Raw genomic sequence first — 72,089 nt, forward strand, 5'->3', positions numbered from 1 at the left:
AAACTACAAGTATATAATAATTATTATACAATTATAATATTATAATGTGCATTTTTTATTCATGATATGCAACCTAAATCTTAAACTTGTAACTAATTTTACAATAGATTATAATATATATAATCAACATTGTGTAATTAAGGTAAATTATTAAGTTTAAACCCTAAACGTCTCACTAACTTTATGTAGATCATAATATATACAATTAATATTGTATAAATTAAGGTATATTATTAATGATATATGAGTTCAAACCTTGGAGACAACATTGTTGGGAGGGGTAGCTAGAAACCTTGAACATGGACCGTAAAACGGACATGAAAAGTACCAAAAAAAGTATTAATGATATGTAACCCTATATACAATTATGATATTGTAATGTGCTTTTTTATATTAATGATATGTAATCCTAAACCCTAAACATGTAACTAACTTTATGATAGATTATAATCTATACAATTAGCATGGGTAAAGTAAATAAGCTATTTTGAATTTTCATGGAACTTTTATTTTTTTTGGATTCTTATGTTTAAGTTGTTAGGTACATTCATGGATGGATCCAGGGGGCGCATGGGTGGTCACCCCCCTTGAAATTTTAAGATTTTTGAATTTTATATATAAATTATCGTGTATTTTAGATTTGGTGTCCACATTGTATAACATTCGTCCCTCTTGGCCAAATAATAATAATCAAATATTAATGTATGATGGGCTTTGAAAGACTAAACTTAAAGGCCCAATATGGACTTTAAAATCAAATTCCAGAATTAGTTGGTTTGGCCCATACTCATACATATTAGGTTAGTAATTTTCTTGTATTTTTATTTATATGTCTTGCTAAGGAACTATCTTCCTCTAGTAGGGTGCCGACACTATCGAGAGAAAAAGAAAGGAGTTTGATGTCAAGACTGAGAACACAGAGTAAAAAAATACAAATTATCTTCCTCTCGGCTCCTTACACAAAAGGCCTCTCGGTAAATATTTTTGCATAAATTATGTTATTTATTTGACTTATTTTTATTTTCTTTTTCCTAATATGTTGTCATTTAATATATTATTACAGACTTCAGGTTTTTTGATTAAATTATGGTCAACAAAAAAATCGAATCTTTTGTAAAGCTTTGCAATATAAATCGCATGATATACTAAACGCGATGCAATTGGTTTCATAAACTAAAACGTTTCTCCAGAAATTCAGAGAACATGGGTGGGATCCTTTGTTTGAGAAAGTGAAGTTATTTTGTAAAGATAATGAGGTAGAAGTCTCCAATTTAAGTGCTCCATACAAAGTTGGTCGAGGTGTCTTGCATCTAAAGAGATAACCTCACAATTGAGCATCACTATCGGTTCGATATATTTATTGCTGGTATTGATTTATCACTAATAGAAATGAATTCTTGCTTTAATGATGAGGTAGTGGATTTACTTGTTCTTAGCTTCGCTTTGGATCCACGCGATAATTACAAAGCTTTTCGGGTGGAAGATATCTGCAAACTTGTGAATGATTTTTATCCAGACGATTTTAAGGAGCAAGAAAAGCTACAAATGAAGATTCAATTGGAGCATTTTCAACTTGATGCTCATCAAAGCACGGAGTTGTAGAAAGTTTTTATAGTTGCTGAGTTGTTTCAAGTGTTTGCTAAGACAAATAAGTCAAGTATTCATCCTCTTCTTGATAGAATTATTCATTTTGTGCTAACTTTTCCCGTGTCTACTGCAACAACCAAACATCATTTTCAACGATGAAAATTGTGAAGACAAGGCTTCGCAACAGAATGGAGGATGATTTTCTTTCAACTTACTTGGTGGCATACATCGAAAAAGATAAAGCTCAAGAATTTTAAATAGATTCCATCGTTGATGAGTTCAATCTTATGAAAAAAATAGAGGGTCTAACGTAGGACGCTCGTATTGAGAAATAGGACCGAGGAAAAGTTTTTTTAATTTAATTTTTGGAATTATAATGATATTTATGAAATTTTTAGTAAATTTATTAGTTATTCTTTTTTTTCATATTGAAAAGAAATCTTTAATTTTATATAATGTGATTTTTTTTCTTCTAATTTTTTTACTGATTAAATTGTTCATACTTTTAAAAATATTAAATTGATTTGTTTGATAAGAAAAAAAGTATTCGAGAAGAATTGACATTTTTTACATTAAAAAAAGTCGTTCGATTTAGAAGTCTTGGAGTAAAATTCGGATCCATCCTTGGTTACATTTAAATTGTTGTAAAATGATTGTGTTTAATTTGTTTGGATTGTTATTCAACTATTTTTGTTAATTTGCATTTATTATTACCTATATATAAATTGTATGTAATTTTTTTGTTTGAATTTATATTATTTAGTGGTTTCAAATATAGATGTTAGAATTAAGTGACCGAATCCTTATTTAAATAAAATATTGTGGTAAAATAAAATAAAAGTAAAATCCCTATAGAATTATATTTTTTATTTTATTTTAGAATAAGGTTTTTTAAACCTTATTAAACTCCATCTATTTGATATTGATTAGAATAAGGTGTTTCACTTCTTTTAGAATATGGTTTTACAAGCCTATAAATAGATATAGTCTACTCCTCTTGTAATTATTCGAATTCGACATAGTGAATTTTCTTCTTCTCTTCCCATGGTTTTTTTCCGAAAAGGTTTCCAAGTAAAATCTGTGTGTTCTTTATTTTTATTTCTATTTCTATTTTCTTTGCAATATATTGTCATTATCGATATTTTATTTTTTACAAATTGGTATCAGAGCTTCCAGGTTGTTCAACTCAATCTCGGTAATGACGTCTTTGAAGTATGAAATTCCGTTGTTGGATCGCAACACCAGCTTCGTATTGTGGCAGATAAAGATGCAGGCAGTTCTTGCACAGATGGACTTAGAGGAAGCCCTGTTAAGGGTAGGTAAGATGCCTTCAACATTAAGGGAGGAAGAGAAGAAGCGCAAGGATCGAAAGGTGTTAACACAGTTACATCTGCATTTGTCTAACGAAATTTTACAGGATGTGATAAAGGAGAAAACCATCGCTGGATTATGTAAGAGGTTGGAATAAATATGTATGTTGAAAACTCTAACTAGCAAGCTGCATATGAAACAATGTTTTTATGCTCATCGTTTGGAGGAAGGTGCATCTGTGCACGAACACTTAACAATGTTCAAAGAAATTCTCTCAAACTTGGAGGTCATGGAGGTTCAGTATGATAAGGAAGATCTAGGGTTGATTCTACTTTGTTCGTTACCCCCGTCTTATTCAACCTTTAGAGATTCAATTTTATATAGCCACGAGTCTCTCATAGTTGATGAGGTTTATGATTCTTTAACCTCGTATGATAAGATGAAGCATCTTGTGGTTAAAACCAACTCTTAGAGAGAGGGTCTAATTGTTCGTGGAAGACAAGAACGGAATACTGATGATGATCGTGGAAGGACACAGGTATGGAATCCTCGCAGTAAATCTAAGGGTAGATCAAAGTTTTCAAACAGAGGTAAAACTTGTAACTTCTGCAAGAAGAAACGGCACATTAAATTTGAGTGCTATAAGCTACAGAACAAGATCAAAAGAGAGGCTGTGAATCAAAATGGAAAACAGCTAGAAAATTCCGGTAAAGCTGATGTTGTAGAAAATTACAGTGATGGTGAACTTCTAGTTACTTCTGTCAACAATTCTAAAGCGAGCGAGGAGTGGATCCTTGATTCGGGTTGCACCTTCCACATGAGTCCCAATCAGGATTGGTTTACAACTTACGAAACAGTGTCTGAAGGTATTGTTTTGATGGGAAATAATGCTTCATGTAGAATTGCAAGTTTTGGAACAATTAGAGTTAAGATGTTTGATGGAGTTGTCAGAACACTTAGTGACGTATGACATGTTCCAGAATTAAAGAGAAATTTAATTTCGTTGAGTACTCTTGATTCAAAATGGTACAAATACACAACTGAAAGTGGGGTTTTGAAGATTTCCAAAGGTTCCTTCATTGTGATGAAAGGGAAGAGAAAGACTTCCAAGTTATATGTTTTGTAGGGTTCTACTATTACTGGTGATGTAGCTGTCTCATCCTCTTCCTTGTCAAATGATGATATTACTAAACTTTGGCATATACGCCTAGGGCATATGAGTGAGAATGGCATGGCAGAATTGAGCAAAAGAGGACTTCTTGATGGGCAAGGAATTTGCAAACTGAAGTTCTATGAGCACTGCGTTTTTGGGAAGTAAAAGAGAGTTTGATCACTAAAGGGATTCATAACACGAAGGAAACGTTGGAGTATATTCATTCTGACCTGTGGGGGGCCATCCAGAGTACCTTCGAGAAGTGGAGCTCATTATATGCTAAATTTTATTGATGATTTTTTCAGAAAAGTGTGGGCGTTCTTCCTGAAGCAGAAAAGTGATGTGTTTTCCGCATTTAAGTCTTGGAAAACCATGATTGAAAAATAGATGGGAAAGTAAATAAAATACCTCCGCACAGACAATGGTTTAGAGTTTTGTTTTGATGAATTTAATAAACTGTGCAAGTTAGAAGGGATCGTGAGACACTTGACAGTTCGTTATACTGCATAGCAAAACGACATTGTAGAACGGATGAACAAAATGATCATGGAGAAGGTTCGATGTATGTTGTCAAATGTCAACTTACCAAAGTCATTTTGGGTCGAAGCAGCCTCTACTGCATATTTTTTGATCAACCAATCTCCATCTGTTACCATTGAGAAAAAGACTCCACAAGAGGTATGGTTTGGTAATCCTGCTGACTATTCTGATTTAAAGATTTTTGGTTGTCCTGCGTATGCTCATGTTGATAACGGAAAATTAGAACTGAGATCCATTAAATGTATTTTTCGTGGTTATAAAGCTGGTGTAAAAGGGTATAAGTTATGGTGTCCTGAAAATAGAAAAGTTGTGATTAGCAGAGATGTTGTTTTTGATGAAACTGCTATGCTACCTAACTTATCTCTTAAAGACTCTTCTAATAAAGAAAATCAAAAGCAGGCAGAGCATCGGATTAATACAAAATCTATAACAGAGTCAACTACTGAAGCCAATACAATAATTTAAAATAGAGTTGCTTTTTCACCATAATACTTTATCGCCAAAAACATAACTAAAAGAGAAATTAAACCTCCAAAGAAGTATGCTGAGGCTGATCTAGTTGCTTATGCTTTAAATGTGGTTAAAGATATAGATGCAAACCAAGAGTCGTCTAATTATTCTGAGGAGATTAGTTGTGAAGACTTAGAAAAGTGGATGTTTGCTATGCAAGAGGAGATGGAATCACTACACAAAAATAAAACATGGGATCTTGTGAAACTTCCTAAAGGTAAAAAGGTTGTTTGTTGTAAATGGGTGTTTAAGAAGAAAGAGGAGACTCCAAGAGTTGAAGAACCCAGATATAAAGCAAGGCTTGTTGCAAAGGGTTACAGTCAAATTCCAGGAGTGGACTTCATAGATGTGTTCTCTCCAGTTGTGAAGCATAGTTCGATTCGAGCTTTGCTTGGTATTGTGGCCATGCATGATTTGGAGCTTGAGCAGTTAGATGTAAAAACTGTATTTTTGTATGGAGAACTTGAGGAGGATATTTACATGTAAAAACCAGAGGGTTTTACAGTATTAGAAAAAGAGGACTATGTTTGTTTGCTGAAAAAGTCCTTTACGGTTTGAAACAGTCACCAAGACAGTGGTACAATAGGTTTGATTCCTTTATGACTTCTCATGATTTTAAAAGTAGTAATTTTGATAGTTGTGTTTACTTTAAGAAAAACAGTGATGGTTCTTTTGTGTATCTACTCTTTTATGTTGATAACAAGTTGATAGCAGCAAAAGATAAAGGAGAGATAAGAAAGGTCAAAGCCCAACTAAGTGGAGAATTTGGGATGAAAGATTTGGGACCAGTAAAGAATATACTTGGTATGGAGATTCTCAGAAATAGAAAAGCAAGTAAATTGTACCAAGTTAGAAGGGGTACATTGAGAAAGTTCTTTGCAAATTAAATATGCAAAATGCTAAGCCTGTTAGTATTCCTTTAGCAGCCCATTTCAGACTTTCATCGGCTTTGTCTCCACAATCAGTTGATGAGATTGAGTACATGTCACATGTTCCATACTCTAGTGCAGTGGGATCTCTCATGTATGCCATGGTTTGTTCACGTCCAGATTTATCATATGCAGTTAGTGTAGTTAGCAGATATATGGCGAATCCTGGTAAAGAACATTGGAAAGCAGTTCAGTGGGTTTTAAGATACTTACGAGGTACTTCTGATGTTTGCTTATAGTTTGGAAGAACTAGAGATGGAGTCATTGGGTATGTTGATGCTGATTTTTCTAGAGACCTCGATAGAAGAAGATCTCTCACAGGTTATGTCTTTACAATCGGAGGTTGTGCAATCAGTTGGAAAGTCACTTTGCAAACTACAGTCGCTCTGTCAACCATTGAAGCTGAGTACATGGCGATTACTGAGGCTTGTAAAGAAGCTATTTGGTTGAAGGGACTCCAATGAATACATTCAAATCAATACAGTATTTTGTGACAGTCAGAATGCCATCTTCCTTACAAAAGATCAAATGTTTCATGAGAGAACAAAACACATTGATGTTCGATATCATTTTGTTTGTGATATTATTGCTCGTGGTGATATTGTTGTGAGCAAAATTAGTACTCATGAAAATCCTACCGATATGATGACTAAGTCACTTCCTATAACCACGTTTGAGCATTTCTTAGACTTGGTTGGTGTTCATTGTTGAAGATAAACCCTTAAGGGGTTTATGGAAGAGGTGGAGAACTTGTTCGTTGAGAGTTCGCGATGAAGAACTTATTCATTAAGAATTTGTGTCAAGGTGGAGATTGTTAGAATTAAGTGACCCGAATCCTTATTTAAATAAAATATTATGGTAAAATAAAATAAAAGTAAAATCCCTATAGAATTATACTTCTTTTATTTTATTTTAGAATAAGGTTTTTTAAAATCTTATTAAACTCTATCTATTTGATATTGATTAGAATAAGGTGTTTCACTCCTATTAGAATATGGTTTTATAAGCCTATAAATACACATAGTCTACTCCTCTTGTAATTATTCGAATTCGACATAGTAAATTTTCTTCTCCTCTGCCCGTGGTTTTTTTTCCAAAAGGGTTTCCACGTAAAATCTGTGTGCTCTTTATTTTTATTTCTATTTTTATTTTCTTTGCGATATATTGTCATTACCGATATTCTATTTTTTGCAATAGATTTTTATGGATTCATATATTCAAAATATAATTGAAAATGTTAAATTTGGATTTCTTGCGTATTCGAATATTTGTCAAATAACGGTATTAATTCGAATTCAGATTTGAATAGTAATACTCGGATACTTTACGATTCAAATTTTGGACAGGTTTACAGATTCATATAATTTAAAAATTGAAGATATCTAACTCATTGTCATGATTACCCGAGCCAGCCCAAACAATACTAACAAATCTTTATAGGTCCAACACAACAAAAATGGGAATGCTTTAAAAAGTATGTCACATTTTGTGCTTTTTCTCCAACAACACAATACTTTTCATTGCAATCCTCTCTTCTAGTCCCCCATCGAGAGCTAAAACCCCAGATAACATTTATAGACTTACGTATAGCAAAATATGTTGCATTGTCTACCTTGTTAAAATCCTTTAATCTAGTAAACATTCCTTCTCTCTTTGGCAGGAGGTAATACAAGGATCCAACATTTCTTTTGCATGCAAAAAGATAGGAAACAACCCTAATAGATGGCTTTCACCTTTGGTCACAACATCTTAAAACATAAGTTTGTAATATGGCCCAAGTTGGTTAAGGTTTAAGTCATACAAATTTAAAATGTCCCTAAAGAATGGGTGTAAAATGAAATGAAAACATGGTTCTAAATGTATAGGCAAAAGTAAAGGCTATTCTCCTTCATTTGTGTGATCTTACAACATTGTATATCATCAACCACAAAATCTCCAACAAATTCCCTTAAAACTCTCAGGTCCTTAACAATTATAGCAACATCAGCCATATCTACATCCTAGGTTATATTGTCAATAGTCGTGGATGGTGAAAGAATCCTAGTTATCTCCTTACTTTTGTTATTGCTAGCCTTTGAAGAATGATAGAACAAAGAATTCAAGAGAGATGAAGAAAAATGGAAGAAACTGACCTCGTATAGAGATTGAGATTAAAACTTCCACAATTGCAACAACTTTCCATGAAATATCCTTGAAGATGTTTAAGGTTCCTTTGGAAATTACTTTGACAAATCATTGCAATGAAGGTTTGTATTTGAGAAAATAAAGGCCCACTAAACTTGCACAAATCGGCAAAATTAAAGAGGAGGCTCAATGACTATGATAATCCAACCATTCAGTGGCACGTTCTTTCATATCAAACTTGCCTTCAGCATTTATTTAGCTTATTTAATAATATTCTAAAAGTCATGCTTTGTCATCGTTGCTCTTAAAAAAAGTCTTTCCATTGGATGGATAACCTCCATTAAAATAGGCTACTCAAATATGTCATAATTTATTTAAGGCAAAAAGAATTTTTTACAGAGTCTCACACATAAAAAAATTCACATGATGCTCTCCACAAACATTGGAGATCTTTCGCACTCATTCATCAAAAGGGAGAACTATTGTTATATCCACACAAAAATGGACCAAGACCTAAATAAGATCCAAGAAAGCAGAATGCTTACATGAGCTCACGCTCTTTAACATCCAAGAGCTTAATCCATATGTGGCAAAGAGGGGGTTTTTTACACAAATAGGGTAAGAAAAAAATCTACTGAAATAGAGTGTCAGAAAAAGTATTTACCAAAATGGGTTACTTTTTTCATTGGAGCCTATTAGATAGGCGCCAATGAATAAAAAAATAATAATTTTTTTTGAATAAAATATAATTAAATATTTTTTCGGGTCAGTATATAATTCGTATAATACATAGTATTGGCGTCTATCTCAGAGGCGCCAATGGTGGTGCCTATCTGGGAGGCGCCATTATTGGTGCCATACTGGGAGGCGCCAATGGTCTGATTTTTCCCTATAAATACCCCCAACACAGACATAAATTTTACTAGAGAAACAGAAGAAATAAGAAGGAAGCAGAAGAAAAAAAGGAAGGAAAAGAAGAAAAAAATGTATTTTGGTTCATTTATTTTTAAATAGAATGTAGAGTATTGTTAGTAATTTTATTATTTGAAAGTTATTTTTTCAGGTTATTAATTTTGCTAGCTTCTGAATGAAAAATTTTGCATTAAAATTTTTATGTAATTTGTTTACATTTTGAAACTGTTTTAAGAAATTTGAAATTCTTTTTAACAGATCTAGTATTGAAAATGGAGAATCATTTTTTTGTATGCGTTTATTTCGATGGAGAAATTTTGAGAACAACTGTGGGATGTATATTTGAATGTTGCAAACAAGTAGCAATGAGATTTGATAGAAATATCTCGTTTGATGATATGAAGGAAAAAATTAGTGAAAAAATTTATAGACGTTGTGGGAGAAGGATATCAAAAGTTTTCTACAAGTTTCCAGTTTCAACAGATCCAATAAAATTTACCGAAATGGAACTTGTAGACGATGAAGACGTGGAGACAATGGTCGCTCTTTATTGTGGGACTCAGAGTAACAAAAATGCACCGATTCAGTTATTTGCTGAGTTAGCTGGTGTGGAGGCAACTGAAGATCCCACTCCATTAGGTGAAGAAGATAGAGTTGAAGTGCCATGTATGGTGGTTTCGGTATCGTATGTTGATAGTCAATCAACTATACACAGGATAAATATTGATCATAATGCTGCAGCCGAGACTGATGTGGTTGGTGATGATGTATTCTATAGTAGTGATCCTGTTGATTACGAAGTGGATAGTGAGAGTGATCCCGACGCGGACGAGGTCCCGGATGATATTGACGACGAATGCGTGAATGAGGATGGAAACGTTAATGCGTCTTCAGTCGGAAACCAGATTCGTCGTATTGTCATACACAATAATCCTGGGGCACATATGTCTCGGATAGACCCCGATGCAGCACGGGCAGTTGAGTTTCTGAAGTATCCTGAAATACCACATGCTAACCGAATGGGCGTATATTCTGATCCAGAGGAGTTATACGTGGGCCAGAAATTTGAAAGTAAGGAAGAATACATGTTTTCCATTAAGCGATATAGCATGAATATATCAGTAGATTACAAAGTCATCGAGTCTAAACCAACATTATATATTGGAGAGTGTTGGAGGTCGGCAGAAGGCTGCAATTGGCGGATACGAGCTGCTTTTATGCAGAAGTCGCAGATGTGGGAGATACGAAAATTTGTTGGGCCTCACACATGCACTTCAACACGTATGACAGAAGATCATCGAAAAATTGACTCCAAAACTATATGTACATGCATCATGCCAATGGTGAAAGACATGCCGACCATTAAAGTTTCAGTACTGATTGCCGAAATACAAGCACGATTCCAGTATCGAGTATCATACCGGAAGGCATGGATAGCTAAATAGATGGAAATGAAGCAATTGTACGGAGATTTCGATGCATCGTACAATGAGTTACAGGGATGGATAGCCGCCATGAGGGAACACGTGCCGGGGACTGTAATTGAGTTGCAGACACGATCTTATTACGGGCCAAATGACCAACTACAATCGAGAAAAAGAATTTTCCATCGGATGTTCTGGATGTTTGATCAATGTGTACGCGCATTTCCCCACTACAAACCATTTGTGCAAGTAGATGAAACCTGGCTATATGGAAAATACACACAGATCTTACTTCTTGCGGTTGCTCAAGATGACAACAGGAACGTGCTCCCGATAGCATTTGCCATCGTCGATAAGGAGAACATGGAATCGTGGGAGTTCTTTCTTACCAACCTGCGGAGGTATGTTATTAGCAACGATAATATTTGTATCATCTCCGATAGAGGGAAATGATTAATTGCAGCCATTAGGCGTTCTGGTGTACCATGGAGATCTGTTTACTGCATCCGGCCCATCGCGGCTAACTTTCAGTGAGATTATAAGAATGCAGACTGGAAGAGACAAGTTGTGAGAATGGGTAAAGAATTACCTTATCTTTTTAATATAAGTTTTAATGTTTTAGAGTAATACTGTAACTTAAATTTTTTAATACATATGCACCGTACGAGCTAGAGCCACACATTTTTAGCCAAAGAATGGCCCGACTTAAGAGTGACATGGAGGGTTAAACCAACACATCTTTCCGGCAGTGGTTGGGTACCATAGAGCCATGGCAATGGGCTCAAAGTTTTGACGAGGGCTTTCGTTATGGTCAAATGACTACAAGCTTAGTGGAGGGGATCAACGCTGTGGTATTAAAAACACGACATCTTTCAATTTCATCTGTCTTCTCGACAACGTTCTACAGGTTGGCTACCTTGATGCCAAGAATGGGTCAGCAACAAGTGAACCAGATGGAGGTGGGACATGTCTTTGTCGAATGCATTAGGGATGCAATGGTTGTAAACCGTCGAATCGCGAGGTCGATGACAGTAGAAGTATTTTCACGCCATAATGAAACGTTTCGAGTTACAGAGACCATCGGTTGTCGACCCGGTATACCACCTAGGTCCTATGGAGTTGATCTCTGAAATAGACGGTGCGATTGCAGAAGATTTCAAACACTTCATTTTCCATGTGCACACGTCGTGGCAGCTTCTGCTAAAGTTGGGCTTAATGTAGAACAATTTATCGATGAAGTGTACACCATCGAACGTACGTTGCATGTATGGGAAAACGAGTTCCCCGTGCTTCTTGACCTATCTACTTGGGAGGTACCTCCGACGACCTTCAAGCTAGTCCCAGACAAAAGGTTGCGTAGAAACCTGAAAGGTCGTCGGCAATCATCCAGAATCCATAACGAAATGGACATTAGGGAGAAATCTGATGGGAATTTGTGTGGCGTATGCAGATTAGCCGGTCATAATCGGAGTAAATGCCCTCTCCGAAACTACCATGTTGGACAATCGTCTCAATCAAGTAGAAATTGATATGTACTTCATTACATAAAGATGGTTTGAATCACAAAATTGTCTACAATTTGTTGCAGTTATGGAGCAATTTGAAATTGCAAAATAAAAAAAAACATTATAATTTTATTTACATAAAAAATAATTACATAAATATGAGGTTGTTTATTACAAAAACCCCTAAAATTGATGGTTTGATGGTGTGGTTCTAGGGGTATATTTTTGTGGAGCTCGACGCTCACGTTGTGGGCGATTACGGTTGTCAACGTTCTCCTTAACAGTATGTTGAGGTGTGTGAAACATAGATGAATAATCATATGTCTCAAATGTCATCGATGAACTTGATCTGGGAGGAGGGGAGTACGACAGCAGATATTGGCCGGAAGGAGCGGAGTACTGAGGTGGATACGAGGCCGTGAAATAGTCATCGCCCCCCAATTCTGGATGATAAGAACTATCTTTAGAATGTAGTTCTGTCTCTAGCACTGGCACTGGCTCTGGCTCTGGCTCTGGCTCTAGTGCATGATGCAGATTTGGAAGGGGTTGCGTAATCTTTTCGTATACGAAGGGACTATAATCGACCGCCCACCAAACAGAAATGGTTTCCCTGTCTCACAGTACCACTGTATGTACTCTAACGAGGGCTGCAAATCTGGAGCACGATCCATCTGAGGTACCCTCCCGAACCGGTTGTTCCATATCGTAATATATTCTTCGTGCACGTCTCCCCAATTATCTCCATACCTCCCCCTCTTGCTCATCCCATGGATCTCCCCTAATTGTACTGGCAGTGTCAGGATATACTGTATGCAACCGAACTGCCGGAGTACTCGATTGTCATGATACCACTCCACTACGTTAAAATTGATAATGGGTGCGCTAATGCACCATAGTTTTGAGTGGACGTGGGCAGATGATGGCATAATTGCCATAATTTCTGGAGCAGAATATGGCATCCAAATGAACTGCACAGTTAATAACGTTGTTATATTAACGCGGGTCGAGTGAGATAAAATAATAAAATTAAGTTTATATTCGAAAAACTTACCCCCTCTCCAGCATGATTCTCAATCATTAGACGATATATCGGAACCGTCAGTGACCTCCTGATACCCGGATTAGTACTCCACCTACGAAAACAAATTGTTAGAATAATATAATATAAAAAAAGTCAACTAATTATTATAATGAGTAAAAATTCATCACCTATTAACGAGTGGAAATACATATGATTGATGATGAATGGATGCTAAGAATGGCATCCGGTAAAGTGCCCACGACTGCAGCAGTATGAGGCATCCGCCTATGTCAACCGCAGAAGGATCTGTCGTCCGACAAAGTTCGCGATACAAAGATGGCTAAAATGCGGACCCCAACTGTATGAACGAGTGTTATGCAAATTGGATAATAGGGGTAAGTACATCAAGTGGACCTTACTGCCGTTTGCATCCAGCATGAGTACACCCCTATAAGGTGCATAATGTAAGCTCGAACAGCCTACATCAACTCCCGTTCATTAGCAGTACTTGGCAAATGCTCAAAATTGACCTTTAGCCATGAAAATTTGAAACTGGTAAATTTCCACTGACTTGGCGAGCGTCCAAGTAATTCATTGCAAATGGTAGCCGGCCTAGAGATTGAACTTACGCCCGTGACCACATTCCCGTCTATGGGAAGCCCGAGCTGTACTGCAACATCATCTAGAGTGATGGTACACTCTTCGCACGGCAAATGAAATGTGTGGGTCTCCGGACGCCATCGCTCGACTAAAGCGGAAATCAAGTCGTATCGCAGATCAAAAGTCCAGATCAATACCGCTGATCCGAACCCGGCTAACTCTAAGTATGGTATTAGGCGTTCATCTGGCTGAAACCCTACACTATTAACACGACCCCTCAATACGCGGTACGGACCCTGACATTATTAAGTTAGCAAAATAGTTAATACAATATAATTTAATTTAGCAAATAACATGAAGATCAAATAAAAATTTTATTACCATCTCATTAATAGTACTTGATATGTGATTATTATTATTAATTAGAGAACTCATTTCACGCAAATCGCAATCAAAAAATGAATTCATTAATTTGTTTCAAAAAATCAATAATTCTTGTTAAATAAATACAAAATCAAATAAAATTAAATTATATAAAAGTTACATTATATAAAAATTAAATGAGTTAACAACAACTATATGATTAAAAAGTCAGTTATAATTAAACTTTTAATAAAATGATTTTTAATTTTTATAATTAAACTTTTAATAAAATGATTTTAATTTTTTTATAAACTTTATATGTTAAACTCACCAAATACTAAACTAAACACAACAACTTATAGCTTAATCCTAAATTACTAATAAATTAAATTTTAAATAATTAATCAAAAAATTATAACATAATCCTAAATTACTAACAAATTAATTATAAAATAATTACAATATTCATTCAAAAATTACAATATTACAATATATCCCGACATTACAATATTCATACAAAATTACAATATCACAATATTCATACAAAATTACAATATTCATACAAAAAATTGCAATATTCATATAAAATTATAATATTACAATATTCATACAAAAAATTACAATATTCATATAAAAATTACAATATTCATACAAAATACTAATCCAAAACTATAAATACAAATTTAATTATAAAATAATTACAATATTCATAAAAATTACAATATTCATACAAAAAATTAGAATATTCATAAAAATTCTAATCCAAACTATAAACACTAAATATAGATAATTTATAATTGATAATTAATAACAAAAAAATTCACAATATCTTCTAAAAATTCACAAACTATAAACTTTTTAAATTATAAATAAAATTATTTACTAAAATAATACATTACCTTTTTTTTTTCTTTCTTCTTCTTCTTCTCTTCTTCTTCTTCTCTTCTTCTCCTTCTCTTCTTCTCCTTTCTCTCTTTTTTTTTTCTCTACCGTCCCCATTGCATGTTGGGACCATTTACTTATAGCAAAAAAAAAAACAAACAAACATGAGGGGACAAGACATGCTGCTGGTGCAGCCGTGCAGAGGTGGGCAGAAGGCCACCATTGGCGCCTCTCTATGAGGCACCTTTATTGGCGCCTACCTGATAGGCGCCACCTGACCCGACCCGTTGACCGTATTTTGACCCGTATTTTTTTAAATTTATTAAAAAATATAAAAAAATATTTTATTCAAAAAAAATATTATTTTTTTATTCATTGGCGCCTATCTAATAGGCTCCAATAAAAAAAGTAACCCATTTTAGTAAATATTTTTTCTGACATCCTATTTCAATAAATTTTTTTTTCTTATCCTATTTTTGTAAAAAAACCCGACAAAGAGGGTTTCTCTCCATATAAGAAGAGAAGCTTTTACCTTGAAGTGTGAGTTGCTAAGCTTCCCTATCAAATAAGAGATGTCACGTCAATCAATCATAGTAAAATTGGACATTGAATTTACCTTTGACCTTTCTATTTAGCTTTCCATTTTATAAAAATATTGAGTTATGGCTTGTTTAGTAATACTTAAAAAATATTTTGACTTGAAAAATATTTTAGAAAAAATTTGTATTAAACAAGTTATTTTTATTGAAATTTTGAGCTTTTGAAATAGAAAATTAAAATTTTAACTTTTCCTATCCCAAAAGCATTTTTAATGTTTAATTACTTTTTCACACCTCCAACACTATAGTATTTTCTCTTTCTTTTTTTTATTTGTTAAAACCATTAATTAAAAATAAAATGTATTTTTTAAAATAATATAAATGTGTTAATATCTAATTACAAATATTTAATAGTCATATTTAAAATATAGTTTATATATTCTAATTAAATTTTATAAATAATTAATATTTATTGCTTAAAAATATTTAAAAGTATATTTCATATATTAAAAATTAACAATAAGTCATAATAAATTATTTTTATATTCTTACTAAAACATAATAATATTAACTAATTTAAACATTATTTAAATGCATATTTGTTACTTGATAATATCATATCTAAAATGGACATTTTAAAAACAATACCAAACACTTAAATCTTAAACTAAATTTATCAAAAATATTTTTCAAAAGTACTTTTCCATAACATTTTTTAAAAGTACTTCTAAAAAACATTGCTACTAGCCCTTAGTATCAGAAAGTGTCGCTCCGACCTCTCTTAGTATCACCCTATCATACAACTCTTAACAACCCAACTTGCTACATAAAGACATCAACAAACAACAAATAAGATTATAAGTGAAAGGCTTCTTGAATATAATCCATATTTCTATGATCAAGTTTGAAACATGACTACCCACGGAAACAAGAATGGACATAATTATGTGGTCGAAATTGAGGTAACTGTAACTTAAGATCAACAAAATGTAGCTGTTCGGAATAGGAAAAAACAAAGTCTTTCCTCATTTCATGGCAACCAGAACCAGTGTTCATCTTATATTAAGCTTTTAATTAGTAATCTTGCAAGATTTGATTTTTTTTTTGTTAATATGTAAGCATAAACCGAAAGGCCCAAGCTTTTCACAGAATTACATGATCAAAAGATCAGTGCAGTAGGCAGAAGTGTAAAGTTGAGAGTTTGCTTGGAACATTTTTATATTAGACAAAGGCCCAGTAGAACCAAGCTTGACAGAATTGTGCTAGCTCAGGGCACCTAAAGTGTTGGTATCCTAGGTAATATCTTATCAAACTGTCGGCAACCTATTTACCAAGTGTGTGTGATCAAGCACGCCCTCAACTTTTGATCTTGCCCCTTCATTTTCAATGTTAGGGAGAAATTTATGACCATCTATTTTATTTACCCTCATATCTGTCACCGAATCAAACAATTGTCTACTCTTGTTTTGTCGGCATATAGTTAAAATGTGCTACAGTACATACAGATAATATATGATTATTCCAGTTGATTGAGTACTCATTAACGTTTTAGAAAAGAATTAAAGAACTAAAGTTCGAGTCTTATTATCAATCTCATTTGATGTCTGATCCATGAGTACCAAAAAACAATGAATGCAATGGATGAAATAAATCTTTTGGCACAGATTTTGGTGTACAAAAGTCAAAACCATGGAAGGTGGTCCAGTTAGTTTTGGAGAGCCAAAACATTACATTTAACCACAAGGAAGCGGCCAAGGTTTTCACCTTAGCTGCTACAGCAGCAGCAGTAGCTGTAAGTTCGTGCACCTAGGCAAAATGAAAGGTGGTAATGGGGTATGGGAGGTGGGTCCTTTCTGCATCACCAAACTGCAATGCCGCCGAAACCATCTACTGAACAAGGTTGGCAATGTCAACTGCATTTTATGACACAAAACCAAACAAAGCTTAAGCTTTTGTGTAGATAAGGCACCTGCAAAATGATAAATGTTGGCTAAATATTAGCTATGCTCTAGTCTTCCATGGCCCCTACCATTTAAGAACATGATCAGTCAGCGATATAAGTCCATATCATAATCTGGCTTTTTATGTGGGAAGTTCAAAGCAAAACCAACATACATTCCTCTTTCCATCACTATTAGTAGTACTGGAAGGACATCCTTCCCTAATCTTTACCCTATGTGCTCAAACATTCCTGCTTCATTTCAACTATAGTTTTCTGCATATGGTTTCTCCACAACTAAAGTTTTCAACTTTCATACGCATTGAAAATCAATTCTTTGTCAAGATATGGAAAGAGACACCCTTTTTTATCTATGATGAAGTCCAAGGGGAATATAAGGCCCAAAAAATAAGCCCAGGAAATTAAGGGGTGGCTAAACCAGTAACCAGAGTAAATGCAAATCTGGGGTTGTCTCGTCTCTGCACTCGGCTCCCTCACCTCCTTGGAAAAGCCTAACCCTTAAATCCTTTGAATTTGTATCTCTAAGCCATTGACATTATCATATAATCAGATCCATTGTTAACTCTTTTATTTGATCGTAATTCCTGGTAGAGAAAAAAAGAAGAAGGGTGAGGGGAGCCTCCTGAAATTCTTCTTATAGCTGGTGAGTGTAAACAAACACGATCTCTTTTTCTTTAGATTTTTAAGTCCCTTTTTTTGTATTAATATTTGATGAGATTTACGAATTGGGTTTTGTATTTTGCTTGTTTCTAGATCATTTCTCAATCACATTTTTGTTCTTTTTTCTTACTAACTATTACTTTGTATGTTTTTGCTAATCTCTGTTTTGTCAATATCTTGCTTAAATTCATGGTTTTTAAGATTTGATCATATCAAAATCGATTTTTTCTGCTCTAATTCATTTGGATATTCTAGACTTAGTTATAATGGTTCGGCGCTTTTAAGGTTTTTTTTCTTCTTTTATGGAAAGAGTTAACTGGCTGTTCCATATATGAACTTGGTTCTAGCCTTTTAGTCAATTGCAAAATATAAAATAAAAGGGCAGTTTGCTTGGTGATTTAGTTTCTACTGGTGTCTCTTTGATGCAAAACTGAGTCTAGTATGCTATAATTTGATCTCTCTTTGCAAGATGCAGATGCTCTACTTTATGATCAAGAGCATATTTTTTTTTCTTTGAATGTTGAAATTGATTTACTTGGATCTATAGCTTATTTCCTGCTCAAAGTTCTCTAGTTCATACAATCCGAGTTTCTGTGTTTCAGTGAATTTTTATGAGCTGTTGACATAGCAGTAAAAGTTTTCAATCCTTAAATTTAACTCTTTAAATGACTCCTATTGAAAAATATATGAAACCTTTTAAAGACTGAGTTTTTCAGCATCTCTAATGATTAAAACAAAGAATAAGACAAAAAATAACTTTTTAAAAGAATTCTTACATTTAGAAGTGAAAGCACAAGGGCTTGTTTATATATGAAGTTCTATGTTGTTTCTGTACCATGGTCCAGTGGTAATATTCAAAAGATTGAAGTATCACATGTTATCTTATAAGGTCTAGTGCATAGTTGATGCATATTATTCAATCAAGCATCTTATATTGCCCTTGCAGATGATTTATTGCTTATGATTAATTTCATAGCTTTATAATTGTTGTTCAAAAGATCTTATCAATTATCAGTTCTTTGCTTCCAAATTTGGCCTCTAGTTTTTTGTTATCTAATGACACTTATATCTGTTAACTTTTAAAGTTTATACAAAAATGATGTGATGTTTTACTGGTTAAGGGCAAGGACTAAACATAGGATTAGGAATCTTAGGTGAGCTATTAATCTGTCACGGTTGTTGGGTGAGTTGTGTTTTTATTTCCAATCGATTATTTGGATATTTCACATGAATGATCTGGCATTTATAATATGTCCTTGTTTTGAGCTTCTAAAATCTAAGCAGTAGGAGCTTAAGTGGGATTTCAGGTGCGAGGCAAGGTGTTAGCAAGTTGGAGAGATCAAGGTACTGTTCCTTGCCTTCTAAGGAACTATATAATTAAAAGACTTTAATGAGTTGCATATTACTTGTTTCACTTAATTGTTTGCTTTTCAAATTCTGATAAATATTTTACTTGTCTTGAATATTTTAGTCGGAGACAGACAGTTGTTTTACCCTGTACTGTAACGATTAGTACTTTGGTTGGTTTTACATGAGGGCCCTCCTCTTGTTACTGCAGGAACCATAACGTACATATTCACTAGGAAAGTGATTAGTACTACATGCGTAGGGCGCTCAGGATAGATTTGTCTATGTTGCAGGAGGGTGAAAGTGGAGTAGAGTTTATTCCTTTTTTATTCAATTGACCTAATATTTGCTTCACAAGAAAGGTATTTTCATGTAAGCAATTGCTGAATGACACATTTGTACTCTTTATTCCTATTTTAGCTTCCTTTTCCAGCTTGCCTTTATTCTTTTCTTCGGTAAACCCGTTTCTGTTCTTGAACAGGATACAAGGTTGGTGCTTCTTAGGTGATAACTTCGAGTACCAGAGAAGAAACTTAATTCCGAGTGCTTTTCATTGTTGATATGGTTATATAGAAGATACACTTGTAAAATGGCTTTTGTTTCAGAGGAAGAAAAAACTGAGGATTACCTTTTCAAGATCGTACTAGTTGGTGATTCAGCTGTTGGGAAATCGAATTTACTTGCAAGATTTGCTAGGAATGAATTCTACCCAAATTCAAAGTCAACCATAGGAGTAGAGTTTCAAACTCAGAAGTTGGATATAAATGGGAAGGAAGTTAAGGCACAGATCTGGGATACGGCTGGTCAGGAGCGCTTCAGGGCCGTTACATCTGCATATTACCGAGGTGCAGTTGGAGCTCTTCTTGTGTATGACATCAGCAGACGACAGACTTTCGATAGCATTGGTAGATGGTTAAATGAACTTCAAAGTAAGAACCATGATTAACTTTTGTGCTTTTGTTGATTATACTTATAATGCATACGCAAACCCTCTCATCGTGAATCTCGTTTCTATAATTTTTTACCGAAACTCACCAATCCAAAATGGGTTAAATTTTGTTTTCTGACTGTTGAGCCATATTGTCGCAAATTTTTGTAACTAGGTGGTGTTTCCTTTCCATGCCCAGCCACTATTATAGATTTGTTGTTTTTAGCCCATGCTGGCTAAGTACTGAATTGTGTGCTTTGACATTTTGAACAGCTCACTCAGACATGAATGTAATCACCATTTTAGTAGGCAACAAGTCGGACCTCCAGGATGCCAGGGAAGTATCCACAGCCGAAGGGAAGGCCTTAGCAGAGGCACAGGGTTTATTTTTCATGGAGACTTCTGCACTTGATTCCTCGAATGTAGCGGCTGCATTTCAGACTGTCGTTAAAGAGATCTACAACATATTGAGCCGGAAAGTTATGATGTCTCATGAGCTCAAGAAGCAGGACGCACCATTGGATGGGAAGACCGTGGTTTTACAAGGGGATGAGAACCAAGAACCTGCTACTGAGGCACCCAAATCGGGTGGTTGCTGTTCATCCTGATGCTTATCCATTTTAACGATTTTCCATCAAGTTTCCACTGAATTTGCTGATATTTCTTCTTCTCCATGTCTTCATTTGTTTGAATAACATTTGTTTTTACTCGGTCATGCTTTGCTTTTATCATATATGGTGGCTGAAGAAGACTCATATGGAATAGAAATTAGAAGATGTAAATGAATTTGAGGGGGATTGGAAGGGGGTTAAAGAAAAGAAAATCAAATTTAGATGACTATAAATTTTCGATTCCTTCTTGCTTTCCACTTCCCCTCCACTTTGTTCTTTCTACCCCCATTTTCCTGCAGGGCTTTTGTTTTCTACTGTTATGTAATATGATGAGACAGTGATTTACGTAATAAACCATATCTTTTTCCCTGAATATCTTCTTGCAAGGTATTATCTGTTTCGGTCCATTGGGTCTCATGGTTTTATCCATGAAAAGCACCTCATCGGTTGAAGGTGGTATAAACACTTGTATCCCCACCACTCGAATGAGCGCTCGTTGTTGTTAGTGACACGGTTTTGTTGACCAAAGATACCTCAAAAGTCGTAAGTTGAAGATGATATAAACCCTTGTATCTTAGGATCAACTTTAGTACACATCCAACGTGGGATTCACGACTCCTCTTAGGATGACCATAATGCAAAGCAAGTTCTAGAAAAATGGTGGGATTAATATCGTTCATTGCAACAATAATACTAAAAGGATAATTGAAGAATTCTTACAGAAGAGAAGAGAGGATTGTTGTGAAGAACAAGCTATAATATTCACCCTGTTGGCCAATTCAATTGGAGGGGATATAATAAGATAATTCTAAACTCAATTGATGATGTAAGCTCCTAAACATGGTTTAGCTAGGCAAGGCTTATAGCATCATCATGGTGACTCAAAAACTCGCCTCCTCCGTAGTAGGACGCCTCAAGAAATATCGTAAACTATTAGCAAGAACCTGCCAGATTTCATGCAATCAAACCACTCATTAAAATGACATCATAGCAAGCAATTACGATGTATGCCCTACCTTACCTAAATGATTAATACCATACATACAGATTGCAATTGTAGAACTCTACTTTGACCTTCTTTACAAACCCCGCAACAAATGTGCAGTATGGGTTAAACTTAATGTTCATTGCTCTTTACCTGCTGCAGAGGCCTGATGATAGCTTTACCCTTGTAGCTGACGTGAAACTTTGCCTTTGCCAACAACCCCTATGTCTCAAAGGTAAAAGTGAGAAAACTAATATCATTAGGCTAATTCAAGATGACAACATATGAAAGAGAATGAGTAACTGGCTCACCTCAGTGTCGAACTCCCCAGACTCAACGGTGATGTTGATGTCAGTAATAATTTTGACAAGATCCACCAGCAACCCTGGACGGTCAGCAGTCTCCACATAGAGCAAGCTGAACCAAATTTATTTACGAAACAAAGTTATACAGAAATGAACCAATACTGCAAGCCAGAACATATCATCTCTTTCATTTTAATAAACAAGTATGGTGCCAAGGCCTATAATCTTAATTAAGCTATCAAAATTACAAAGGTAGTGAATGCATTTGACTACAGCATCCATTACCTACGATCAGAACCATCATCATCAACTCTTATGTGGGTTGCAATGTCCACATCAACCTGAGGAATCCCAGCAAAGCAAAATTTAAACCAAGGACCAAGGTTATTGTGGGATATCATTCTCAGCTTAATAGTTTATGGACAATTCATATCATTTATGATCAGTTGCATCAGTCTCTGTTGCAAGCATGGAAAATATCTTTTGGGATTACAACAAATTTCAACGTAACAGTCTTCTTGTAGCTACCGTAAAACTTGTTTCACCAAACATTCAACACAGGAAAATGCTGGACTTACTGAGTGAGCAGAAAAGATGAACTTTGCAAGAAGAATATACCTTTTCTTTTGGTGGCTCAACGCCGAAGGTTGCACCCATAGCTAACTGGGAACTTGATTCCTGGACCACAAATTAACATTTGATAGCTTTTACTAGGAGATTTCTCATTAGGAATTAGTAAAAAGGAATAGGTGATTACTGGATGATATTCAAGTAAGTTGTTAATAATCGTCAAACGTATTGCCTCAAGCAGTTCTGGTTCCTCAACTTTCCTTCCAGTACTACTACAGAAAAGAACCAATGCCATGTTAGTAAAGTTGCATTGAAAATAGATATTATAACAATACAACTGATACTAACATTCACTTTTCATTTGAGTGTGTTTTATTAACTGCATTGAATTTCTGAAGTTGAATATCCCATGATTCTATTCGCTTTGCCACAATGACAAGATTTTAGTTCGAGAAAAATGAAGAGTTATAATTCTGGCCAATAATTCAAGGAAAATGGTGATATAAACTCTTGAAGATTCTAAAACTAAAACAATTTGTAATGCTTCACACGCTCACACATCATTCCATTGTCACGTTTGTGTTATTTAGGAGCATGTACAATTACAGCTTTAATCACTTAAAAATAATCCTAGACGATAATTATAAGAACTACTTATCATTAAGCTGAATTAGGGGAGGATTAACAACAAACAAGAAGAAAATTACAGTCATTAACTGCTGATAGCTAAACCTTACAGAAAATGTAAAATGCTATAAACGATCAACAAGTTTGTATTCTGTTTCCAAGAAAGTGCAAGATGAAGACAAGTTAAAAGGCATACGACTTACGCCTTAGTGATGGCAAACTTGTTATGCTTCCCAGATGAATCCAGATAGACATTTGCTTTAGAAACATTCAACCCCAGATTTTTTAGTGCATTCATCTGCAACTCATTCACTAATAGTTAGATTATACACGATAGATTCTTATCATACAAAAGTGAAGATCCAATATCTCATTAGGAAAAGCAAATTAAGTAAATGGATTTATACAGTATCCAAAAGAGCTCCAAGCCGATCACCAAAGGTTATTTCCACTACGGTGGCATCTGGATCAGAGTCTTGGTCAATTATAACTTTGGGGGTTGGAACTGTATCAGTGTCCTGGAAACTTCCATCACTCTTCAAGTATACAACCATAAGAATAGGAACTTTAGCCAGTTAATACATAGTTAAAATTCAGCCAAATATATATACATATATATATATATCATTGTTCTTCCATACCTCCACAGCTGTGGCTGATGATGTTGCTCGTGGAATGATCCCCATCATTGAAAATGACAATCTAACACTGTAATGATTAAAAGTGAAGATGCAATTTAGCAAGAGATTAGGTATCAAGATACAAAAAAAACTATCGAACAATGTTTAACAAGCAAGAATCCAGTTTAAAAGTAACCGTAGTAAATTGATGAAACATTTGGAGATACAAACTTACACACAGAACACAAACTTGTTTAAATGTGTGTGTGTTTCTTCATTGGCATAAATGAAAGAGTCCCACGGGCCTTAAATTGCGATGTATGATTCAGTTCCTAACATAATGATTCGTTTCTTCTAATTGGAGACACCCATAAGCTGATTTATGCATTTCAGTCAGATTTACAAATGCATTGATGTTTTTACTTGAAGCAACAGAAAAGTCATCTTAAAGAGTACTCAAATCAACAATTTCAGCACCCAGAGTAGGAAGTATCCAGATACTAACCCTCCCCCCCACCCCCGCGCGCGCAAAAAAAAAAGAAGAAGCTAAATTTAACAATGAACTGGATTGAAGAAAGGTACCTTCTTTTCTCAAGAATGTTGGGTGGTGTGGTGACAAAGGCAGCAGACCAAGAATGGTTTTTGAAATCAAAAACAGGAAAATTAAGCTTGTTAGTGTTGCTTGAAAAGTATACACCACAATTAGCAGCAGAAGCCATAGCCACAGCCATTATAATAGAACAAAAAAAAAAGCTGAAGCTGAAGAAAGGAGAAAATGAAGAAAAAAAAAAAGATAAAGAGATGAGAAAGAAGCAGCAAAAACCAAAGAAAAATGTTATGTGAGAAGGTTCAAGAAATGAGAGTGGGATCTCGTTTTATCCGCCATGAAAATGAGAGAGAGAAAGAGACGTCTCACATATTTTGCTCCTCTCTTTTTTAACTTTTTATTCCTTTTTTTTTTTTTACTTTTTCTGAATTCGGTTAATAATAAGCACACGACCCAATCTTAGTCCTTTTCTGCATATATTATATACGATCAGGAATGAGAGGGTTTAGATGTAAATGAAGGTGCAAACTTTGGGTTAATTAACTTGGTGAAACTGTTGCCATCAAATGGTTGAAATCAATAGGTCTCTTTTATTTTGTACATGTGATACATGTGAGCCTCCCTTGCCCAGCTCTCGCAAAAGTTAGACATGATTGATTCAATATTGATTAACATTACACTTTGACAAGCATTTTTATTTGAACCTCTAGAAATGATCATTTTATGTCCAATTAGAAAGGACCACTTAGTGGTAAGTGATGCATCTATGAAAGTGACTATGAAGTTGTAGAAGTTTAGATAAGATGAGATAAAAATGACCACACATTCAATTTCAAGGGTCATATTTTGTATGATTGTCTTATTATTCTAGGCCTTGGGGGATCCCCAAAAGAGTGGGGATCTCTGTGGAGTTTAGAATTATACAATGCAGATTAAAATCAAACCAAATATCTCATTACAATTTCAATCTACAAAATACAATAACCCAGCAACTTCACTGGATAATATTTTATCAGCACAATATCCAACGACTCTAAAATTAATGGAAGAAAAAAAAATGGTCTTCTCTTATATGTATCCCAATGTCACCAAGAGATGCATGATACATAATCTGTGTATACCCACAATTTTGATTTTACATCTTAATCAATCCCAGTAAAGAAAACCTGTATTGAAAGAAAAAAAAATAAAAATGAACCCTCAAAAGCTCAAACCTTACATGAATCCTTTGCAACTGATCTCTATATCAAGTTTTTTCATCAAACAAGGTGAACCAAATTACCTCTACTCATATTTTTTGCCATATAAAACTGAAATATTTTCACAAAGGAAATGTAGAAATCACAGTCATTAACCAGCTCCACCATACAAATTTCCTACAATTTGACATCATAGCTTCGTCCTCCTCCTATGCAGCAATTCCTGGAAAAGAAGATGATTAAGAGGAAATGAGTACCACAAGGAAAGCACAGAAATTAACATTATCTGTTTCTCAACTACTAACATTATCCTAAAAAGGGGAGGGCCTCCAGGTATCAAGTACTGATTAATGTTTTACATGGTTTGCAGTGTAATCTTATACTAAGTATAGACAATGATGCAGTCTATGCATGCATGAAAAACAAGGTAGCAAGTAGACAAGATTTAGAAAATGGCATGTACTATTAACTTGCAATAACTTGTTTCAAACACAAGTTTTTGAAGGAAATTAATGCTGTTCGAAAGAAAGGTACTGAAAGGTATATGGTCAATGTCATCTTTAAGATGGTCAACAAGAAAAATGAAACTGCCAAGGAAGCATTTATTCTCAAACCAGATTTAATTATTTTGTAAATGGAAACTAATAAATACATACATCTGTAAAACTAGTTTAACATTGTTAGAAATGCTTTCAGCCTAAACTAGTGCACATTCCCTACATCTGTTGATCAGAGTTCTAGATCCTAAAGATGCAGAGAGCCGTTAATAAGTATAAGAAAACAATGAGCTTATCTGAGGAAAAAGAAAAGGAGAATAATGAAACGGACAAAGAGAAAAGAAATCAACTTACCTCTATCTGACTGCATATTGGGAACACCATAACCACCAATGTAGCCAGTAGGGCTATTAGTCCTAACATCTGAAGTTGAGTTTCCCAGGCCAAAACCAAAAGAACTAGATCGCTGTAGGTCTAAGGGTGCAGGGAGCCAAGTGGAATCCCCATAAAATGACCCATTTTCATCTATATCAGCATAAGCCCCATTATAACCACCATTTGAAGCACCTTGGGATGATACCTGTGCAACACCGGCCGCACTGTTTCTATCATAGCCTATCCCTCCTGATCCAACCACAATGTCTCCACTTCCATATCTAAGATTGCCACTGTTGTAAGCAAAAGCAGCTCCACCTTGACCTGAAGTAGGAGAGGAATCCCAAAGTGCTCCAATGCTGCCAAAAGAATTCACACCTGAATTCCCACTTCCAGAGCCCACAATAGGACTAGAGTTTGAGTTAGTAGCATGGTTAAGACCTCCATTTCCCCACATATTTCGACCTGCTAAGTTTAAGATAGAACTATTTCCTCCACTGCCCCCACCATACCCAAGGAGGCTAGCAAACCTGTCTGGCTTTCCATTAAATGAAGCATTCAATCCCCGTCCGTAACTGAGGTTAGAACTAAGGTTTGAGCTTCCTCCATAACTTGGACTCAAATTTGGTTCAAAATTCAGTCCCATCCCATAACCAGGGCTCAATGGAGGAAATCCATTCCGACCAACAGTAACTGGACTAAATCTACCTTCCGCTCTAACACCATAACCTCCAACTGAACTAGCATAATTCTGCATGTAACCATTAAGGAAGCTATTGACCCTACTCAGACCAAAGTTATATCCACCTAACTGGTTCTGACTTGGCCCCGGAGATGATTCTTTGGGGACAGCCCGTTTGACCTCAACCATTTTTCCATTAAGTTCATGAAATGTTCTCTGCAAGACTTTATCCACAACTTCCTCTGAATCATAAGTTATGAATCCAAAACCGCGTGGCCTCTGAGTATTGTGATCATACATCACAACAACATCTGTAATTGTGCCAAACTGCTCAAAATACCTCTTAAAGTCACTCTCAGTAACTGTAGATGCTAACCCTCCTACAAATATCTTTTTTGTTCGAGCAGGACCAGGTGATCCATGAATGCTAACATTGCTTTTGTTTAGAATGTTACGGTCATCCCTAGGAACTGCCTTCTTTGCCTCAACCTGAAAGAGAAAACCAGGACAGAGAAAGTGGAGTTTAACATAATTCAGTTTAACAACACAAATCCAAGTTTCTCAAGTGGACAAACCCTTTGAATCTTAATGTAGATAGGCATCACCCATAGTTGTTTAACTTTCCCAAATTTTATTTTCCACATCATGGAAACCTATACTATTCACAGTTGAGGAACTTTGAAAAACGATGTATAATATGCTCTTCCACATAATATAGATTTTAATTTTGCAACGCTCTAGGGTCATAAGTTGCAAAGTCTCTTTGATGCTAAATTATTACCAATGGTCCTTTTCAAAATTAGCAAATTTGCCTTCTTAATGCAATTGTAACAAGAAAGTTTGTACTATTTCTTGGCATTAATCTTTCTGTTCTAAAATAAGCACCGGTTCTCGTAAAAAATTATTCTACAACTTAAAGCGAATCCTACAGATGATTTAAACTGCAAAATAAAGCAATTGACATTCAAGATATTGAGGACTCAATGGCCTACTTTTGCCTTAGAAAGAGAAATACATATTGCCAGTGTAGTTCTTACTCAATAGCAACATGTTGCCAAGCAAACCTCACAATGAACAATATATGCTTAAAAAAAACGTAAGGAGAAATCGTTTAATAAAGCTAATACAACCTTAAGAGAAAACATAGTAATATGAATGAATGGCATCAAAATGAATCAGGACAAGAAACTTGCCAGTTCTAAATCATTAAATTTTATGTTATATGATTCATGACATGAAAGGAAACCAATAAAATAGTACGGTTTCAAATTTATCATGTTATAAGAGAGTTAAAATAAAGGTAGGAACTTACGGTTCTACCATCTATCATATGCTTTTCCATAACAACTCTTTCTGCGACAGCCGGGTCGGCAAACACGACGAACCCGAATCCACGGGCACGACCGGTAGCCCGATCCTTCATTATCACAGCTTCAACAACTTCCCCAAAAGTCTGAAAATATTCTCTAAGACGGTCCTCATTTGTGTCCCAAGAAATCCCACCAATGAAAAGCTTGCCAAGTTCCATTTCCATGCTGAACACAGAAATCCAATCATCTTTTATCATTGTTCAATGGAATTCCAGGCAATCATAAACATACAATCACCTTCGTCTAAAAGAAACATAGAAATCAAGTCTTCTCCTAGATCAGTTCAATTAAAATTCAACTAGAGAAGATAGGAAACATCGGATCTAGAACGAGGCAAGGTATTCATAATTTAAGGCAATTCAGAATCCAACATCATGTCTTAAAGAAAAATCCACCATAAAACATTGTAATGCAGATTAAACAAAGGAAACTATACCTTATCAAAATACAGAAAATCAAGCAAAGCCGGGTTATTTATATCAATATAAAGAGATCGGGTGCTGTTGGATTCAATCGAAAAGCATGAGACCAATTACCGATCAACTATCAATCGACCAACAATCCAGGATTCCTAAAAACCAAACCAAAGAAAGACCCAAGCTTAATAAGAAATGAGATAAAAGAGTCAATACCCAGAAATGATATTAGAGCAAATAATGAAAAAAAAAAAACAACCTTTGATGGTTATGTTTTTATTTAGTTTTAAAGAGATGATGATATTAAATTTACAAAAGAAAAAAAAACCCAGATGGGAAAAGTAAAAGAATCTAAGATCTGAGAAGAAGCATAATAAGAAGAGAGAGGGCTTAAAAGGCCCTCCTTTCTTTCTTTCTTTTTTTTTTTGGTTTTTTTTCTTTGTTTTTGTTGCAGCTAATGTTTTTGATACCAATGGGTTGGAACTATATATACATGCGTAAATGAAAGGACTCTGTGCATCAAAGAGAGAGAGGCATAGACGTGTGAGTGAAAATCAATTTAGATGAAAATAGATATTAAAAATAAAAATTGTAATTTTTTCTTTTTTGTATTTTAAAAATTTTCTTTTTTAAAGAGAGAGAAAAGAAAGGTTCGGCTATCCGTCTATGTAAGAAAAGCTTTTACTTAGGAATCCATGAACATGGTGACTTTCTAAATTTGTCTTTCTATTAATCTATTTTCTTTTTTATTTTTCTTTTAATATAATTAAGAATAGATGATGTAAACCGATTCGCGTTCCGTACATCTCGATCGATCTAATTCAATTCAAATTAAATAATAGATATTTTTATCTTCGGATCCGTTCGATATGAATTTAAATGTAATGATTTCAATTTTTATTTTATTTTTTTACTAATTACACTTTTCTTCTTAAGATAGACAAATTAGGTGGTCCTAACTAATATGGATATGGTCCATTGATTTAATTGCTAAATGTTTTATTTAGTTAATAATCATGCCATGATTTTTAAACTATATATAGACACCTCTAGATTTTAAAATAAATAGGTAAATTCATGAGTTGGAAGATTAATTTAACTCTATGCGTTTTTTTATTTATTTTTAATTATTAAATGCCTTTTAAAAATATATAAAATAAATGTTACAGACTTAACAAGTTTGATTTTGCGTCAAGAAATATTTTTCTTTTGAAAGGAATATTTTTTTAATGTGAGTTTCGCTTTTAAATCCATAAACAAATTTAAATATTATATATAATGCAATTTTGAATAAAAATGTTTTATATTAAAATATTTATAAAATTATATCAACAAATAGTAAAAAAATTATTTGAATTTATTGGTTTTATGTTCAATTTTCAAATGATGTATTTTACGAATATTAAAAGATAATAATATTATTATAATAATATTAATTATATTTTAATGTTATAAAAGAAAATACATATATGTTTAGAAAAATTAAACCATTAATGTATAATTTGTATTAAATATTGTATTAATTATTCAATAATAAATGTATAAATTTAATTGATTAAAAGATAAATGGATACTTTTAAAAATAAATAAATGGATAATTAAACTAATAATAATTCATTGGTGTGGTTTTAACCAAAAATATTATCAAATTTATCATATCATATTATAAATTTTCAAGGGTTCAATATAAAATTTTGAAGTGATGAAATATAATTTAAGGATAATTTATTTACTTATCAATCTCTGCGGATTTAATCTTATATTTTTAGTATTTTGGTTAAATTTTTCCATTAAATTCATTTAAAAATTAGGAAAAATTATAAATTTAATCCCCTTATCTTCTGTTGTCAAATTGGATAAATTCCATCGTAATTTAATAAAACCATTACAGACCACACCAACTCCTGATATGGTAACTCACATGATCGTCTACATCATCAGTGCTATGTCATAACAAAGGAAAGTTTCAAAATTGCAAAAAAATCCAAAAAAAAAATTTGTTACAAACTTAAATTATCTCCTTAGAGAATGTAAACACCTAATCAATAAATCATAGCTTAGATTTAAAATAAATCTCATGTAGTAATGAACAATTATAGGAGCAAAAAAATTTATATCAAAGTTTAGTTATTTAACAACAAAATGCAATACTCAGATTTTAGGTTAAAATATACTAAAGTTCTTATACTTTTAAAATTTTGGAATTTAGTCATTATATTTCTATTTTTAATAATTGTCTCTTTAATTTTCAGATTTCAAAATTAAGGCCTAACTGTTAACCGTGTTAAAAATTATTTTGTTAAATTTTGGTTCATTATAACATCATTTTTAATTACATGATTACCAAGTGAATTTTTTATTATTTTAAAATGTCACGCCAATAAATTTAACAATATTAACAGTTGGACCTGAATTTTAAAATCTAAAAAATAAAAAAAATTAAATTTCAAATTTATAAAAAGAATACCCGAGTTTTATTATATGTTTAATAAATTTACGAGGCAAAAGAAAATGAAATTGAGCAAGGAATTTAAGAAGGAAATGTTGATTTGAAGTGTTGACTAACGGTAATTCTAACGTTTGAATCTAAACCACTTAATTTCCCTCCCTTTATTGGCATTTATAGGCAAACACATTCATTTTAAGAGAATGAGAAGTCACGAAAACGAGAATAGTGGAGTTTGGAAAATAGAAAAATATAATTCTAATTAAAATCGTGGATATGAGCAAACAAAGCATGCTAGTGATTTCTTTTTATTATTCTAGAACGTCTTTTTATATTTCTAGATTTAAAAAATAAATAGATTATATGCTTCATAATTTTATAAAAAAATTAACGTTTTACAAAATAAAATAAAAACTATCACATGTGACAAATTAATTGGTCTGTCAATTTATTTTAAAAGCCAACATGATTAACCATAAATTCTATTAACGGAGGAGCTTGATTGATTATTTTAATTAATAACAAAGATTCGATTAAATGTGAATTTAATATGAGAGTTTAAATAATTTTTATTTTTATTTTTGACATATAATTATTTTTTAGAAAAATTCAATAACGAATAAAATTAATTTATGAAATTTTTACCAAATAAATAAATGTTTTTGGACACGGATAGCTTTGCATCCAAGTTTTAATATTAATAAAAACAATTTAAAAGAAGAAAATAAAAAAGGTGGGGAGACAGGAGAGTGGAGAGAAGTGTTACAACTTACAAAGACAGAAGAGACTGCTTGCTTGTACGCCCCACTCGTCGCATCCAATACTTAACAAACACCTAACATTTAACATTCATTCACTATCCATAATATGGATTCATATATTTAATTTTATTTTTTTATTATTTTGAATAATATTTAGACTTAAACATTTTAATTAAAATATAAATAATAAAAAAGTTTGGATTTAAAAATAGATTTATAAATTTAATTTTAAATTTTATAAAAATTACATATATTTAACATCTCTATCCTATAAAATTGTTGAATTAGAGGTGAAATTTATTTAAATTTTAATTTTCTCTTATTAGTAAAAGTATTGTAGAGGCTCATGTGTTAGAAGATAGTTAGTATTTTGTCTTTTCCACTACAAAATAGACAAATTAATTATTATATGTTATTTTAAAGAGTAAATCGGTTGCTGATTGAATCTTAGCTCAGTTGATATTGGTATTGTTGCCAATACAAGAGGATGTGGCACTGAAGCGTACTATTCGCTTATTTAAGGATTAGAAAGGGATTATGACTAATTCAAGGAATTATATCAAAAAATCAAAATCAATTTACTATTTAATTTAATTTACCCGGAAAAAAATTTGGTTAGATAAAAGATTGTAGGTGTATGATTGCTTAAAAAGAAAAAACTTGATAACAAATGGTGAGAGTTCATCACATGCATGACGTTCTGTCTGGCAGCACAATTTCATCACTTTCTTTTTCCTAATATCACATTATTACTATAATCATATATATTATTTTTTAAAAGTTTATTATTATAAATATATATTCGAACAATTATTAATATAAAATACAAAATTATATATATGTTTTTTAAAATAATTTAAATGAGAATAAATAAGTATAGTAATAAATATAAAATAATGAATCAACTCCTGCTCCTACCTCTTAATTCACATTTCCAACAACCGCCCTTTCCGTAGACTAAGACCTTTCTTATTATTTTTCTCAACGTCAGAGTTGTATATGTTTTCGATTTCCACTCTCCCATTGGCCGTAACCAAAATCTCCATCACATCATCCACTCAAACATACATACATACATACATACATTAATCGGAGATTCTCAAAAATTTTGGAAATTTCTTACTAACTCCCATAACTTTTTTGAAAATTTCAATTAGGCTCTTCCAAATATTTTAGAAAATTCTCATTAAGCTCTTCAAAAAAAATTGAAAAGTTCAATTAAGTCCCCAAATAGTGAAGCTGCGTAATGAAGAGGGCAATTGTAGTTTTTTTTGTATATGGTTTAATTCTTTCCTCAAACTCAATCTCTCTATTTTCTTTTTTAGGCTTAAGAGAGTGTAAAAAACATTTAAACTAAAAAAAAAAAAAGAAAAACAAAGTAATTAAGCTCCTCTTTTTTTCACTCAATTGAGCACTTGAACTTTTAAAATGCATCAAAAAGGCTCTCAAACTTCTTCAAAAAAAAAGCAATTAAACTCCTACTTTTTTTTTCACTTAATTGGGTACTTGAACTTTCAAAATACACCAAAAAGACCCTCAAAATTTTTAAAAAAGCAATTAAGCCCCCCCTCTTATTAAAAATTAGAAAAAAATTATAAAAAATAATAAATTTTAGAAAAATTATTAAATTTCAATAAAATATAAAATTTTAAAATTTATTAAAAATTAGTTTTTTATAAAAATCGTAAAAATAAAATATTGTAAAATTTTATAAAAATCATAAAAAATTAATGACCCTAGTTTTTTCAATTAAAGTCATCACATGTCGCAACACAACAGTGACATGTGGTGAAAATGATAAATAAAAATAAAACCAATAAAAGTTATAGAAAAATTATAAAATGCTTCTTTGGTATATGATAATTTTATAATTTCTTTTCTGAAATTAGTATTTTTTACATTTTGTATAATTTTCTTACGACTTTATAAAATTTTATAATTTTTATATTCTATATATTTTATAATTTTTACGATTTTTATACAATTTTTATATTTTTATACAATTTTATATTTTTCTAATTTTTAATAAATTTTAATATTTTTTAATTAAAATTTAATAATATTTATAGATTTTAATTTTTATAATTTTAATAAAAGCAGGGTTTAATTGTTTTTTTTAAGTTTGAGGTCTTTTTGATGCATTTTGAAAGTTCAAGTACCAAATTGAGTGCAAAAAAAAGTAGGGAATTAATTGTTTTTTTAAAAGGTTTGAGGTCTTTTTATGTATTTTAAAAGTTCAAGTACTAATGAGTGCGAAAAAAAGTAAGAACTTAATTACTTTTTTTTTAAAATTGAGGACTTTTATCCACTTAAACTTTTTTAACATTTGAAACTTAGTTCTTAGAATTTTATTTCTACAAGTTTAATATCTCTACTTATCTTATTTAATAATTAAATTATGATTAATAACATTGTTAACAGAAAGAATAATTTTAAAAGTATAAAGAGTACAAAAATTTGTCATATTTATCAACAAATAGGCTTATTCTTCTAGTATAGTAGTTTTCTAATTAATTAAAATTAAATAAAAAAATGAAGAAGTAATCATTTTGTAGTCAAATTTTAAATTTATAATGAGATAAAAATATCATAAAGGTTAGAAGTTAAATTGCATTTTACCTCATCTATTAAAACGGACAATTTAATTCATGTATGTTAAATCAATGAGCAAATCGATCTTTTCTTTTAAAAATTTTATTCATTGGTACTGTTAAAAACTAGTGTGACTAACAGAATAGTCAGATAACAATATATGGTATGCCACATATACCTCATGTTGATGCATAGAGATCAGTTATTAACAATAGAAATAGATGAAATTTTTAACGGAATGACTAATTTACTCTTAGACCTAACGTATAAAGATTAATTTACTTACTTTTTTTAATAGAGGAAACAAAATGGAATCTAAATAAATATTTTTGGGGTTGAATATATGTATGAGAATGAAGGTTGAAGGAAAGAAAAGGTAAATAAATATATAATTAAAAAAGATGATGCAATTAAGTTGAATAGAAACATCCCCTGGCCTGCTTCCTAACATCCAGCTAAGAGGTTGCTTTAGGTTTAGGGTAGTCCAGTAGTTGTACTATTAGACAAACCGCCAGCTACCACTTTGCCAGCCATCGTCTTCTACATACACATACATTTTATTCCTCTGATTTTAATATTAACAACATTGCCCCCTTCAAAATTTTAGAAAAGGTTACCTTGGTTTGATGGTGTATATAAAGCATATAAGTAAGCCATGGGCGGCCAGTGGATGGGGGATTTAGAGAAATGAAACACACACATGCATGTACATATTATTTTATAGTAACGGGATATGATTATGCATTCACATGGGAAGAGAACAATTAATTAATATAGGGAAAGAGGTTTATATGTCTAATGTCTGCTGCATCCCCATCATCTTTCCACAACATTAAAGTTCCAATAAAAATGTAACCATTATCCTAAAATCTTATTCATGGCCCAAATAAGGATGTTATCAAAATATTAATAAATTCCCTTCTAATTCTTGTTCTTTTGTTGAGGTAAGACTAAATAAATTTAAAAGTATCCTGACGGTTTTAATAGAAGTACGAGATTAAAAAATGGGATTAAAATAGATCGAGTTTGAGTTTTAATATTTAAGACTCGAGTTTAGTTTACTCCATTTTAAATTTTGTAATATACTTTTATGTCATAAAATTAATACTATGTATATATTAAAAATGTTAGGTTGTTTAATTTTAAAATTTTAATAAAATATTAAATTATTTTTTTTAAATATGGATGAACTTAAAATTGAGTTAGAGTCATTTATAAATATGGAAAAATTTAGGCAAAATTTTAGACTCAGTATTTTGGGACAAACTGAATTTGTTTAAACATAAAATATATTAATATCATACTTAAAATTAAACCAATCGGTGAACACCTCTAATTATATTCAAGAGAAAGAAACTGAGTTAAAATCACAATGGAAGAGTTTTATTTATATATTTATTTATTTTTCACTTTTACTTATTTCATATTTGAAAAGTTAAAAATCTCATTCTTTTGGTTAAAAATATTTTTATTTAAAAATCTTAAGTTAATTATTAACATTATTATTTTTGTCAAAATTTTCAATCCCACACATTTATTTTCCAACAATTATATAACATCAAATAGAAGCAAGAAGAATTAATTTTAAATTTTTAAGTACAAAGATTAAATCTCAAAATTTGTCAAAGTATAAGAATGACTTATAAACCTGTAAATTTTGACTTAAACTTAAAATATTTAATTTCATCAATTCAAATTTAAATATGATTTTTTTAAAAATAATATCCAACACAAATCCAAAATGATATGAATCCAAACTTTAAATAATGTGAACAATAAACTAGTATCACGAGTTGCGGATTAAGGCCTATGACCGTTGCGCACAGAACGTCCCATAGAGCTCAACTTATTAAATGGGGCTCATTTGACCCAATTGAACTGTCCCGATGCGTGAAACCCATAAAGACATCTACTTGAAGCCTTGATGAACCAATGAAACAATTTAGTAAAACTAAAGTTACTGGGGCGCCTTAGAGAATTTCTAAGAAAATTCTCACTTTTCGAGTGTTAGGTTGACTTAGGTAGATTTGAAGCAAAGAAATCGTCTAAGACCGCGTGACTTGCCATATTAAAGTTTTAGCCCCGTGACAGTTGGCATCCGAGCTAGTGTTTGAAGGTATCGATTAAGATGTCGAAAGGAGTAGACAAGCAAGTTGAGCCAATAGAGCCAGGAAAGCTAGCCAATTGAGGGATATGCTATCAGCTTTAGATGACAAGGTGGCCAAACTTGAGGGCTCCGTAGGTGATGTGAAGGAGACCCTCGAGAAAGTTGATGGTGTTGGAAAAAATCTGGTTTGAAAATAATTTTCTTACACAGCGGAAAATTAAAATTTTGAAAACTAACCTGGTTTGTGATATTTATAGCAATAAACCTTAGACCGAAATCATACTTATGTTTTCAGATAAGTAGATCTTTGATTTTTTTTTTTAATTTTCAACCAATCGATCTTCTCCGCTATTCTCGTACCACAAACTGCTTCGAGTGTGGGCTCGACCCAATTGAATCAAAACATAAAGCTAGAAAAAGTTTTATTTTCCTTTGGGGTGAAAATGAAAATCTCTCTTCTTTAATAGAAACCACTAAAATTGTTATTCTGGAAAAATATATTTAATAGTTGAGAATAAATTCTCTCTATTTTTTCAGCAGAGTAACAATTTCTCAAAGTTGCGTAAATAGCTCTACCAATGCCATTTATTTATAGCAAGAGAAATTAGAACTGTGACACCCCTAACCCATATCCGTCGCCGGATTAGGGTTACGAAGCATTATCTAACACATCATAGTCTAACACAGTCATTTATTACAATTCATGCAAACCAATTTCACAATACACTTTGTACAAGCCCAATAATGCCCGAGCCCAAACAAATAAATATGCCCGGGCCCAGACCAACAAACAAACCCAAATATCCCATTTGACCCAAGCCCCATCAGCCTAAAACCAAAAAAACCCTAGGCGCTGCAGACAAACTCAGCCATGATGAGCTCCCTACACGACGCCCATAATACTTCATGACGTCACGTCCGTCGCCTCCGCATGTTAAGACGTTACTCACAAGACGTCGCGCATTCTCCTCAACAAGATTACATGTGAGACTCAAAAACAAATAACAATGAATCTGAGAGAATCAAGGGATTTTTATTGATTTTATTGTTATTTCTCTAGGTCGGCTATAAAACCGAGTCAGATTTTGTGTAATGGGGGGAATGATTCAGTGTAAAAGAGATACGAAAATAGAGGGAAGGACTGAGATTACAAAGATTTTCTTTTTTTCGAAGGTGAATCGAGACTTTTTTTTTCTATTCTTTCTATTTTATTTTATTTTTTTATTTATAATAAAAAGGGAAAGAAGGAGAAAGGATCCTACCTGGTGCCGTCGTGGTGTCCCCTCTCCGTTGCAATCGGAGGCCAGGGTGCCGTCGGAGGCCAAGGGACGACCTAGTGGTGGCGGTGCAAAAAAAAAATGGGTTCAAAAACTCTAAAAAGTTCTTACAGAAAAAGAAAGAATTGGAAACTTTCTTTTAGTTTTAATTTTGTTTCTTTTAAATTTTAAAAGCAAAGATGAAATGGTGCCGTTTGGGGAAAGGGGGTCCGCCCGTCAGACCTTAAATGGTCGATTTGCGCATTCGGTCCCCCTATTCTAGCAGTGCGTTTAAATTAAATTTCTGATTTCTTTTAAATTTTCCCGCATGTTTTATTTTTGTTCCATTTTGGCCCATCGCTGCGCAGCGTTTTGGGAAGACGGAATAATTTCCTTTTGGTCCCCACTATTATGCGCACATTTAAGTTGGTCCTACCTTCCAATTTATTTCAAATCTGCCCCACTTTTTGTCTTTAAGCTCAATTTAATCCATTTTAAAGAAAAACTATTATTTTATTTAATTATTTTTCTTAAAAAACATTATTATTATATTATGCATTATAGTTATCATTATATATTTTCTATACATTCACATTCACGTATTTTACACATATGCATATTTATATATATATATATATATATATATATATATATATATATATATATAATTTGAGTTTTTTTACATGCATACATATATTTCTCTCGCACATTTTTTATATAGTTTTTTTATTTTAACTTTCACATGCCTTATATTTTATACATACTTACCCAATTTTTATTATATATATATATATATACATAAATTTGTATTTTTATTTTGTTGATTTTCACGTGTACATATTTTTATATTTTTATCCTATTTTCATAAATTTCGCATACATATGTATACATGCATATTTTCCTAGGAATTATAATAGGTTTTGTTTTGTTTTATATATTTCATTTATTTTTTTATTTTATATACATATACTTATATATACTGTTTTAATATATGCTTATACACGTTTTCAAAATTTATTTATGTCTCATACTTATATTTTGAAAATACATATATACATATATTATAAATTAAAGTTGTACAAGCCCAATTTTTATGCCCGGGCCCAATTAACCCTAAACTAACAAACCTCAGCCCAATAACCCAACAGACTCAGCCCAAACCATTCAAACCCAAATGACCCAATTCCAGTTACAACCCAATACAATAAACCCAACTAGCCTAAACCAAACCTGAGGCCCAAATTTGGAGCCCAATTCCCCAAAAGTCAAGCTAGGGTTTCAGAAAAGAAACCCTAGCGCCGCAGCCCTCTGCACCCTAGCTCTGCTGGCCGCCGCATACGTCCCGTCACCATGCCCACTTGCCACCGACGCCCTCACCTGCTCCACCTACAAAAGAAAAGACACAATAGCAGTAGAATATAGGGATTTTGATTGTAAAAAAATGGCTACAAAAAAAGGCCATTCAAAACAGATTGTAAGAGGGGGCTTCATCACTGAATCGGGGGGCTTTTTCTTTTCTTTTGTAACATTTTCATATAAAACAATCAAAAAAACAGATTCAAGGCTTGGATATCAGATTCGCATTTCTTTTTTATTTATTTTATTTTCTTTATTTCGTACATTAAATAGAAAATAAAAAGGGAAAGGGACTCACCGGAACCATCAGTGGTTCTTGCTGTCGGAGGGCTTCTCCTCCGTCGCCGATTCGGGTCCGAGAGGGGTTGTGGGTTTCCCTCTTTCCCGCGGGTTGAGAGATCTGAGATCTCAAGGATGCCACACAATGAGGGTTAAAAACCCCTTTTTCTCGCACGACTCCGACCACCGTCCTTGGTGGCGCTGCGATGGAGATGCGGCAGACGGCGGCGGGGTTCCAAGTTTGGAACCCTAGCAGAGAAAGGGGAAGACCTTTTTGTTTTTTCTTATGTTTTTTTAAGAAATGAAATAGCAGAAAAAAATTAGCTTTTATAGGAATTTCAAAACGGCGACGTTTAAGGCTCCCTTGACCCGCGCGGTGACCCGACCCGAGGGGAGGATCCGCGTGTTATGCTTGGAGGGGCTATTTGCGCTTTTAGCCCCTCCGCTTTTTAATGCCTCCGCAATTAGTTTTTTTATTTCTTTAAATTTATCCCTTTATTTTATTTTAGATTTCAATTTAATCCCCTTTGAAGCTATGCGTTTTAGAGGAGAAGGGAAAATTTCCCTTCCAGCCCCTCTATGTTATTCGCGTGTTCAATGTGGTCCCTTCCCTTTGATTTTATTTAGATTTAACCCCGAATTTCGTTTTAATTTTTTTAGTTTAGTCCTTTTGTTAGTTTGTGTATTTTCTTAATAAATTTCATATTATTATTATTATTATTATTATTATTATTATTATTATTATAATTGCTTTTATATATATATATATACTTATATACATACCTACATTTTTTATGTATATTGTATGATTTTTTGTACATATTTACATATCTATATATATGTATTTTATTTTCATAAATATATATATTTACATATTCTTCATCTTTAAAATATTTATTTTATATATGTATTTTATATATTATGATTCATATATATATACCTATACATATATACTTTTCATATTTTAATTCACATATGTATATGTATATACTTACTTATATATATATATTTATATAATAATTTTAAAATATGTAGATATGTTTTTATATTTTATATATATATATATGTATACACGTGAATACATTTACGTAATATGTTTATACATACATAGTTCTTCTCTTTTACATAAATATATAAAGTATACATATATATACTTACATATATTTTCATATTTTCATAGCTTTATTTATTTTATTCCTTATTATCCTTGTTTACTTAGTGTTCATTTATTTATTTATTTATATGTCCATAATTTTCTTTTAATGTTTTAATTTTTCTTACTTGTTATTGTATATACATGAATGATTTGTTTTTGCTCATATTATTTTTGTTCACATTATCATATTTATTATTCCACTTTGCATATTAATATCATATTTCAAAAAAGGAAAATATTTCAAAATAAGGCAATGTTTTGCGTTTGGAAATTCGAGGAACGTGCCCTAAGGTACTGGGTTTCGATTTCTCGTTCCACCAAATGACTTAATATCCTTTTCAAAAATTTTCAAAATAAGGCAATATTTTGCGTTTGGAAATTCGAGGAACGTGCCCTAAGGTATTGGGTTTCGATTTCTCATTCGACCAAATGACTTAATATCCTTTTCAAAAATTTTCAAAATAAGGCAATATTTTGCGTTTGGAAATTCAAGGAACGTGCCCTAAGGTACTGGGTTTCGATTTCACGTTTAGCCAAATTGCTAAATATCCTCTTGAATTTTAATCCATGCCATTCGAAAAAATTTTTAAGGATCGTATTTTGAAATTCTTTAAAGTTTTCAGCTTTTCGACACTAAGACATTAAATAATCAACTAGGTACCAATTTTTGAGCGTATCGAGGGTGCTAATCCTTCCTCGTGCGTAACAGACTCCCGAACCTGTTTTTCTGAATTCCATGGACCAAAATCGTTGTTTTAATAAAATCAAATCATTTATTAAAAACAACCACTTTTCAAGGTGATCGATCACACCTCATAAAATAAAGATTGATGGCGACTCCCGTTTCATTTTTCAAAACCCAAGTCGACCCCGTTTTCATCCAAAAAATGGTGTCAACAAAAGTATCTGTATCATATTGTATATTAACTTTTTAACATAACCTTTTGAAAATATATTTTGGTTTTAATCATTCATCAAAGTTATTTTCTTGATTTAAAGGTCTTTTTTTGAATAAAAGCATTATTGGAAGTTTAGGATTTTCGAGGGAAATTGAGCCCTAACGTATTGGGTTTTGATTTTCTTTGTCAATCTTAAATGACCGAGAATATTCTTTATTCAAAATGCATGAGCATAAAAATCATTTTTGGGAACTTAACTTGTCGTGCCCTAACGTATTGGGTGTGGCCTGTTACTTTCTCGAAATGAAGATTTTCGCATAAAATAAGAGTGATATTCAAAGTTCGGGGATTATGAGAAATTGTACCCTAACGTATTGGGACTCGATTTCTTTACATGACTTGAACAATTGGTTATCCTTTTGCAAATTTCTTTAAAAATTTTTTTTCAAATTTTCGACACCAAGACATTAAATAATCAATTTGGTACCGATTTTGGGCGTCACGAGGGTGCTAATCCTTCCTTGTGCGTAACTGACTCCCGAACTCATTTTCTCAAATTTCGCAGGCCAAAATCATTTTTAAGGTGAGCCGATCACACCTTAATCAAGGATCGGCGGCGACTCCCATTTTCGTTTTTAAAGTCGATAACTAAATTTTTGTTTTCAAAAAACGGTTTCGACACACTTCATATTCTGAAATTTAACCAACTCATAACCATTCTACTATTCAAATTTCGAACCAACTAACGTACATTGAATCATATTACATTATAACAAAACACATCCACCAACTAAATCATTACTCAAGCCGAAACTTATAACCAAACATTATCATACATATATACCTCGAAATATACTTCCCAAAAGAGCTTATAACATGACCGAATATACATAATAATTAGCATTTCTAACAAGCCATTTCGCATGAAAACTTATATACAATTCAAAATTAGCCATAGTCTATATATGCCATATGTCATAATATCAAGCTTTCAAAATACTGAAATGGCGATTGATAGTGTGACGATATTCCTTGACGATCCCCGAGCTCGAGCTAGCTTTATATATCTATAAAACAATGGAATGATGCGCAAAGTAAGCTTTGGAAGCTTAGTAAGCCATAAGCAAATATATCATCTCAATGATATTTACAATTTAATTCAACTAGGTCGAATTCAAATAAATCTCAAACACATATACATTTAAATAACTCATATAAATTCATATGATCACATTAAGTACTAAACTTACCTTAATATTTCATGAACATATAAATTCACACAAACTTGAACCATTTAGCTCAAATTCACATTCGGAATTGTTAAGAACACACGAAAATCATATAAAGCTCGTACAATGCCATATCCCGGATATGGTCTTACATTTTAACGTATATCGGTGCCACTGTCCTAGACAAGGTCTTATACGAATCATATACGATGCCAATGTCCCAGACATGGTCTTATACGAAATCACACCTCGGAAGTCCTAGTATCATGACTTCAATATCCTGTACATTTCCTAAGGTTCATTCGGAGCTTTAGACTTCGTAATTAAATCAATTCATACATGAAACCAGTCATCCAATGCTCCAATTAATTCGGCAACATATATATGTAAACATATACAAATCATTTCGGCAATATATATACATGTACAAATCCATTCGGCAATGTATATCCATATAAAAATCAATTCGGCAATGTATATACATATACAAATCAATTTGATAATGTATATCCATATACAAATCAATTCGGCTATGCATATCCATATACAAATCAATTCGGCAATATATATATCCATATACAAATCAATTCGACAATATATATGTAAACATATACAAATCATTTCGACAATATATATACATGTACAAATCAATTCGGCAATGTATAAAACATATACATTTGAATTCAAAAACATTTATTTACTTATGAACTTACCTCGTACGGAAACGAACGGATCGGATCAACTACTCGTCAACTTTCGATTTCCCTCGATCTAAATCCGATTTCTTTCTTTCTTGATCTATATGAATTCAAATTTAACTCATTTAATCACCTATTCATTCAATTTCATCTAAAAATACCTATTTGGACATTTTTCTCTTTAGCCCCTAAAGTTTCACATTTGTTTAATTTAGTCCCTATTTCACAAATACACAAAATTCACATAATTCAATATAATCCAAGCTTAGCTGAATTACTATAGTGCCCCTAACAGCCCAAAAATTTCATTTATTTCACATTTCAACCACTCATTTTACATATTTCACAATTTAATCCCTATTTGAAATTTTTGTCAAAAATCACTTTACAAAACATATTAATCTATCAACAATTATTCATTTTCCATCATCAACATTCAAAAACATCAAGCTATCATCAATGGAAACTCACAAATTCATCAACCAATTCAAAAATTAGGGCATGGGTTAGCTAGAACACGAAGCAACGATCTCAAAAAAGTAAAAATTATAAAAAATCGAGCTCAAACCGTACCTTAATCAATTTACAAGTTTACCAAGCCATGACATTCCACTAACTCATAAATGACCTATTTACCAATTAAGGACCTTTACCATAATGTTCTATAGCTATTAGACACCTTTAGCTTATAGAATATAACTTTTACGCTTTATGCGATTTAGTCCTTTCTACCGAATTAAGCATTCAAACGGTAAAATTTCTTTACGAAACTTTCACACATATATATTCACATGCTGTAAATACCAAAAATAATATTAAAATAATTTTCTAACCTCAGATTTGTGGTACCAAAACCACTATTCCAATTTAACTAAAACCGGGTTGTTACAACTCTCCCCCCTTAGGGATTTTCGTCTTGAAAATCTTACCAGTGAATAGGTTTGGATATTGCTTTCTCATAGCATCCTCGAGTTCCCATGTAGCTTCTTCTACCCTGTGTCGGTGCCATAATACTTTCACTAATGCAATTTTCTTATTTCTCAGCTCTTTGATCTCACGAGTTAGAATTCGGATCGGTTCTTCACTGTATGATAAATCTGACTAAATCTCAACTTCAGCCAGGGAAATAACATGTGAAGTGTCAGATCGATATCATCGAAGCATCGACACATGAAATACATTATGTATCTTTTCTAATTCATAACCGATAAGCCATTGGTCTAACTCGTTCAATGATTTCATACGGTCTGATGAATCTCAGACTTAATTTGCCTTTACGATCGAATCGAATTATTTTCTTCCACGATGACACTTTTAAAAACACTTTATCCCTGATCTGAAACTCAATATCTTTCCGTTTCAAATCTGCATAAGATTTCTGTCGATCTGACGCCACTTTTAAACTATCACGAATTAATTTCACTTTTTCCTATGTCTCTCTAATTAGATCAACCCCGTGAATCTTATTCTCCTTTAACTCAGTCTAGTACAATGGTGTGTTACACTTACAACCGTATAGAGTTTCGTATGGTGCCATCTTTATACTTGATTGAAAACTATTGTTATACGCAAATTCAATCAACGACAAATACTTTTCCCACGTACTTTCAAACTCAAGAATGCAACATCTCAACATATCCTCGAGTATCTGTATAACTCGCTTAGATTGACCATCTATTTGCGGATGAAAAGTAGTACTAAAGTGCAGCTTTGTACCCAATGTATCTTGCAATTTCTTCCAAAAACACAATGTGAATCTCAGATCTCTATCTGAAACAATGGACATAGGTACTCTGTGCAACCTCACAACCTGAGAGATATATAACTCAACTAACTTATCAAGTGAATAATCCGTGCGTACCAGAATGAAATATGCTCAATTAAAGATTTAACGATATTCTCTCATTGGCATTGTATGGATTGATAAATATGGAATGTGGCCACGGGTTGCTTGTTCTCGAACAAGCAATTTATCACAATCATTTGGTGATAGTGATAATATTAATCATTAAGAAGACACAATGGTGACAATGGGATAAAATATGATTGTATTGAGTAAACGAATTTAACTCAAAGGAATCAATGGTATCACATGAGAGTAACACACACATGACAAGGTTATTGCACAAAGCAGTTGAATGAAATGCTTTCTTAAAGAGTATACAATAAGAAGTTTTCAATCATAGTACTTCTTGTGGACTGACTCCATGATTAAGTAATTGACAAATTATCGGAACGATGCTTCTGGACATAATTGCAATTACTATAGCCTAATTATATATGTCTAATTGGCCCTCCGCTAGCTCAACAAAAGCTTGATCGGACTGCATTTGAATTAGAAGAAAATTCTATGATTTTGGAAATAATTGAATTGAGTTGATTATTCGATATGGAATTAAATTGGGCGGTTGTAAGAATTGTTCAACTAGAGAATTTGATGAAAGAATTTTCTTGAATAATTAATTTGAAAAAAATTAGTGATTTTTGAGAAAATTAATTTTGATAAAGTAAAAATAAATTAATCAAATTAATTAAAATTAATATGATATTTTTGGAAATTAGTTTTCGAGTCGGACAATTGGCCCAATGGGTAATTGAACTTGAAAATTGGACTTGAAATCGTAAATTGGGCCTGAGAGCCCAAAATCGAGACCAAGGCCCAAAAACTGGTCAAATTGGGCTTGGTATGTGAAACTGGGTTGACGTCTAATCGGTGGCTAGACCAGATCGGTGGGGCCGTCATTGGCTCGGACCTAACTGGTAGGCACCGAACTAGCTCAAGGTGCTAATGATTGTGACAACAACGTTTCGGTGGTTGTAATAGCGACATTTTAGTGGCCGAAAAATGGTTGGCAGCGGTAGTTTTTCGGTGATTGAGGAGTGAAAAAATTACACAATTGAGACTCTACCAGAGAATTTGATTTCAGATTAACTATTCAAAAAAAATAATATTATTTTAATAGATTTAATATTAAATTTAATTTAACACTTATCTTAATAGTATTTTATTAATTTAGTATTAAAGTAATTATCTTAATATTAAATTAAATTTAATGTTTTTCTTGTAGATAAATATTCTATTAATGTGGTAGAGTCTCTAACGTTTAATAGAGGGATCCGTAACGGTCAATCGCCGAGAGCATTCCAGGTCCCTTGTCTGATATGACATATATGTCGAGCTGTGGGAAAACATGGCGGCACAACTGACTCAAAAAGAAATCTCAATCATCTGTCGTTTCTCCGAAAGTTCTTGCGAATGCTATAAGCAAAACCTTCCAATTACCATCTTGAGCAATGACAAGCAGCAGACGCTATTGATACCTTTCCTATAGCCAGGTGCCGTCAATTTGGACCATAGGCTTGCAGTGCTGAAATGGCTCTCTATATTGCTCAAAGGTCCAAAAGAATCGGTGGAATACTCTTTTCCCAATGACCAATTGATTGTCATAGTACTTTGGGCGCGCTTCGAGATTGGTTACGGAACCTGGTACGTATTGATCCAGTACTTGACACCATTTCCATAGATAGTTATATGAACTCTCCCACCCGTGATGCAACTTCTCCATAACCTTCTGTTTTGCCACCCACACTTTGCAATACGTTGGAGTGTACTGGAACTGGCTACGTATGTTCATAATCAACACTGGTATTAAAACTTCGGGGACTGGCCTTCACCATCGGTAGAATAATGTCAGCAATCATGTCGGACTCTAGCCTCAGATGGTTCTAACTTGCACCCGTCGCAACACAGGTATGGGGACCGGGATACTACTTTATCATCCACATCTTGGTTTTCTTCCGGTAAGACGCCATGATTTTCCACTTACACCTCTCATCCTTCATTTTACACTTCCTTTCGAATTTCTAGGAACGAGACTTCGTAATGTAATAGTTCACGTCGTTCTTGATGCTGTACTGCTTCAGTGTAGCAAGAAAAACATCTTTGTTAGGGTATTCTATTCTGTCTTCCAGTACTTGTACATCACATTAAATTTGATATGGGGGATATTAAAGTGATTAAGTTTAATTATAGTTGAACTCTCTAAACTCTCACTATATAAAGAGAGCCTTGGGTCATTATTTGACACACTTGAATTCAAGATAAAGTTGTAAAGACAAAATTTTCTAAAGAAATTATTTTAGAAAATCTCTAGAGATATTTTTATTATTTATAAATTGACCCAAAAGTTTAGAGAAATTACAAAATTATCCCATTGGTAATTTTTGTGATTTTTTTTATTAAAAGCAAGCCCACATTTGACAGTAGACCTAATCATGGGTCAGGCCACCCGGTCCAGCCCAAAATGTGGGAGAGTTTGAGCAAAAATATAGGCCCAAAAAATGGGCTTGGACAAAAAAATAAGGCCTGTTTAAAAAACGGGTCGGGCTTCGGTAATGCATTTTTGGCCCGGGCCCAGGTCAGCCCGGTCCGAATTCACTAAAGGACAAAAAACCTACTATTTTTTTTTTCAATGTTATTTTTTTGTTGCTTTCTTCCTATTTTGCTACCATTTTACTATTGTGTTTCTACTATTTTGTTGTTATTGTTCGGATATTGTATAAAACTTATTTTATTATTAATTTTGTTATTATTTTAAAGGCATTTGTTAATTTTGTTATTATTTTAGAGGCATTTGCTTGTTAAGTTGCGTTTATCTTAGTGTTATTTAAGTCAACATATTTTTAAAATTTATTTTTAATTTGTTGGGAAATATTTATTTTGATGTTTTTAGTATTTTTGATGTATTATATATATTTAAAAATTATATAAAAATAATACAAAAAATTAATACGGGCGGGCTGGGCCCAGGTTTTAGCATTTTTATCTTGGTAGGGCTTGGGCAAAATTTTAGGCCTATTTTTCAGGCCGGGCCAGGCCCGGGCCTATTAAATGGGCCTAAAAATTTATTTGAGCCCGGCCCAAACCTGGTCTATGAGCACCTCTACTTGGCAGACGTGAGCTTAAGGATAGCAGAGATTACTCGGTCGAAACATTCATCCTAGATGAATCCAAAAGGTACAATTTTGATTAAGTGTTTAGTACTTTATATATCACAACCAAGTTCTTGTTTTGAATTTTTTTTTTAAAAACTTTGGTTTTTCCCTAAATTTATTTTCCGCTGCGTTTTCCAAACCTGATTTTCTAATAGATATAAGTGTTAACCTTGAATTGATAATTGATTTAACTTGGCATTAGTTGAATTATGGAGTTTATGTTCAAATTCAAATATGTATGTTCGGTAACTTGTTGATATAATGCATGACAAATTGTTAGAATGAATAACATTAATATGGCATGGATAGATGTTGGTTCGAATCATTAAAAGTATATGATGTTGGTGGAATTGGATTAGGTTTCTTAGGTATGATTTGGTGCCAAATTGTGGCATATTAGTTGTGATGATATGAATGGATGAATTGAAATGTATATGTGTGAATTATATTGGTTTTTATGCTGGTTTTAGGGTGTATTTATGCACCATTTGGATTAGTTAACGAGTTTGTTTGCATTAGATACTAAAATGCATATTTTTTACCTTATTACTTGAGGTATCGATACCTTATCAACGGGTATCGGTACTTTACCATTTTTTCTTAAATTTTTTCAAAGTTCGAACCCTAAAATGGTATCAACACCTGACTAAAGTATCAATAATTTTTATAAGGGTACCGATACGTTACGAGGGTATCGATACATATGATTTTTGTTTGATTTTTGCAAAACATTGAACCGTAAAACTGTATCGATATTGGTATAGGTATCGATACTTTGTAAAAGATGTTGGAATATTTTCAAATATTTATAGTATCCCAATAACTATAAATGAATGGGTGTAATTAATCAAAAGATAAATCTTTTGGTCATTGGTCAAAAGTTATATCATTTGATTTAAAAAAAGAATTATAACTATTCAAAAATATTATTTGAATAGTTACAAAATTAAATGAATAATTATTATTTATTTATTTATTTATTCATAAAGACACCTATTGAAAGATGTCTATATGAAGAGACATGAAAATTCCTATAAATAGGAATGGAATTTCATTTGGAAATCATATCAACAAATTCTAATATTATTTCTTCTCTTCCTTCATTTTCTAATATTATTAGATTATTCTATAAATTATTACTGCAGAAATCCTTTGTAGAAATTGAGTTTTTGTTATACATTACTCAGTGCATAGTGGACTATTCTCGTAAGTGCAAAACGCAAATAGTCATTGGCTTCATTGTATCCTCGAGGTTAATTTGCTTGGAACTCATTTGCACACTGAAGATAAGTGGGGGCGAATATAACCTTACAGATAGTGGCTTGATACACGCCTTGGAGTCTTGTTCTATTTTTCTTTTCTTTTCGAGTTCTGATCGTGTGTTCGAGATTTTCCTTACCGGAGTTTTGTACTAACAAAAGAGGTGCCGGTACCATACGATAGGTATTAATGCTTGTAATTTGGTTAAAATTTTTCTAAACATCGAAGCTATAAAAGGTATCAGTACTATCGGTACCTATAAGGGGTATCGATACTTGTTATGGAAACTTTAAAAAATATTGCAATTTGATCCTTTTTCAAGCTCGGGTTTGTAAATGAGCTTTCGTAAGCCCAAGTTCCAAAAAAGATTGTATAATATAATTATGAATTGTTTTGGTTATAAATGCTTGAATTATGGTGTAAATTGATTATTAAATGTTTGTAACTGTTCCGGTATTGTCTATAGCATCCTATAACTTAGACTCAGTGATCAGGTCAGACGAGGGGTGTTACAATCCTTGAAATATTCTTAAGTGTCATAAAACTCAAAAACAAATTTCTAAAATGCCTTGAACTTTTAATAATGTTTTTAAGTATTTACAAGACCTTTTCAAATATGTTTCTAAAGCTTTTCTAAGTAGTTTTCTAAGTATCAATACCCTTCAAACAATGTCTAATAATGCTTTTCTAGAGGAGTATGTTATTGATCAATACCTGTAAGCCAAGTATCGATACTTAGTCTAAAAGGTATCGGTACATGACAAGTCAGTAGCCACAACACCATCTAGAAGGGTATAGTATTAATACTAGTTAATCAAGTATCGGTACTTGCTCATGAGGTATTGATACTTGAGAACTTGTGATGATTATTTTTCTTCAAGGTATCAATACTACCTTTATAGGTGTCAATATTTGGGATTGCAAGTTGTTATTAATATGTAAATTTAATGCTATTAAGAGTTAGAAACTCCTTCCAACAACCCCAAATGAAAAGATATAAGTATGATCCAATAACACTCAAATAAAGATAACAAACAAGCTTTCAAAGATCAAAGTGCAATATCTCATCTTTGAGATGTTACTTGTATTTGTGAGAGCTTAATCATTGTATATCCACCTTTGAGAGGTTTAAATTTTTTTGTTCACTTTCTTATTTCTCTTATTTGAGAGATTACTTAAGGGTTTTGAGTAATTTTTTAAAGGGATAGTGGTTCTATCTTACCAAGTTAAAAATAGTGATTTATATAGATGATGCATTATCTTAAAAGGTACCCATCAATAAATTCGAATAATCATTAGTTATGAAAAGCTAAGTTAATGAAGATACACAATTAAGATCGAACCGCTATAAAATTATTGTACAATCTTTTTGAGTTTTATATTCTTTGTTTTTTAAATACCAAGTATACTGTAAGGAAAACAATAATAACTAAAATCAAAATGTAAAATTCTTTACCTGAATGTTATTTAAAAATAACCAAATCAGAAAATAATGATTAAAATTTACACATAATTACAAGGACTGATAAAAGAATTTGGCCTAAAAACAAATTCCACCCGCCCAATTCACGAATCTTACCATTACTCTTCCACCTTCGTCCCCCTCTCCGTGTTTCTTTTGCTCTTAAACCCTAAAAATTAGCAACCAAGCCTAAGCCAGAAAGTGCCAAATCTCACTGTTTTACAAGCACACCTCTCCATCTTAGACTTACAAATGAAAAGAAATCGAAATCAATGTTAACAATTACTATTGTTTCAAAAATATCCCCCACATTTTCTCCCCCCAAAACACCCCAATCTTTGTAGCCTCTCGATTCTTCCCAATTCAAATTCTGTCCACATTAAAACCCACAATGCCTTGAACTAGTCCTCCAATTTTTCCAATCCCAATTCCAAAACTGACCGTGTGGTGAGGTCCAGGTGATCGGAGGATCCATGTTTGCTGGCAAGACGGCCACGCTGCTTCGCCGAATCCAGGCTCAAACCAACAATTGCAGGTTTGAACGAGCTTCTTTTATTTTATGTCATAGAATTGGATTAAAATCTGAACTTAGTATTATTCACAATTATGGGTTTCTGCTTATCTTGTCATATGCTATTATTCACCATTCTTTTAGTTCATTGGTATATAATTTTACGTTCTGCTATTGGATGACCTGTTACAATAATAAATACTCCCAGCTTTCAGGCCAAGCTTCTTAAGGAGTACACACAACTGAATAAGGTTTTAAGGGGTCTTTGTTTTACGGGAAGACTGAGGGAAGCTGTTGGGCTTTTATGGCGTACGAGATTGAAAGCAGATGCTGCAACGTATGCTCTTCTCTTGCAAGAATGCCTATTCAGGAAAGAACATAAAAGTGGGAGAAGGATCCATGCACATATGGTTGTTATTGGATATGTACCCAATGAATATCTTAAGATCAAGTTGTTGATATTGTATGCAAAATCAGGGGATTTAAGAACTGCCTATGTTCTGTTTGATAATTTACTAGAGAAAACTTTGATTTCTTGGAATGCAATGATTGCTGGATTTGTGCAAAAAGGTTGTGGAGAATTTGGACTTGACCTCTATTACAATATGATAAAGAATGGTGTATCGCCTGACCAGTACACTTTTGCATCCGTATTTAGAGCCTCTGCTTCCTTAGCCTCATTAGAGCATGGGAAGCGAGCTCATGGGGTCCTGATAAAGAGCCATATTAGGGAAAATGTTGTGGTCAGCAGTGCTCTCATGGATATGTATTTCAAATGCAGCAGTCTTACCGATGCTCATCGGGTATTTAATGAAGTTGTAAATAGAAATGTTTTTACTTGGACGAGCTTGATATCTGGATATGGCCAGCATGGAAGGGTTAATGAGGTTCTAGAATCATTTGATAAAATGATAAATGAAGGTTTTAGACCAAACTATGTTACCTTTCTTGCAGTTCTTTCTGCATGTAGCCATGGAGGCTTGGTTAATGAAGGTTGGCACTATTTCTTATCGATGAAAAGAGACTATGGAATCCAACCAAGAGGGCAGCATTATTCTGCCATGGTTGATCTATTAGGTCGTTCTGGAAAGTTGCATGAAGCTTATGAGTTTGTTCTTAACTCACCTTTTAAGGAGCACCCAGCCATATGGGGTGCTTTGCTTGGGGCCTGTCGTATTCACGGGGATATGGATCTGGTAAAGCTTGTGGCAGATAAATACCTTGAATTGGAGCCCGAAAATTCTGGAACATATGTTCTCTTGTCTAATACCTATGCCACTTTTGGTTTTTGGGAAAATTTGGCAGCACTTAGGAGGAAAATGAGGAATTCTGGGGTCATAAAGGAGCCTGCTTATAGCTGGATTGAGATTCAAGGGGAGGTCCACTTCTTTTTGAGGGGTGATGTATCTCATAGATGTTCTGCGGAGATTTACGAGTTGATCAAATTAATGCCTTCCATTTTAAAGGATCCAGACTATGTTCCTGATATAATTAGCTCCTAAAATCCTATGTCTTGCCCCTTATTCTGGTGTTATGTTGAGAAGACGAGCTGGTCTAAAGTTCTAAAGGTTCTTTATGTTTGAATCTTACTGGTAATGTGTTAGGAGAGACGTAATGAATCTGGTCACCCTGTCAATAGGTAAAAGCCCATTAAGATGCTGTTGTCTTCTGTTTGCTTAGTCACCTGCTGCCTACATATTAATGCAAATGTGATTTGGAAAGGTTTTTAGATCTTAGGCAAACTAATATAAAACCAAATACCACAATTTAATAGCCTGGTTGATACCATGATTACCGCTTTGTTTTGTTGTTTGATAATGATTCTTGTCTTGTTAACCTGTCTAACTGTATTTATATGGCTATGCAGAAGTGTGGCTTTAGTAAAATCAAAGAAAGATGCAAGACATGGGTTGGATTCAATTGTGACACATAATGGCATGAAACTACCATGTTGGTCGTTCGAAAATTTATCTTCTTCATTCAGCCAAAAAACTGCTCCACAATGCCCTATGATGAGGTCTGCCAGCATCAAAATTTGATGCCTTTTGTCAGGTATGATGACTGCATTTCATTTTAAGGTTTGTATCTGGCTTTTCTTTGTACCATTCTCTCGAGCGTCCCCAGTCTTAAGGGTGGCATATGCCATTGATGGAGCTCAATTCTTTGAAGACCCTTTATAACTCATCATGGCAAAACTGTGATGGCGACTGAGGAATTTATTTGATAGAGATACTATTGTTTTCAGGGTGCAAGTATAATCATTACTGGTTTTACTTATATTCTTGACGCACGCTTATGGTTTCATCCATCCAGTTCTTGCTCCGCACAAGGAGCTTGGGATCTGTGCTTGATGTCATACCTCTTACTGGTTTTAGAGTTGAAAAAACTTGGAGAAAAAAGTGTTTATAATTTATCCCTTCCTTTTAAAAGAATGTAATTCTGAACTAATTTATTTATCCCTTCCTTTCCCTCCTCCTTTGTTTATATTTATTTTCATCGTTGTAATCAAATAGCATCAGTATGAAGAAAATAAAGTTCACGTCTTTATAATTTTCTTTTTTTGAAGAAAAAAAGAGGTGTTAAAATATAAAGCAAGGGGGAATGAAGAATTGAATTTATGTCTCATGGCCAGTCCCAAGAGGTAAAAGCAGCGACGCCTCTCCAGAAGGCAATGGAATATGAGACAGCCCATCAACGGAGGAACTCCCCGGAGGGGCGACCGTCAACATCGACGGGCGTTTTTCTGTGACGTTATCTTCGGGCAACCTTTTCTCCAAGAGAAATAGTGGTTGGCTTAACCTTAACCTATATCGAACCACTGTTCTTTAAAGTCCAAAAAGCTGAACTTTTTTTTTTATTTTTAATTGATATAGATAATGATTGAAAATACAGTTGACATAAAAAGTGAGAAAAGGTTTGGGGGAGAAATAATAATAAAACAGCACAATGAATTTGAGTTCAGAAGGAGTCAGATAGGAAGCTTCAAAAATTAGATGAGAGAAAGTTGATTTTAGAATGGAGGATGAACGTGGGGGGATAGGGATGACAAGTTGTTACCTTTGGAGTTTGGAGGATTCACTTGCAGAGATGCAATATGGGATTGATTTGAAAACTGGAGGCATCTTCATTTTTTCTCTTCTCTTTCTCCTTCTCCTCCTCTTTTTCTTCTACTGCATAAACCCTAAATTGGTGCTAAAGGGGCTATTAAAATTGGTGCTAACCGAGCAGCTAGACGGTTAATGTCACCAAACAATCCACCATCTGTCATGTCACTTTGCCTTTACGTCTGTAACGGAAAACGGTTAAAAGGACTGTTTTGTTATTTTTCTAAAGTTGAGTGACTGAAATGAAACCAAGATGATTGATTAGTCAACTATCTCAAAATTGAGTGACAGTTGGTGTAATTTATCCTAAATTAAAATATTTGAACAATTCTCAATTGAATCTTGGAATAAGAGTAGTATAATTGACACATTGTGGCTAAGAGTGGAATTTGACCTCCTCCATATTCTAAACGGATGCTGTAAGCCTATGAAAGCTGGATCAGATATATACCTTTTTAACTAAAATTTTTCACTAATATTCTCAAATACATTATCATTGTTATTAGGTTAAGGTGTTAAGGGAGCTTCTAACTTTTCTAAAAAAAATCAATTAGTTTTGACAAAAAAAAATTGTAATCAAATCAACTCTCGAACATTAAAATTTTTATCATATAACTTTTTAGCTTAATTACAATTTTGGCCACTAACGTTGGCATATATTTTGTAAAATGACCCTAATTATATTTTTAGTCTTTTTAGCCATCGACTTTTGTTTTTTTTTTCAAACCGCTTTTTCTAACATATTTAATGAAGGTACCATTCAAAAATTAACGGGATGATGTGAAATTTCGTATGTGGAATATTTTTAATAAGATGTAATTTATTACTTAAAAAACACTATAAGATAATTACATATGGAAAATAATAAAATAAATAATAAATAAAATTAAAAAAACTCTTAATTTAAAGAAAATAAACGTAATTATCTAAAAAAAATTTAACTCAGTAGAAAAACCTCTCAATAAATAAATGTATAAAAAATTAGGGCCATTTTAACAAAATATGCAAATGTTCATCTCTTTTAGCTTTGCATTGTCCAATCAAACAAGCTTCATTTGCTTTAAGTTTCGTTCATCCTTTGGTGGGTACTCTCAGAAGATTTGTTTAAACATACCATATGGTGTTCCATTCTTTTTTTTTTTTATACAATAAAAGGGGTAGAGGATGGGATAACACAATTCGAACTCATGTCTAACGGGTGTCTGATAAAGGCTTTAACTATTGCTCCATACAAATAAAGATGGTTGTCCCCTCTCTTTGCTAAAAGCATCTTCAGTTGCTTTGGCTAACGCTAATCTTTTCACTAGTATTATATCCGAGTTGCAGTTAGCGCAATAAAAAATTGTTCAATTCCTATGCTTCCAAATGTGCAAACAAATTACACCAAATAATATACTCCAATTAACTCATTTATACTTCGATTGCTCCTTTCTTGCAAATTCTCAATCAGCCTAAGTTTAAAAGGTAAAGAATAGAACCTTTGCTGTTGCTATAGAGGTACAATACGAATCCATATCTTATACGTGTTGGGAAATGTGCCCATATTGTAGTAAACATGTAATTGTTTTCTATGCATTTGAACGATTGATAAATAAATAAAGTTAATTTCATATTTCACTATTATATCTTTTGTGTTTCTGTCTTTCATGTTTTGCATACATAGCGAAATTGTTACAAGAAAATATTAGCTCATTGATTTTTTAAGTTCAAGCTGATGATAAGTGGCATTGTAAGAACGTTTACATTGCAAGAAAGGTAACTTACTTCAGTAGATAATCTAAACGATTCCGTAATCCCATAAAAGAATCAAAGTGAGTATTTGATTCAAATACATAAAAGGATTATTATGTGGTCTACAATTCCAATTAAGGACATGACTAGTCTTGGTTATCGAAGTAGTTGACTCCACGGGTAGAGACATAAATATACTCATTGGAAGAATGATACATTTCTGAGTCCATTTGTGAATTAATTCACTTGTGATGTTCATGGTGTGACTTACCCAAATCTTGAGCTAGCCACCGGCCATGCGTATGAAACTCATGTGCTTTGATATAAGTGGAGGCTTATGCTCTAAAGATGATCGAGCCGATAACTGGTAAGTTAGGTACATGACTTGTTTATGACATGACTTTACTAGCAACAATAAAATTCATAGCTCGATTAAAGAGTTAATGATATTTTCTTATTGAATTATGTGGATTGGTAAATATGGAACGTGACTATGGGTTGCTTGTTCTCGAATGAGCAATTTATCATAGTCATTATTTGACAGTGATCATATTAACCATTAAGAATGAATAGCTTCGTAAAGAATATATAATAATGAGTTTTCAATCATGGTACTTCTTGTGGACTCATTCCATGATTAAGTAAACTGCGAATTATCAGAACGATACTTCTAGATTTAATTGAAATTGCTCGAGCCTAATTGTATATGACTGATTGGTCCTTTTACTAGCTCAACAAAAGCTCGATCAGATTGCATTTGAATCAGAAGAAAATTCTATGACTTTGGAAATAATTTAATTGAGTCGATTTATTTGATGTGGAATTAAATTAGGTGGTCGTGTGAATTTTTAAATTAGAGAATTTGATTAAAGAATTTTCTTGAAAAATTACTTTGGAAAATTTTAGTGATTTTTGGGAAAATTAATTTGGATAAAGTAAAATTAAATTAATCAAATTAATTAAAATAAATATAATATTTTTTGAATTTAATTTTCAAGTCAAATAATTGGCCCGATAGGTAATTGAACTTGAAAATTGGACCCAAGATAAAAAAATTGAACCCGAGAACCAAAACCCAAAACCAAAACCCAAAAACTGGTTGAATTGGGCCCTGTGTATAAAGCTAAGCTGACGGTCCATCCAGTGGCTGGATCAGACCGGTCGGGCAATCATTGGCCCTGACCGAACCGGCTAGACCTATTAGGGGAAAACGACAACGGTTCGAGGTGTCGGGGGAGCCACACTGGAGATGGCATTGTCGGGCATGACGGCTGCGACAGCGATAATCCGACGGCCAGGGGCGATGGTTTTTTGGTGGTAGAGTAGTGGAAAAATTAGACTCCTAGTGGGACTCTACCGGGTAATTTGATTTCAAATTAACTTTTTCAAAGATAATATTGTTTTAATGAATTTAATAATTAATTTAATAATTGTCTAGATAGTTTTTGATTAACTTAATATGAATACGAGATATTAAATTTAATTTAATATTTATATAGATAGTATTTTATTAATTTAAAATTGATGTGATTCATTCTAATCCTAGTTGAACTCTCTATAAACTTTCCCTATATAAAGAGCACGAGTCATTATTCTCACGCACTTGAATTCAAGAAAAGTTTTAAAGAGAAAATTCTCTAAAAAATTATTTTAAAAAATTTCTAGAGATATTCTTGTTATTTAGAAATTGACTAATAAGTTTAGAGAAATTATGAAATTGTCCCACTAGTAATTTTGTGAAAAATTTTCTGATTCGAAGCAATCCCACACTTGGTAGACGTGAACTTGAGGATAGCAGAGAAGACTACTCGGTTGAAGCGTTCATCCTAGACAAATCATAAAGATACGATTTTGATTAAGTGTTTATTACTTTAGATAACACAACCAAGTTCTTGATTTTGGAAAAAAGTTTTAAAACTCTAGTTTTCCCTTAAACCTATTTTTCGTTGCATTTTCCAAACCCGATTTTCCAACAATACACTCTTTGTCAACCTCTCATGCATGGAGTTTAAGTTTGTTTCTTAGGTCATCCTACACAACTGACAAGATCCTCATCTAACATACCTCGCAAGTAGCATTCCTTATTTGTTAGAAGACTATCATTTAGTAGAAGCCAAAGAAATGAGCAAATTCGCAGTAGCCCTTTAAAGTTCAAATGGTTTTCCATGCTTCATCTTTTGTTAACCAATTTTTCCGTGTATGTGTTTGTAAGCATCTAACATCGAAACTAGATTAAGTTTCAACCATCTTCACATGCAATGGTCTATACCTGCATTGGGTGTAGGTGGGCAAATAACTACAAACTTTAGAACAATCTAAAAAGAAAGATACCTATCGAACAACTAACATTTCCAATTACTTACTTCATCGGTCATGTCTCAAACTCTATGGCCATCTAGAATCCCATCAAGATCAAGTCTAGGCTGCCACAAAGGGACAACATCAAGAATTCAATTATTTGACCAAAATTGTATCGTGTAACCATTTCCCAAAGACCAACAAAAGATTGTTTTTAGATCATCCCAAGTTTTTGAGATAGAACACCAAATGTAGGAGCAATTTGACCGTTCAATATTCTTAAGGCACCTCTCTTCAACATTATACTTCAATCACAAGATCCTTACCCAATAAGTCAATTGGTTTGATATTAATTGGAAGCCAATTTAAGGAGAAATGAAAATTTTTGATCTCTTACATGTCTCAACTGAAGGTTGCCATTGCCCACTAGCATGCAACACTATTCTCAACCGTAGAGCCCTAAATAAATCTTCTGACAACTTTTTCTAATTTTAGACATATTCTTTTGGGTATAAGAGCATATTGCATAAGTAATTAGGTATCAATAGTAGAAGTAATTTAGCAAGTGTCACTCTACCTGCCATAGACAATTGACGAGCATCCCATCAATAAAGGCGTACTTGAATTTTCTCAATAATGAACCGATAAGTCTTGAAACATCCCACACCCGGTCCAATCACCGGATCTAAATGTGTGATGTCACATTATGTTGCCAAAGCAACTCAATCTAACTTACTTCTTTTATCATATCATTTAGAGCATAATTATTATTCATATCAAAACAATCATTCAATTCAATCACAATCTTACATTCATAGTGTGTAGTAATTTAATTCATCGAGTTACTAGGTGATAGTAAGTTAATTTAGGAGTTGAAACTCAAATGCAACCTCAATTATCAAGTTTCAATGTTGTGTCTCGAAACAGGGGACTTCTTGTCTCGAGACAGGCTTCCATTTGTTTTAGGTATTTTTGCTTTGAATTTAAACTGTCTTGAAATTGTGTCTCGAGGCAAAGTCTCTTATGTCTCGAGATTGGATCTTGTGACTAGCCTCCCCTATTTTCATACTTTAGCTTCGATGTTTGAATGTCTCGAGACAAGACAAGGGGTTCTTGTCTTGAGATCTGGAGCAGGGCAAAACTAATTTAGCTTCAAAGTTTACTTGTCTTGAGATAAAAACCAGTTGTCTCGAGGCTTAAGTAAAATTGTCTTCAGACTAACTTGCCAAGTCTCGAGGCGGTAAACATTTAAGTTGAAATATAAGGTAAATTTTATTGTTATGGCCTCGAGACTGCATATTTTTAACAATGGTCTTTGTCAAGATCTAGTATTTGGCTGAGCATAAACTAATGGGGTAGAACTTCGTAATAGACTTTGGACCTTTAACTTTCAAAATCAAACAATCAAGGTACTGTTAAGAGCCAGATCCATGATCAGTTCAACGCAATAAATTTCTTCAACAAATTACAAACAAAGTTTCCAACGATCTCTCACCGACTCAGCATGTAAACCATCCTTATTCGAAGCAAAGGAGGCATCTCAAAAAGTGCCTTAAAAATCTCATCATTAGAACTTGCCACTGATAGTAAAGCATCCACTAATTACCCTTTCACACGTGTAGAGATTTGAAAGAAAAAGAAAAGAAAAGAAAAACATCAAAACACCATTCTCCATCTTCCAATTTTAGTGCCTCAGTTCTGATTGCTCTGTTTCTGCCCATCGTTCTACTATAATAATACTTAGTATTACGATCACCATTCATTAACAATTTGCACCTACGCTTTTGCTGCTACAATATTTCTTCATAACCTACAACCTCTCTTACTTAGTTTTTTATTCTGTGTGATGTATACGTTAATTGTATGTATCGATTAAAATGTATTGATTTTTTATTTTTATAATTTTTATGAATAATATTAAAAATCAAAGATAATATTTTAATGAAATTGTTGAAATTTAATGATAATATTGCGTGAAATTTAATATAAAAACTGGACATTACATAAAAGATAAGATTATTTTATTTTATTAAATTGATAGAAGGAAAAAACTACATAAACAGATATATTGACATGCAAATTCCAAAAATCAATATTCATATATGTAACTTATATACTGAGATGAATGAAGAAGGAATAAAGTACAAAATATTAAAATTTATAAAATGTTAAATGTATTTAAATTAGTCCTCTTTTATTAAATGGGTCAATTTAGTCCTTTACTATTAGAAAGAATTCAAAAGTTCAAATTGTAATAGAGTTATCATTTAATGTATCAAAATGTCTTGAAAATTATTCATTCAACTACAGTTCAATTTTAAACAAAAATTTCATTTACGAATGATAAAAGCTTTAAAAATATTAACTTTATTAAATGGTAAGTGTTAACTCTATTCCAATTTGGCTTTGTTTGATTCTTTTTAATAGTACAAGGACTATATTGATTTATTTAATAATAGATGAACTAATTTGATCAAGTCCTTGTAATAGAGAAACCTCCATTTACATTCACAAAATTCAAAGTTAACAATTTTAAATTAACGTTTTAATGATATCCAAAATAGAAAAAAGACTTATAATTAAAATTGGTTTCAACTATGGTAGGAATAATTTTATATATAATCAAAATTTAATTTATTTATTTAATAAATATTTCAAAGAATATATTGTCTACAATATATATAAGCAATTAATTATTTTTTAAATTAAAAAATGCAAAAATAATTTTATACTTTTTAATACCATTTAATTTTTAAATAAAATTTATATCTTTTTAATTTTTAAAATTTAAAATTTAATTAATTGTTGACATGGCATCTATGTAGCAACTCACGTGTATGTCATATCAGTAAAATGAATGGGTGTTAACTTTTCTATCCATTTTAGAGTAATTTGACAAACAGTATAAATTTAATGACTAAAAAAGATAAAAAAAAAAATAAATGGAGGGCTAAATGACTTTTTTTTTTTTTTGTGTAAAGTTGGAGAGTAGTGAAAAAATGTGGGATAACATTTGCAAACTCAGGCGACTGAGAAACTAGTTTGTTGTGAACTGAACTAGGCATATATATGATACACACGGTCCATAGGGACAGATACTAGCAACATAATATTCCTACACAAAGCCAATGATGAAAAGAAAGAGTTAGCCTTAGCCGGCATGTACGTATGTACGTATTTGATCCATCCATCCGCCCCCCCTAGTTAACAATGATGCATCAGGTACAAACAATACCCTAATTAAAGACAAGGTCCAAATGATCTGCATGTTCTTTTTTCTTTTTTGAGTAAAAGATGGTCTGCATGTTAGTGATTATTTGATTAAAATGCTTTAACTTGAATAGTTTATCAAAGGACTGAAGATTTGCAGCAGCTTCTAAGATTTAAGATTATGCAGCTAATTCGCAGTGCAACTCCACAAAAAAAAGAAAAGTAATTATATATGTTTACTTTCTCGCTATATGTGCGAGTGGAGGGGATATATATCAAAACATGGACAAGGCTACAATATATATAATATACATGGCCACTTTGAAGGCAAACCCTTATTAATTAGTGCAAAATATAGGTATATATATGGTTATGTAGAATAGGAATATAGATCAACTGCACGCCTTGTCTATGAACCCCATATTCCTTTTCAATCCACTCACCCAGCAGGCGCAGTACATCGTCTTCCAAATATCGATGTTCCAAATGTAATATTATATAATAGAGAGAGTGGGGGAGGGTGGAGGTGAGGGGCATTACCGGTTCCACTGCATAGATGAAGCATCCAAATCCCAAACACTGTTGGCATCTGCAGCTTTCATCTGTGCATGCCATTCCCTTCCAACAACTCCAAGACAAAACATATCTTGAATGATAGAGAGAGAGAATGTCTGTCTGCCTGTCTGTCTTTGTCACACATTATTGTTCGATCAAAGCATTATATAGGAGCTCCTAAGATTGTTCCCTATTCTATGATTCTATCCCTTGTCTTTTACCCCTTACTCTCACCCTCCCCTCTTCCTCTTTCTCTGTCTCCTAATCACATCTTTAGATACTGGATAATTGCGAATGATTTTGATTAAATTGTAAATTTAAAAGAGTCAAATTTTTCAATAAGATAAAACTCTTCCAAAATTATTGTTCTTTATTCATAAAACTTAAACTCAAAATTTTATTTAAAATACATAAATTTCTTATTACTCTCACCTCACAACTACTAATTAAAGCTTTTAAAAAGAAGGAATTTGATGTAGTGGAATTGTTTATGGAAAAACCCCACTAAGAAGGGCCACCACCATCCCACGGTCTCTCCAAAGCTAAAAAGAAGCATTGGATTGGGGGCAAGGTAGCTAGGTGACAGAGAGCATCCCCAATCTATTAAATTCCTCCAAACATACCCTTCCAAATTCCAATCCATATATCCATGTGCCACTTTCAACATTCTTTTGGACTCTTTTTCTCCTTTAAACGTTGATTTTGCCTCTCTTCACTTGCACTAACCAAAGTACTACTACCCCTAAGATTGGCCATATAACCTTTTCCTTTTGGAATTTTGCCCCTTAGCTACCGATTCTATTCCTTTTCTAAAAATCATTTTAGAATTTCATCGAACAACTAAAACTGCATGCCTTAAACTAATTCAAGCAAAAGCTACGGGGGACACATGCTACCGACATCCTATAAATACACGTAAACCCTTTAAACGTCTCCTTAGGCATTGCTGGTAGCAAAATGGGAAGGGAAAGCATGAATGATCCAATCGTAACCCAATCATCGATTGCGCTGCTGCAAGAGAGGTTTAGGCAGTTGGAGAGGATGAAAGAGATGAGAGAAGAGAGGGAACTGCTAAGAAAGCTGGCGGAGCCTAAACAATGCAACAACCCCACTTGTTATGAGCCATCAGGGTTGCTGTTCTTTCACTTGTTGACCACACCAAGACCAAGGTCACCACCATCACCACCACCTCGTCAAGTACCTAACATGTTATCACTCTGGTCTGGTTTACGGTCGGGGGCCAATTGGCCTCCTCCTCCAAGTTCTACTTTTGGGTACATGGAGACCCCACTTTTTGGTTTGTTGCCAACAACAACAGTCACAGGGAAATATTCGCCCACTTTGCATGTCTCTCTCAACAAATCCCAAGATTCGGATTACAATGACGATATCGATACTTCTCTTCATCTGTAACCAATGATATATATATTAACCAGTAATATTTAGTGAAAGAGTTGGATTATATATAGTAGCAATTCATATCTTCCATCGGGTATATTTTATTAATTTTCCTTCATGTTCTCTCTTATATATAAATATAATTAAGCTGAAATTCCCAAATTTTGATCTCTTGATAATTAAGTTGCAAGGCTAAAAAGCAATAATAATTTCTAACAAACCTAGAAGAGTGCTATTCATTCAAAAACTAGTAAATATGATAGTGCTATTACTCTTTACCAATTATGTACTATAACAATAACTATTGCATCTACTGGTTCATGTATATATACATTTGGTGATTTCACATTTTATGAATTCCACAATAGATACCATCTATAACTAAGTGTATTCATTACCCAAACAAGGAGGGAGGATAAGGATGAATATTATATTTTTAATGAAACAAGTTTAAAGAAATTTTAAATGAACCGACATATTTTATGTTGTTGGTTATATTATGATTTTATTATTTATTAAGATATAAATATTTAAGAAAAAATTTATTATTTTAGTTTTAAATATCACATTTTATTTTTATATAATAAATTTATATTTCATATAAAATTTTATAAATGATACATTTGTATAATTCAATATAATATATTATATGTATATTATTCATACATTTATTGTGGTTAATTTATTGATTATGAAAAAAAGGAAAAAAATAAAATTAACGAGTACATAAATTCTATCTTTAATAATGAATACAAAACTTTATTATTATAATATTTGAATTATTAAAACAATATATATTTTAATTATACTTATTAGTTTTAAGTAATTATACTTATTAATTATTATGAATAATGTTCATTTACATAAGGAAAATTATTTTATTTACTAAATTACAAAATTTAAACACAAAGACATATGCAACATATGCTACACTAAAATTTAGTTTAAATATTACTTTAATTGATTATGTATATTCTATACACTATCAATGAGTTAGATAATAATTTATCATTAAATATTTTTCTTTAAAAAGTTCACCTAATTTTATTTTTAAAATATGTTATAATTTGACTCACTAAATGTTAATGTTAGTTGGAACATTTTCAACAATATTTATAATGTTTCAATAACTATAAATGAAAGGATATAATTAATTAAAAGTTATATCTGTTGGTTAGTGGTCAAAAGTTATATCACTTGATTTTTGACAAAGAATTATAATTATTCAAACAATAATACTTAAATAGTTATGATATTAGATGAATAATTAGGTCTCTTTTAAATATGTTATTACTCGGAAAAGTTACTTATTGAAAGATATCTCTACGAAGAGACATGAAAATTCATACAAATAGGAATGAGATTTCATTTGGAAATCATACCAACAAGTTCTAAAAATTCTCTATCTTTCCTCCATCTTCTAATATTATTAGATTGTTCCATAAAGAATTACTGCTCAGTGCTAAATGGACTATTTTCGTCAGTGCAAAATGCAAATAGTCATCGAGCTTCATTGTATCCTTGAGATTCATTTGCTTGAAACTCATTTGCACACCGAGTATAGGTGGGGGAAAATAGAACCTTAAAGATAGTGGCTTGATACACACCTTGGAGCATTGTCTTATTTCTTCATTTTCTATTCGAGTTGTTTGTGTTTAGTTTGTGTGTTCGAGATTTTTCTCATCGAAGTTTTGTAATGACAATTTTAAGGTTCCATTTTTCATGATGACTACTACAACACATGAAAGTGGAACAATAAGGGAGTTGGCTTCCAACTTTGTCAAGCTTGATCAGTTTAATGGTGGCAATTTTCGAAGATGGCAGAAAAAGATGCACTTCTTATTATCAATTTTGAAGATTGCCTATGTTTTGGATACTCCAAGACCAAAAGAGAATGAAAATGAATCTGTTGCTGCAACCCAAGAAAAGGAAAAAAAATGGGACAATGTTGATTACATGTGCATAGGCCACATATCGAATGGTTCATCGATGGTTTGTCCAACACCTACCAAAAAGAGGTCATTGCTAAGGAACTATGGGACAAATTGGAGATAAGATACGTGATAAAAAATGCTACAAGTAAGAAATTTCTTGTTAGTCATTTCATTAGTTATCAAATGATTGATGGTTGTTCTGTTATGGAACAATTTTGTGATATTGAAAAATGTTGAATTAGTTTAAGCAATATGATATTAAAATGGATGAAATGATTGTTGTATCCTCTATAATAGATAAACTTCCTCTATCTTAGAAAGACTTTAAAAGAAGTTTAAAACATAAGAAAGAGGAAATATCTCTTGAGGCTTTGGCAAATCATCTTGTTATAAAGAAGAATATCGAAAACAAGATCAGAACCTAGATTCTGAAAATGCCAAAGTACATGTTACGGAAGAAGTACAGACTACTAAACCATCCAATAGAAAGTTCATACAGGCTGCCAGAGCATTTAAGTTAAAAAAGAAACAAAAACGCTCTTGTTACCATTTTGGCAAGCCATGACATTCAAGAATGAATGTCGAGTCTTAAAGAAGAAAAGTTCTTTTAAGGCCGATAATAATAAAAAGTTCATTGCCATGATTTTTGAAATTAATATGGTACAAGATGGTAATGCATAGTAGATTGATACTGGAGCAACCAAAGATGTGTGCAAAGATAAAATCATGTTCACACAAAGTTCACACAATGTGAATATGGCAATGACTTGTACATGAGAAATTCTTCCACTGCAGCAATCAAAGGCAAAGAGTCTGTTGAACTACAATTCACTTTTGGAAAGGCTTTAACCTTGAATGATGTATACTATGTACCAGAAGTTAGGAAGAATTTAGCGTGAGGAAGTTTGTTAAATAAGTTTAGTTTCAAACTCGTTTTTGAGGCAGATAAGTTTATTCTAACTAAGAGAAGAATTTTTGTAGGGAAAAGGTATATGTATGAGGGAATGTTCAAACTCAAAATTATTAATAAGAATAAAAATATTGTTTCGCTTACATGATTGAATCTTCTTGTTTATGGCATTATAGATTAGGTCATTTAAATTATAGAAAATTAAATGACATGCATAAGTTAGATTTAATTCTGCTTTTAATAATATTATTAAAAATACAATACATGTACATTGACTAAAATTACTAAAACTCCTTCCTTAAGGTTAAAAGGAAAACAAAATGTTTGATTTGATACATAGTGATTTATGTGACATGCATAATACTTCTACATTAGGTGGAAAGAAATATTTTGTTACTTTTATTGATGGCTGTACTAGATATTGCTATGTATATTTATTGCATTCAAAAGATGAAGTGCTTGATAAATTTAAAGTTTATAAACCTAAAGTTGAAATTCAATGTGGATCATTTATCAAGTAGTTAAGATCGGATAGAGGTGGAGAATACAATAATCCAACTTATTTTGAATCCACTAGGATTATCCATCAAGTTTCAGCCCCTTACACACCACAAAAAAATGGTGTAGCTGAAAGGAAAAATAGAGTCTTGACTGAAATGGTATATTTAATGTTATCATATTCAGGTCTTGGACAAGGTTTTCGGGGAGAAGTTGTTCTAATAGCTTGTCACATATTGAATAGAGTTTCTAATATGGAAACTAAAATAATCCCTTATGAACAATGGAAGAAAAGGAAACCAAACATTAATTATTTGAAGGTTTAAGGTTGTAGAGCTATTTTCAAAGTTCCAACACCTAAACGTAAAAAGTTCGGTGATAGAGGAATTGAATACATATTTATAGAAGATGCACATAATAGCAAGGCATATAGGTTCATGGTAATTGAACCAAATGATTCAATTTCAGTTAATATTGTTATTGAATTAAGAGATGCTATTTTGATGAAAATAAATTTAATTCTATTTCAAGATAATTAGAGCCACAACAATTAATTCATTCTTCAAATGAGAATGAGATTTCATTGGAACAAGTTGATAATAATGATGAATCTTGTCAAGAATTAAGAAGAAGTAAAAGGATTAAAAATTTCAAAGATTTTTGACCAGATTTCATTATGTTTCTTGTAGAAGGTAAAGGTGAAAGTATAGACGATAAGAGACTTTATTGTTATAATACAGAACCTGATCCTATTACATTTGAAGGAGTAATGAAGTCCCAATACTTTGCTTTTTGGAAAGAAGTAATAAATGATGAGATGGGTTTAATAATGAGAAATCAAACTTGGATCTTAGTTGATCTTCCATCGGGTTTCAAACTAATAGGTTGTAAATGGATCTTCAAAAAGAAAATGAAGGTCGATGGAACCATTGATAAATTTAAAGTAAGGTTGGTAGCCAAATGTTTTACACAAAAACAAGGTATTTATTACTTTAATACATATGCTCTAGTAGCAATAATTGCTACGATTAGACTTTTAATATCACTTACCTCAATGTATAAATTGGTTGTTCACCAATTAGATGTTAAAACAACATTTTTAAATGGTGAATTGAAATATGAAGTGTACATGGAACAACCAGAAGGATTTGTTGTTCCAGGACAAGCATAAGGTATGTAAGCTTGTTAAATTTCTATATGGGCTTAAACAAGTACAAAAGCAATGACACCGGAAGTTTGACAAGGTTCTTCTGGCTAATGACTATAAAATAAATGAATCTGATAAGTGCATATATAAAAAATTTGAAAATAGAAAATGTGTCATAATTTGCTTATATGTAGATGACATGCTTATATTTGGCACAAATTTTGAACAAATAGAAAGCACAAAGAATTTTTTTGTCAAACAACTTTGCTATGAAAGATATGAGTGTAGCAGATGTTATTCTTGGGATTAAAATAACTTGAGAAGAAAGTATTATAGCTTTATCATAATCACATTAAATTGAAAATATGCTTAAAAGTTTGATTTTTCAATTGTATACCAACATCTACACCCATGGATCCTCAAATAAAATTAGTATCTAATGCTGGTAGGAAAATTGATCAATTAAAAAATGCAAATCTAATTGGTTGCCTTGTGTACATAATGACTTGTACAAAACCATATATTGCATATGTTGTTGGGAATTTAAGTAAGTACACAAGTAATCTAAGTAGTTTGCATTAGAAAACTTTAAAAAGAATACTTAGGTACTTAACGAAAACTATTAACTATGGGTTGTGCTATAATAAATAGCTTCAATTTTAGAAGGATATTCAGATGCTAGTTGGATTACAAGTTTGGAAGATCATGCTTCTACTAGTGGATAAATCTTCATTCTTGGTGGAGGAGTTACTTGGGGTTCCAAGAAACAAACATGTATATCCCACCATAACAACCAAATTTATTGCATTAACCGCTGCATCTAAAGAACCAAAATGGTTAAGAAATTTGCATTATGATGTACCTATATGGCCTAAACCAATTTCACATAATTCTATCTGTTGTAATAGTAGGACTACTCTAGCAGAAGCAAATAGCCAAGTATATAATTGAAAGTCTAGACACATTGGATTAAGACATAGCTATTTCTGACAATTAATCTTTAATGGAGTGATCACTATTAATTATGTGAGGTCAAGTGAAAATTTGGCGGATCTTTTAACAAAAAGTCTTACTAGAGATGTAGTCAACAAAACCTCAAAATGGATGAGACTCAAGCCCATTAATTAGAGTCACTAATAATAGAAACTCGACTCAACACTTGGTATAACGTCAAGTGTTTAGTTCAATGAGACAAAGTACATCATTAGTATGTGACTTCTAGCACTATAAATAAATTCATCCTAAGATTAAAGTGTTAGGTATCTGTAATGATAAGGGAAGGATGAGTAATTAGTCTTAATGGATCCGTAACATAAATATGTTAGAGTGTTATAATTATAAGAACACTTTTGATGGGATCTACTTATGTGGGTGTGAAGTGTGGTTACTTCTAAGAGTTTAAAGGCTTGGCTCTAACAACACTCATAAAAAGAGGACACATACACATTGCCATAATAGTGTCTCTAAGTACTATACATTGACCAATGTTCAAATCATTATGTGAGATGTGTTCAATTAATCAAATGGAATAACTAGTTCAAAGCTTAGTCTACTATGCAATTTCAATTAACTTTAACATGTTTTCACTAAGTGAAAGTTCAATCGTGAGACACCTTCATTATGCAAATTGATTTTCAAGAATATCAAAATCTAGAGATTGTTGGAACTTTTTCAACAACGTTTATAGTATTCCAATAACTATAAATGAAATGGTGTAATTAATCAAAAGTTATATCTTCGGTTATTAGTCAAAAGTTATATCACTTGATTTTTGACAAAGCATTATAACTACTCAAACAATATTATTTGAATAGTTATGATATTAGATGAATAATTATGTCTCTTTTAAAAATGTTATTATTCGGAAAAGACACCTATTGAAGGATGTCTCTATGAAGAGACATGAAAATTCCTATAAATAGAAATGAGATTTCATTTGGAAATCATACCAACAAGTTCTAAAAATTCTATCTTTCCTCCATATTCTAATATTATTAGATTGTTCTATAAAAATTACTGCAAAAATTCTTTATAGAAATTAATTTTCTTGTTATACATTACTCAAAGCTTAGTGGATTATTTTCGTTAGTACAAAATGTAAATAGTCATTGGGCTTGTATCCTCGAGATTCATTTGCTTGAAACTCATTTGCACACCGAGTATAGGTGGGGGAGAATAGAACCTTAAAGATAGTGCTTCATGTGTTCTCTACAACCTTTCTTCTAATAAAAAATAAAATAAATTTTGACAATATTTTTTAATTTAGTTACTCAACATGGATTTTCATCAAGTATGATTGATGTCTTATTTTAATATTATACCACATCATCATCTCAATTTTTTTTTAAAATTTTAAAATATATATTCTAATTCATTTATATTTTGTATGTTTTAGATATATATATTTTAAATTTCAGATGATAATGTGACATAATCTGAAAGTGTCACTTTATATTTATGAAATCCAAGTTCATGGATTAAATTGAGAAAATTTACCAACTTTCAAGATTAATATGGATAAAAATAAGATTCAAGGACCAAATTAAAACAATTTCCAATTCAATGACTAAATGTTACTTTATCCTTGTTTTAGTAAGATCCTACCTTGTGAACTTAAGACTTAAAATTAATATCTTGTCACTTTATCTAGGATAAACCAACCTTTAGTCCTTGAATTTGGTAATTTTTTAACATATATTTGTCCATATTAGTCCAAAAATTTGGTAACATTTTCCAATTTAGTCTTTTAGTTTGAATTTTGTTAAGGCATGAATATGTGGCACTATGAGATTGTGCCATAACTTTACCAAATTTTTAAAATATATATATAATGTAAAAATACTAGAACATTGATAAAAACGATCATAAAGAAATTACAAAAATCATTTTAATTTTCTTTCAAGAGATGGCATATAACAATTTTAGGTGCTAAGTTATCATAACTTGAAAGATTCCAAGTTTAAGGACCAAATTAAGAAAATCATCACGTTCTAAGAACTAATGCAGATAAAAAATTCTAAAACCAAATTAAAAAAGGCTAAAATATGACATAAGTACTTGTACTCTTCAAAAGTTAGGAATTTGGTCTTTATATTTTTATTGTCGAATTTAGTCCTCTACTTTTCAAGTTTCAAAAATTCAGGTCTAACTATTAACATTGTTATTTTTTTTAAATTTAGATTAATTACGTCATTTTTT

The 72,089-nt window shown here is 32.4% G+C and overlaps 4 protein-coding genes across 12 annotated transcripts; 2 read left to right on the forward strand and 2 right to left on the reverse strand.

Moving 5' to 3' along the window:
- The first annotated feature begins 17,494 nt into the window (after positions 1–17,494).
- LOC105772528 (ras-related protein RABA5a) lies at positions 17,495–21,279 on the forward strand. 6 transcript variants are annotated; one of them, XM_012593828.2, is made up of 5 exons: positions 17,495–18,003; positions 19,142–19,364; positions 19,579–19,729; positions 19,849–20,296; positions 20,569–21,279. In XM_012593828.2, exons 4-5 carry the CDS (start codon positions 19,957–19,959, stop codon positions 20,901–20,903), a joined length of 675 nt encoding a protein of 224 aa, XP_012449282.1. In that variant the 5' UTR covers positions 17,495–18,003; positions 19,142–19,364; positions 19,579–19,729; positions 19,849–19,956; the 3' UTR covers positions 20,904–21,279. The 6 variants fall into 6 exon arrangements, with proteins under 6 accessions (XP_012449282.1, XP_052488378.1, XP_012449285.1 ...); XM_052632418.1 differs by having other exon boundaries at positions 19,287–19,364; XM_012593831.2 differs by having other exon boundaries at positions 19,302–19,364.
- A 274-nt stretch (positions 21,280–21,553) lies between these two features.
- Positions 21,554–24,862, reverse strand: LOC105772527 (ACT domain-containing protein ACR11). The gene is made up of 10 exons (XM_012593823.2): positions 24,596–24,862; positions 24,035–24,101; positions 23,801–23,929; positions 23,597–23,691; positions 22,954–23,038; positions 22,815–22,874; positions 22,482–22,537; positions 22,203–22,308; positions 22,045–22,113; positions 21,554–21,850 (listed from the first exon to the last, which is right to left on the reverse strand). The coding sequence occupies exons 1-10, from the start codon at positions 24,742–24,744 to the stop codon at positions 21,788–21,790; spliced, it is 879 nt and encodes a 292-aa protein (XP_012449277.1). The 5' UTR covers positions 24,745–24,862; the 3' UTR covers positions 21,554–21,787.
- Positions 24,863–25,492: 630 nt separating this feature from the next.
- LOC105772526 (heterogeneous nuclear ribonucleoprotein 1) lies at positions 25,493–29,559 on the reverse strand. Of its 2 annotated transcripts, XR_001126805.2 has the most exons (6): positions 29,359–29,559; positions 29,120–29,254; positions 28,626–28,848; positions 26,611–27,802; positions 25,843–25,982; positions 25,493–25,726 (listed from the first exon to the last, which is right to left on the reverse strand). XR_001126805.2 is itself a non-coding variant. In XM_012593822.2 (5 exons), exons 3-5 carry the CDS (start codon positions 28,845–28,847, stop codon positions 25,969–25,971), a joined length of 1,428 nt encoding a protein of 475 aa, XP_012449276.1. In that variant the 5' UTR covers position 28,848; positions 29,120–29,254; positions 29,359–29,559; the 3' UTR covers positions 25,493–25,968. The 2 variants fall into 2 exon arrangements, 1 of the variants encoding a protein (XP_012449276.1); XM_012593822.2 differs by having other exon boundaries at positions 25,493–25,982.
- Positions 29,560–51,696: 22,137 nt separating this feature from the next.
- LOC105772070 (pentatricopeptide repeat-containing protein At4g16470) lies at positions 51,697–54,656 on the forward strand. 3 transcript variants are annotated; one of them, XM_052632262.1, is made up of 4 exons: positions 51,697–52,130; positions 52,315–53,745; positions 53,974–54,158; positions 54,352–54,656. In XM_052632262.1, the coding sequence occupies exons 1-2, from the start codon at positions 52,069–52,071 to the stop codon at positions 53,606–53,608; spliced, it is 1,356 nt and encodes a 451-aa protein (XP_052488222.1). In that variant the 5' UTR covers positions 51,697–52,068; the 3' UTR covers positions 53,609–53,745; positions 53,974–54,158; positions 54,352–54,656. The 3 variants fall into 3 exon arrangements, 2 of the variants coding, with proteins under 2 accessions (XP_052488222.1, XP_012448866.2); XM_012593412.2 differs by having other exon boundaries at positions 53,974–54,656; XR_008196701.1 differs by lacking the exon at positions 52,315–53,745 and having other exon boundaries at positions 53,974–54,656.
- The last annotated feature ends 17,433 nt before the right edge of the window (positions 54,657–72,089 follow it).

The sequence above is a fragment of the Gossypium raimondii genome, chromosome 6, assembly GCF_025698545.1.
Source record: "Gossypium raimondii isolate GPD5lz chromosome 6, ASM2569854v1, whole genome shotgun sequence".
Taxonomy (NCBI): Eukaryota; Viridiplantae; Streptophyta; class Magnoliopsida; order Malvales; family Malvaceae; genus Gossypium; species Gossypium raimondii.

What these genes read in the sequence shown, in the direction of transcription:
- LOC105772527 (XM_012593823.2), bottom strand. Translation starts at nt 24,744, where the DNA reads ATGGCTGTGGCTATGGCTTCTGCTGCTAATTGTGGTGTATACTTTTCA. An exon ending in AACATTCTTGAGAAAAGAAG is followed by an intron (nt 24,102 to 24,595) that starts GTACCTTTCTTC and finishes TAATCATTACAG; the next exon opens with TGTTAGATTGTCATTTTCAA. An exon ending in TCATCAGGCCTCTGCAGCAG is followed by an intron (nt 21,851 to 22,044) that starts GTAAAGAGCAAT and finishes GAAATCTGGCAG; the next exon opens with GTTCTTGCTAATAGTTTACG.
- LOC105772070 (XM_012593412.2), top strand. Translation starts at nt 52,069, where the DNA reads ATGTTTGCTGGCAAGACGGCCACGCTGCTTCGCCGAATCCAGGCTCAA. An exon ending in GCTCAAACCAACAATTGCAG is followed by an intron (nt 52,131 to 52,314) that starts GTTTGAACGAGC and finishes AAATACTCCCAG; the next exon opens with CTTTCAGGCCAAGCTTCTTA.
- LOC105772526 (XM_012593822.2), bottom strand. Translation starts at nt 28,847, where the DNA reads ATGGAAATGGAACTTGGCAAGCTTTTCATTGGTGGGATTTCTTGGGAC. An exon ending in ATATGATAGATGGTAGAACC is followed by an intron (nt 27,803 to 28,625) that starts GTAAGTTCCTAC and finishes TTTCTCTTTCAG; the next exon opens with GTTGAGGCAAAGAAGGCAGT.
- LOC105772528 (XM_012593828.2), top strand. Translation starts at nt 19,957, where the DNA reads ATGGCTTTTGTTTCAGAGGAAGAAAAAACTGAGGATTACCTTTTCAAG. An exon ending in ATGGTTAAATGAACTTCAAA is followed by an intron (nt 20,297 to 20,568) that starts GTAAGAACCATG and finishes CATTTTGAACAG; the next exon opens with CTCACTCAGACATGAATGTA.